At 45.7% G+C, this 72,089-nt stretch overlaps 4 protein-coding genes across 4 annotated transcripts in view; 3 read left to right on the top strand and 1 right to left on the bottom strand.

Annotated features, from left to right (window-relative positions):
• Positions 1–14,902: 14,902 nt before the first annotated feature.
• On the bottom strand, positions 14,903–20,764 carry LOC134802701 (uncharacterized). The gene is made up of 2 exons (XM_063775345.1): positions 19,787–20,764; positions 14,903–15,027 (listed from the first exon to the last, which is right to left on the bottom strand). The coding sequence occupies exons 1-2, from the start codon at positions 20,650–20,652 to the stop codon at positions 15,015–15,017; spliced, it is 879 nt and encodes a 292-aa protein (XP_063631415.1). The 5' UTR covers positions 20,653–20,764; the 3' UTR covers positions 14,903–15,014.
• Positions 20,765–20,906: 142 nt separating this feature from the next.
• On the top strand, positions 20,907–48,704 carry LOC134802677 (uncharacterized). Its single transcript, XM_063775311.1, has 24 exons — positions 20,907–20,968; positions 21,710–21,788; positions 22,382–22,460; positions 22,734–23,657; positions 23,920–24,767; positions 25,004–25,321; positions 25,922–25,974; positions 26,852–26,990; positions 34,295–34,485; positions 34,563–34,729; positions 34,807–35,035; positions 35,175–35,341; positions 35,419–35,647; positions 35,725–35,833; positions 36,089–36,305; positions 36,752–36,969; positions 39,299–40,235; positions 42,002–42,313; positions 43,562–43,794; positions 44,003–44,111; positions 44,526–44,722; positions 45,840–45,950; positions 46,525–46,638; positions 48,585–48,704. The coding sequence occupies exons 1-24, from the start codon at positions 20,907–20,909 to the stop codon at positions 48,702–48,704; spliced, it is 6,162 nt and encodes a 2,053-aa protein (XP_063631381.1).
• A 73-nt stretch (positions 48,705–48,777) lies between these two features.
• Positions 48,778–51,588, top strand: LOC134802946 (uncharacterized). Its single transcript, XM_063775676.1, has 2 exons — positions 48,778–48,993; positions 49,170–51,588. Exons 1-2 carry the CDS (start codon positions 48,802–48,804, stop codon positions 49,290–49,292), a joined length of 315 nt encoding a protein of 104 aa, XP_063631746.1. The 5' UTR covers positions 48,778–48,801; the 3' UTR covers positions 49,293–51,588.
• Positions 51,589–55,465: 3,877 nt separating this feature from the next.
• Positions 55,466–72,089, top strand: part of LOC134802678 (uncharacterized) — a 22,239-nt gene continuing 5,615 nt past the window's right edge. Inside the window, exons 1-13 of the mRNA XM_063775312.1 lie at positions 55,466–55,716; positions 58,797–58,966; positions 59,136–59,280; positions 59,842–59,981; positions 60,361–60,501; positions 60,849–60,927; positions 61,323–61,386; positions 61,650–62,516; positions 62,694–63,076; positions 63,476–65,351; positions 68,436–68,638; positions 71,551–71,652; positions 71,953–72,063. Of these exons, the coding sequence (XP_063631382.1) occupies positions 55,678–55,716; positions 58,797–58,966; positions 59,136–59,280; positions 59,842–59,981; positions 60,361–60,501; positions 60,849–60,927; positions 61,323–61,386; positions 61,650–62,516; positions 62,694–63,076; positions 63,476–65,351; positions 68,436–68,638; positions 71,551–71,652; positions 71,953–72,063 (4,320 nt within the window). The 5' untranslated portion in view covers positions 55,466–55,677. The remainder of the gene's footprint in view (positions 55,717–58,796; positions 58,967–59,135; positions 59,281–59,841; positions 59,982–60,360; positions 60,502–60,848; positions 60,928–61,322; positions 61,387–61,649; positions 62,517–62,693; positions 63,077–63,475; positions 65,352–68,435; positions 68,639–71,550; positions 71,653–71,952; positions 72,064–72,089) is intronic.

A 72,089-nucleotide genomic window follows, 5' to 3' on the forward strand; every position in this document is an offset into this window, starting at 1 on the left:
AGGATACAACGCACTAGCGACGCGCAGACTGTTCGACCAGCTAATAACCGTGCTCCGTATCCTGCGTGGTCGCCTGGACTGTCCCGAGTTAGTTGGCGAGGCTTGTAGATTATTTGTCCCGGACGGGCGTGCGCGGTTTCGTGCTGACCGGCTACGTCTCTTCGCGGTCCCTCCCGCCCGCACGGTCTCGCGGCGCAATTCGCCCGTTTGCCGAGCGTTGAACACGCTCAATAAGCTCGGTGCTGTGCAACACTCCTGCGATTTGTTTGCGGACGGCTGGACGGTTATTGAGAGAGAGTGTTTGAAATTATGCGAGTTACTGACCTAAGGATTTAACGTATGTACCAATTTTTATGACATGACCTTATGTAATTATTCCATACTTTTATTATTATTGTCTTTTGTTTTTATTATTATTATGTATTGACTTAGGTATAAGAAATGTAATGACTTAGGCTAGTCCTGTAAAGTTGCATTTTGTTTTAAATAAATAAATTGAAAAAAATAAAATAAAAAATTGAATGAAATGTTCATGAAAAACTTTTGAGTATTTTTCACTTATTCCTGTAAAAATTCTATTGCTTTACGTGTTAAAAGTCAGGGGTTCATTGGGCGTTTTCAGAAATAAATATTGAAAACCTGATTCTTTCACGTCTGGACGTTCTTGGGCTCATTCTACTCAGAATCGACAGCATTCTCCATCCCACCATTAAAAAAAGATGTCCCAAAATGTCCACTCCATTACGTCACGTTTTAGTATGACAAAAATTTTCACTTGTATGTGCGTGACGTAGTGGAATGTACAATTTTCATACAAATTTTTGGGACATTTTATTTTATCATCAGAATTGAATATGCTAGTGATCCTGAGTTGAAAGAACCCAAAAACACCGGGATCTGTGAGAATCGGATTTTCGATATTTATTTCTGAAAACGTCCGGTTCCCAGTTCCCGAACAAAAACATCTAGACAAAACATCTAGAAAACATCTAGAACAGTAATTCGCCTCAGCGACATGTGATCATATAGTAGGAGATCCCACATATATGGTCGACTTCACCAATCTGTCTGACGGATGAAAACATGAAAGAAAATATGTTCCAGAACATAAATAAATAGGGTTGCCTAAAGAAATATGGTCAAGGCTAATTTTAACAAATTTTTGAAAAAAAAATTTTTTCGGCAAATATCACCGATTTGTCTGACGAACGAAATAAGTTTCAATGGAAAGTATACACCTTGTACAACATAAATCAACTAGGTTGCCAATCTTTTTCCGGTCACTATTGTGTGGTTGCCGTGTTTAAAGAGGTGATTTTATATCGATAATTGCACTCATCTGTCTGACGCTTGAATTATACATCAAAATGATGGTAAATTTATTGCAAATACAATGGTATAGGGTTGCCTGCGAAAATCCGATCACAAATAAGGGTTGCCAGGGTTTTAATTAAAATAAGAAGGGAAGACTTTTAGCGATCACTCATAAACGGCTTAACTGATCAAGTCTGTTTTAATTTTATTTGATTGAGTTTTTTAAGCACTATTTTCATGATTTTCTTCATATTTTTTGGACAGATGGTTCAAAAGTTACAAGGAAAAACCTTATTTTTTTATCTTTCTAAACAATTATTTCCGAAATGATTCACTTTATCAAAAAATGTTGTTTAAAGACCCCTATTTATTTTGAAAGGCCTATCCAATGACACCCCACACTATGGGGTTGAAACGATAAAAAAATGTCACACATTTTGTTTCTTTCAAAGCGATTATTTCCAAAATATTCACTTTATCAAAAAATGTTCTTCTAAAACCCCTATTCATTTTAAAAGACCTTTCCAACAATATCGCACACCATAGGGTTGACACGAAAAAAAAAACCTCAAGTACATTTTGTTTATTTCGAGGCGATTATTTCCTAAAATATACACTTTATCAAAAAATGTATAATAGAATATTTTAGGAAACAATCGCCTCGAGAGAAACAAAATGTCCGTGAGGATATTTTTGTACAAGTTGTATACTTTCCATTGAAACTTATTTCGTTCGTCAGACAAATCGGTGAAATTTTGACGAAAAATTCTTTTTTTCAAAAATTTGTTAAAAATAGCCTTGATCATATTTCTTTAGGTAACCCTATTTATTTATGTTCTGGAACATATTTTCTTTCATAGTTTCATCCGTCAGACAGATTGGTGTAGGTCGACCTATGTGGGATCTCCTACTAATAGGCTTTTTATTTATTGTTAAATTCGGGATGAATATAGTATACACTTTCTTGCGGAGGGTAAAATAATAACATTTACTTGCGTACGTACTTCCATCGTTATTTTGCACAGACGGCGCGCGGGTTCGGGTACATGCGCCTGATGGCGGGGCTGGAGCCCGAGGCCGAGGGAGACAAGAAGACGCGTATCGTGCGCGCGCAGGCGCTCTGCAAGAGGTTCTTCTTAGCGCTGAAGAAAGAGGTACAGTCACATCATGGTAGTTAACTAGTTCTGTTATATTATACCGCTCGACTGTTGTGTTGTGTTGCGGACATTCGAAAGGGGGACGAATAAAGCCCGATTTAGACGATGCGAGAACTCACATGCGGGTTTCGTACCATTGCGGGTTTTGATTGGTCGGTTGGATTGGTAATTAATCCACAGTCCGCAATGTAATTAAAATCGCATGCGAGTTCGCGCGCCGTCTAAATCAGCCCTCAATATATGGACAGTGCAATGTCATTATGTTAATGTTCTTAAATTAAAACTTATGTGTTATGTGAAATAAAATAAAATATAAGAATAATGCGTTCACTAGGAGAAGAGTATTTTTAATAACAAAACTTGAGATATATTGAATATGTCTGTGATATTCAATATATTTAAACTTAAAATGCTCGTTTTTCGACTTGAAATACGTGAGTGACCCGTTGTTAATATATTTAATAGGAGAAGAGTCCGGGACTTAATGCAAATTATTGCAAGATTTTTTCGTCATAAGGTTAGAAATTTGTAAATTTAAAAAACGCGTTTTAAGTTTCTTATCGCAGTTCTTATTGTTGTCGCAGTTACGAAAAGCAGCCGCCGACGCCCTCGAGTTGAACCCGTTAGTGAGTCCTGATGATGCCCTCCGAAGTTGTCCGATCTGGTTGCGCCGGGCTGACTCCTTCCTCAACCAGATGCCCCTTATGGTTGCTCAACTCAACGCTCAGCGAGAGGCCAAAAGCAATAAGAAGGTGAGTCCTAGTGATGAAGTCCTCCGGTCTGCCCCTTATGGTTGTTCAACTCAACGCTCATCAGGTGGACAAAGGCAAGAAGATAAGTCGTAGCCCTCTGAAGTTGTCTGCTGTGGATAATTCCTTCCTCAACCAGATGCTCCTTACGGTCGCTCAACTCAACGCTTTGCCGGACGACAAAGGCAAGAAGGTGAGTTATAACAAATCTTGGCATATTATAAGTAAAATTGTATTTATGTGTGGTGATCTCATGCTCTTTTCGTTTACGCTTTATAATGCGGCGTTCGTATAGTTTGTGAGGTGTACGGTCCACAGTACACGTCTTTACTGAAAATTTTCGGCTCCGCCCTTTCCATCGAGGCTGCCTTTTGTACCTAATCCAGCGGTCAATGGCCGCACGTCTCCTCTCGTCTCCAACTCGGTGGAAAGGTAGCGTTACCGCCGCTAGAAGTCTCACTGTCTGCTGACCCCCAGAAACCTCCCCCCGCCTTGGTGGCACGGCCGCGGCTCGCCCCTCGGCCGGGGCCGGCGCCACCGCGGCTGGAGCCGGCGCCGCCGCGGCTGGAGCCGGCGCCGCCGCGGCTGGAGCCGGCGCCGCCACGGCTGGAGCCGGAGCCGCCGCGGCTGCAGGTGCCGGTGCCGCCGGGCGCGGCGGGCGCGGCCTTCGTGCGGCGCGTGGTGCGCGGGCTGCGGCGCGCCGCGCGCGTGGACCGGATCCTCGCCACGCGCACCGCCATCACCGACATCGCTATACGACTGGGGGCCACGGAGGACCGGATATACCAGACCTGGTCAGTGATACATACCCTACCGACGGCCGTTTTTGTTTTGTTTTGTTTTTCTGTGATTGTTTTGGCAGAACCTCCGATACACAAAAAACCGGACAAGTGCGAGTCGGACTCGCCCACAGAGGGTTCCGTACTTGATACAACAAACGTGATTTTTGACCGAAGTTAAGCAACGTCGGGCGGGGTCAGCACTTGGATGGGTGACCGTTTTTATAGATAATGGTACGGAACCCTTCGTGTGCGATTCCGACTCACACTTGGCCAATTTTTTACCCTTTGGGTACGGAACCCTAAAAACGTACGCCTATTTTTTCATGACCATTAATATATTGCCAAAAAAAATGATTGCCAAATATTGAATCCGTGTATAAAAATTGTATTCCTCAATGAATGTATGTATGGTCTAAGATCCCACATATATGGGCAACCTTCACCAATTTGTCTGACGGCTGAAACTATGAAAATATGAAATAAAATATGTTCTAGAACATAAATAAATAGGGTTGCCTAAAGAAATATGGTCAAGGCTATTTTTAATAAATTTTTGAAAAAAAATTTTTTCGGCAAATTTCACCGATTTGTCTGACGAACGAAATAAGTTTCAATGGAAAGTATACAATTTGTACAACATAAATCATCTAGGTTGCCTATCTTTTTCCGGTCACTATTATGTGGTTGCCGTGTTTAAAGAGGTGATTTTATATCGATAATTGCACTCATCTGTCTGACGCTTGAATTATACATCAAAATGATGGTAAATTTATTGCAAATACAATGGTATAGGGTTGCCTGCGAAAATCCGGTCACAAATAAGGGTTGCCAGGCTTTAAATTAAAATAAGAAGGGAAGACTTTTAGCGATAACTCATAAACGGCTTAACTGATCAAGTTTGTTTTAATTTTATTTGATTGAGTTTTTTAAGCACTATTTTCATGATTTTTTTTCATATTTTTTGGACAGATGGTTCAAAAGTTAGAAAGAAATACCTTGTTTTTTTTAGGGGTCTTAAAACAACATTTTTTGATAAAATGAATATTTTAGGAAATAATCGCCTCGAAAGAAACAAAATGTATATGACGATTTTTTTTTCGACCTATGGTGTGGGATGTTGTTGGAAAGGTCTTTCAAAATGAATAGGGGTTTTAGAAGAACATTTTTTGATAAAGTGAATATTTTGGAAATAATCGCTTTGAAAGAAACAAAATGTGTGACATTTTTTTATCGTTTCAACCCCATAGTGTGGGGTGTCATTGGATAGGCCTTTCAAAATAAATAGGGGTCTTTAAACAACATTTTTTGATAAAGTGAATCATTTCGGAAATAATTGTTTAGAAAGATAAAAAAATAAGGTTTTTCCTTGTAACTTTTGAACCATCTGTCCAAAAAATATGAAGAAAATCATGAAAATAGTGCTTAAAAAACTCAATCAAACAAAATTAAAACAAACTTGATCAGTTAAGCCGTTTATGAGTTATCGCTAAAAGTCTTTCCCTTCTTATTTTAATTAAAAGCCTGGCAACCCTTATTTGTGACCGGATTTTCGCAGGCAACCCTATACCATTGTATTTGCAATAAAATTACCATAATTTTGATGTATAATTCAAGCGTCAGACAGATGAGTGCAATTATCGATATAAAATCACCTCTTTAAACACGGCAACCACATAATAGTGACCGGAAAAAGATAGGCAACCTAGATGATTTATGTTGTACAAGTTGTATACTTTCCATTAAAACTTATTTCGTTCGTCAGACAAATGGGTGAAATTTGCCGAAAATATTTTTTTTTCAAAAATTTATTAAAAATAGCCTTGACCATTTTTTTTTTAGGCAACCCGATTTATTTGTGTTCTGGAACATATTTTCTTTCATATTTTCATAGTTACATCCGTCAGACAAATTGGTGAAGGTCGACCATATGTGGGATCTCCTACTAGTATAAGTTGGTAACGCAGTGGTAAATGCCTTATTTTCATATCGATCCGTGGACGACACAATAAAGTATAAAAGCGTCCACTATGCTATGTATGTACCAAAATAGTGTTACTCATTTATTTATAAATTTAATTAGTACCAAGCATTTATTACCATATTAAAAAGAAAAGAACGAAGGAGTTTATGGTTCTGTAGCTCAATCCCGTGGCTTGGTCCTGACTGTAGTAAATGCTCCGGTTATTCGCGTGTTCGCAGGTGGGGGGTGCGTAATAATAATGTGTCGCCGGTTGTTCGCAGGTGGGGGGAGGGGGAGTGGGTAATAATAATGTGTCGCCGGAATAATGTGTTGCCGGTTGTTCGCAGGTGGAGGGAGGGGGGAGTGGGTAATAATAATGTGTCGCCGCTTATCGCAGGTGGGGGGTGCGTAATAATAATGTGTCGCCGGTTGTTCGCAGGTGGGAGGAGGAGGGAGTGGGTATTAATAATGTGTCGCCGGTTATTCGCAGGCGGGGGGTGCGTAATAATAATGTGTCGCCGGTTGTTCGCAGGTGGGGGGTGCGTAATAATAATGTGTCGCCGGTTGTTCGCAGGTGGGGGGAGGGGGGAGTGGGTAATAATAATGTGTCGCCGGTTATTCGCAGGTGGGGGGTGCGTAATAATAATGTGTCGCCGGTTGTTCGCAGGTGGGGGGTGCGTAATAATAATGTGTCGCTGGTTATTCGCAGGTGGGGGGTGCGTAAGCTGGCCATGTTCAAACTGCGGCAGTCAATAGCGCGCGGCGACGTGCCCACTGACAACGGACGCTTGGACGCCGTGGACTGGGCCATCGTCGACATGGTGCTCATGTACAGGGCCAGTGAGATGATGGTCGATGAGGTAAGTTTCATGGCCAAACACATGTTTAAATTAACGATGAAATAAAAAACCGGACAAGTGTGTGTCGGACTCGCCGACGGAGGGTTCCGTAGAGTAGGCATCTATATTTTCTATGATTAGGTACATTACAAATGTATAGTTTTGAGAATTTTTCCTGTACTTGTAGTATAAAACGATATTCATTTCCAAATTTCTTAGTTCTAGCTCAATGAATTCTAGACAATCAAAGCTAGGTCAAAAATGGAATATTTGACAAAAACTTATTTAATTTTGGTTTCTGTTTAGAGCCAATACCAAAACTACGAGCAACTGTCAGCGCTCCTGGGCACATTCCACCTCGTGCAGCGCTTCGAGCTGGAGAGGAACAAGCAGCGAGTGCCGCTACACAAGTGGGTCGACGCGGCGCGCTGGTACAGCAGGAAGTGAGTACATCCCGTACGGGGCACATTCCACCTCGTGCAGCGCTTCGAGCTGGAGAGGAACAAGCAGCGAGTGCCGCTACACAAGTGGGTCGACGCGGCGCGCTGGTACAGCAGGAAGTGAGTACATCCCGTACGGGGCACATTCCACCTCGTGCAGCGCTTCGAGCTGGAGAGGAACAAGCAGCGAGTGCCGCTACACAAGTGGGTCGACGCGGCGCGCTGGTACAGCAGGAAGTGAGTACATCCCGTACGGGGCACATTCCACCTCGTGCAGCGCTTCGAGCTGGAGAGGAACAAGCAGCGAGTGCCGCTACACGAGTGGGTCGACGCGGCGCGCTGGTACAGCAGGAAGTGAGTACATCCCGTACTGGGCACACTCCACCCCGTGCAGCGCTTCGAGCTGGAGAGGAACAAGCAGCGAGTGCCGCTACACAAGTGGGTCGACGCGGCGCGCTGGTACAGCAGGAAGTGAGTACATCCCGTACGGGGCACATTCCACCTCGTGCAGCGCTTCGAGCTGGAGAGGAACAAGCAGCGAGTGCCGCTACACAAGTGGGTCGACGCGGCGCGCTGGTACAGCAGGAAGTGAGTACATCCCGTACGGGGCACATTCCACCTCGTGCAGCGCTTCGAGCTGGAGAGGAACAAGGAGCGAGTGCCGCTACACGAGTGGGTCGACGCGGCGCGCTGGTACAGCAGGAAGTGAGTACATCCCGTACGGGGCACATTCCACCCCGTGCAGCGCTTCGAGCTGGAGAGGAATAAGGAGCGAGTGCCGCTACACGAGTGGGTCGACGCGGCGAGCTGGTACAGCCGGAAGTGAGTACATCCCGTACGGGGCACATTCCACCCCGTGCAGCGCTTCGAGCTGGAGAGGAACAAGGAGCGAGTGCCGCTACACGAGTGGGTCGACGCGGTGCGCTGGTACAGCAGGAAGTGAGTACATCCCGTACTGGGCACATTCCACCCCGTGCAGCGCTTCGAGCTGGAGAGGAACAAGGAGCGAGTGCCGCTACACGAGTGGGTCGACGCGGCGCGCTGGTACAGCAGGAAGTGAGTACCTACATCCCGTACGGGGCACATTCCACCTCGTGCAGCGTTTCGAGCTGGAGAGGAACAAGGAGCGAGTGCCGCTACACGAGTGGGTCGACGCGGCGCGCTGGTACAGCAGGAAGTGAGTACCTACATCCCGTACGGGGCACATTCCACCTCGTGCAGCGCTTCGAGCTGGAGAGGAACAAGCAGCGAGTGCCGCTACACAAGTGGGTCGACGCGGCGCGCTGGTACAGCAGGAAGTGAGTACATCCCGTACGGGGCACATTCCACCTCGTGCAGCGCTTCGAGCTGGAGAGGAACAAGCAGCGAGTGCCGCTACACGAGTGGGTCGACGCGGCGCGCTGGTACAGCAGGAAGTGAGTACATCCCGTACGGGGCACATTCCACCCCGTGCAGCGCTTCGAGCTGGAGAGGAACAAGGAGCGAGTGCCGCTACACGAGTGGGTCGACGCGGCGCGCTGGTACAGCAGGAAGTGAGTACATCCCGTACGGGGCACATTCCACCCCGTGCAGCGCTTCGAGCTGGAGAGGAATAAGGAGCGAGTGCCGCTACACGAGTGGGTCGACGCGGCGAGCTGGTACAGCAGGAAGTGAGTACATCCCGTACGGGGCACATTCCACCTCGTGCAGCGCTTCGAGCTGGAGAGGAACAAGCAGCGAGTGCCGCTACACGAGTGGGTCGACGCGGCGCGCTGGTACAGCAGGAAGTGAGTACATCCCGTACGGGGCACATTCCACCCCGTGCAGCGCTTCGAGCTGGAGAGGAACAAGGAGCGAGTGCCGCTACACGAGTGGGTCGACGCGGCGCGCTGGTACAGCAGGAAGTGAGTACATCCCGTACTGGGCACATTCCACCCCGTGCAGCGCTTCGAGCTGGAGAGGAACAAGGAGCGAGTGCCGCTACACGAGTGGGGCGACGCGGCGCGCTGGTACAGCAGGAAGTGAGTACCTACATCCCGTACGGGGCACATTCCACCTCGTGCAGCGTTTCGAGCTGGAGAGGAACAAGGAGCGAGTGCCGCTACACGAGTGGGTCGACGGGGCGCGCTGGTACAGCCGGAAGTGAGTACCTACATCCCGTACTGGGCACATTCCGCCCCGTACTGGCCATCAGATTCCACACTGCTCAGGCCGCGCACGAACGAGAGGAACATTAACAGCGAGTAAGGTGGCTCACTGGTACAGTAAAAACTGAAAAGACCCCGTACTGGGCGCATTCCACCCCGTACTGGGAACTTTTCATCCAATAGCTACTGGGCACATTACACACATAACCATTTATTTCATATAATTTCTTTTTGGCGCTTGCAGAACTTATACACCTCCAAATCTTATATAGTGTAGTGGGTACTCTACTATAACATTGGGGACCTTTATTCTTTTCTTTTAATGTACTTATTATTAACCATAGCGACTATACATCTCTGTTATATTGTAGTAATTATTTATTTTAATATTTAATGTTGTCTTCGGTTACCGCGATAGTTACTCATGAAATAAAACTATTGAAACTGATTATATCGCGTAACGTCGTCGGGACGAATCCAATATACGCGGTATAATCCGTTTCAATAGTTTTATTTCATAAGTGTTTATTTGCTTTGTATAGGATGTCGCCGTAAATGCTGTATTGACTTGTGAAAGCGATCTTGAAACCCGCTTAGGGCCTCCCCACACCTATCGATAGGTGTGAAGAACCATACAGAATACATTTTAGAATTTTGGTTTTTTGTAAACGAAATATATCTCCTCTGAACTCTGAATACAGTGTTTTTGAAATAATCGCTTAAATCGCTTAAGCATGTGTGTGTGTGTGATTAAAGCAACATTATGTAATCCATCTTGTTTGCTTTCAGCGCCCGAAGCTATACCAAGAGGTGAGTGGATGGGCACAAAGTCAATACTGCGTTTACTACGTTTACCACATTCATTCATTCATTCATTATATTTAATAACAATACGAGTATTTCATTGGTCTTGAAAGAACTTAAATTACCCTTTATAAATAATGTGTCCACAGATGTAGTGCGTAATTGTTTTCCATCGTATTTTCTCGGAAACGTTCGTATTTGTCACGCTACTTCAGTCAACATCAGTACTTTTTGTACCGAGACTGACTGAAATAGCAGGACACGTTAGAAGAAGAGAAGAGGTAGAGAAGTGCTACTATTCCGTAGAGGAATTTGAGAATGAACGAAATTCTGACATATAAAATTAAAATTATAATGCAGTTGTTATTAATGGCTAAACTTACAGTTTGACATCCTATGTTTATAATTCCTAATAGGGTATTTGATTGTATTTAAAATAAATTATTTTACACCATGCATGAAATAAAGCACCAGAAGATTAATAGAGAAACGTAGATAGCAGTTACTTTTAGATACAATTTCTATTTTTAAACCCATACAAAACTATAAAGAGTAGGTAATTTTGATTGTGACGTCACATGCTAGTGTTTCATATAAGTAACTTCCATAGTAGCAAAATTGCTTTGACGGTTCGAAAAAAGAAACTGATCTGACTAGTGGTCAAATACCCTATTCCCATTTTTGACCGAAGCGAAGCGAAGGTCTACGTTTTGACTCGGGCATTTTGCTTTCGTATGTCCGGATGTTCTCCTCTACAGGTCGCAATTCTTAACCGATTCTCGTGAAATTTTGTGACCGAATTTTATGACTAAATAAAATTTTTTTGTCAATCCGGTTTTTGGAAATTTTTAAAAATGGCGGAGTCGTGATACCTGGCGCCTAAACAAATAGTCGTATCGATATCATAAGACTTTTTTCTTTTTGAAACATGTTTACAGAGTTAATAGCAAAAAATGCAGAAAAAAATTATCGCTGGTTTAGGCGGTATTTAGATATTTAATTTTAACTAATTTTAATTTGAGAAGGAGTAGCTAAATTTCGTCAACCCATCTAAGAACTATTTGGCTCAGTTTGTAAACGTTCGCTTTTTCTGTTTGCACAGAGGGTCTGGGTTCGATCCCCAGTAATTGTATGCTGGGATATTATAACTTTTTGTATTTTTTTACACATAAATTTCGTATTGTTTTTCTTTAATTTACTATACACCGTGTTTTTATTGAATTCCGTTAACTTCGGGGTATAGTTAAGTACGTTTATAAGAATTAAATGGCATTGTTAATTTTCAAAAAAAAAAAATTTTTTGTTTTCTTTTTTGTTTTTTTTTTTTGTTTAAAAAGTAATTAAATGTAGCATATAGCGTTGTTGTAACACGGGCATTACATTTAACTCAACCAAACAATTGAAATCTGTGACATATCAATGTCATTTCGTACATCAATCGACCGAGATTGTACTTAAGTTTAGTAGCAAATGTATGAACTCATTCTAAACACTAATCAATATGTAAGCCGGCCCTAAGGCAAGTGTACACGCTTGTAGAGGCCTTATAGTAAAAAAATAAATTATGGATTATCTCCGAAATGGACTTAATTAGAACATCGGTGTCTTTGAGAAAGTTACTTGATTTAAGCTCAGGAATGCACCCTTGAAATTAACGGAAATAAAAAAAAACACGGTGTATTTAAAGCTCTTAGCACCATGTTATTTCAAGCTCTGCTCGCGAGGTCAACAGCTCACAGAGCCACTAGTACTAATTTTGTGTGTTTTTATGTTTTAATTTTAATATTAGCTGCATGTTTGTTTGTTGTTGTTGTTGTTCTTGTAGTTTTAAGTTATTTATAACATAATTCAAACACAATGTAAAATTGTTTTATGAATAAATGAATAAGAATAAGAATAAGAATACGTTTCCGTGAAAATACGATGGAAAATAATTATGCACTACATCCTAGTATTTGTTTAATTTTATGTGATAGCCTAGCTGTGTTCTTCTTGTGTGTTTTCTTGTAGGTGTATACCTAAACCTTCCTCAAGAATCACTCTATTGATAGGTGAAAACCACATGAAAATCCGTTCAGTCGTTTTTGAGTTTATCGCGAACATACAGACATACAGGCAGAGAGACGCGGCGGGGAACTTTGTTCTATACGATGTAGTGATGAGTGAAGAAAAACTGATGTTATATTGTTATTAGCAGCCGCGTGCAGATGTCCGCCGTGGCGCTCCAGAAACGGTGGTTCGAGCTGAAACAGCACACGCGGCGGCGGTTCTACGCGCAGGCGAGGACGGGGCTGGACGGCCAGGCCGGACGCCTGCCCCTCCCCATCCACCAGGCTATAGCGCGCAGGTAACACTAGAGACAACATGTTCGAGCTGAAGCAGCACACGCGGCGGTGGTTCCACGCGCAGGCGAGGACGGGGCTGGACGGCGAGGCCGGACGCCTGCCCCTCCCCATCCACCAGGCTATAGCGCGCAGGTAACACTATAGACAACATGTTCGAGCTGAAGCAGCACACGCGGCGGCGGTTCCACGCGCAGGCGAGGACGGGGCTGGACGGCCAGGCCGGACGCCTGCCCCTCCCCATCCACCAGGCTATAGCGCGCAGGTAACACTAGAGACAACATGTTCGAGCTGAAGCAGCACACGCGGCGGTGGTTCCACGCGCAGGCGAGGACGGGGCTGGACGGCGAGGCCGGTCGCCTGCCCCTCCCCATCCACCAGGCTATAGCGCGCAGGTAACACTAGAGACAACATGTTCGAGCTGAAGCAGCACACGCGGCGGCGGTTCCACGCGCAGGCGAGGACGGGGCTGGACGGCCAGGCCGGACGCCTGCCCCTCCCCATCCACCAGGCTATAGCGCGCAGGTAACACTAGAGACAACATGTTCGAGCTGAAGCAGCACACGCGGCGGCGGTTCCACGCGCAGGCGAGGACGGGGCTGGACGGCCAGGCCGGACGCCTGCCCCTCCCCATCCACCAGGCTATAGCGCGCAGGTAACACTAGAGACAACATGTTCGAGCTGAAGCAGCACACGCGGCGGCGGTTCTACGCGCAGGCGAGGACGGGGCTGGACGGCCAGGCCGGACGCCTGCCCCTCCCCATCCACCAGGCTATAGCGCGCAGGTAACACTAGAGACAACATGTTCGAGCTGAAGCAGCACACGCGGCGGTGGTTCCACGCGCAGGCGAGGACGGGGCTGGACGGCGAGGCCGGACGCCTGCCCCTCCCCATCCACCAGGCTATAGCGCCCAGGTAACACTAGAGACAACATGTTCGATCTGAAGCAGCACACGCGGCGGCGGTTCCACGCGCAGGCGAGGACGGGGCTGGACGGCCAGTCCGGACGCCTGCCCCTCCCCATCCACCAGGCTATAGCGCGCAGGTAACACTAGAGACAACATGTTCGAGCTGAAGCAGCACACGCGGCGGCGGTTCCACGCGCAGGCGAGGACGGGGCTTGACGGCCAGGCCGGACGCCTGCCCCTCCCCATCCACCAGGCTATAGCGCGCAGGTAACACTAGAGACAACATGTTCGAGCTGAAGCAGCACACGCGGCGGCGGTTCCACGCGCAGGCGAGGACGGGGCTGGACGGCCAGGCCGGACGCCTGCCCCTCCCCATCCACCAGGCTATAGCGCGCAGGTAACACTAGAGACAACATGTTCGAGCTGAAGCAGCACACGCGGCGGCGGTTCCACGCGCAGGTGAGGACGGGGCTTGACGGCCAGGCCGGACGCCTGCCCCTCCCCATCCACCAGGCTATAGCGCGCAGGTAACACTAGAGACAATATGTTCGAGCTGAAGCAGCACACGCGGCGGCGGTTCCACGCGCAGGCGTGGACGGGGCTGGGTGGCGAGGCCGGACGCCTGCCCCTCCCCATCCACCAGGCTATAGCGCGCAGGTAACACTAGAGACAACATGTTCGAGCCAAGATACCTGCCCACGATTGCACGCCCAGATGGGAGTCCCCAGGGCCGGGCTGGCCCCACTTCCCCTTCACCAAGCTATAGCTCGCAGGTAGCACGAAATCTTGTTTTATGAATCATTCACCATTCCTGGTGATTTTATTTATTAAATAATTGTTTTTAATTTATTGTGAAACTGCTGACATACGATTGTAATTTAATAATTTTAAATGAAATTTTGATTGTCTGTCTTATTTTTCGTACTCAATTATTCAAAATGTAAAAAAACTGTCAGAGCGGTTTCGCACTACGTCCGATCCGAATCCGATCCGAACCCGTGAAAATATGGGTCTAGAAAACTCGGATCTAATTCGGATATTCGCTTACGCACTAGTCCTAGCCGAACCCGTGAAAATATGGGTCTAACTCGGACCGAATTCGGATATTCGCTTACGCACTAGTCCTAATTTAATAGACTGAACTAATACACTGGATGCCTGCCGCTTCACGTCCCCCAGCCGCATACCCCGCCCGCCCCGTGCCTCTCTGCTCGTACGCAGCTCGGCTTTAACTCGGACGCAGCGCGCGAGCGTTCATACAAATAATACTAAGGCTACTTCGGTCCGTCAAAAATGGGTCTCTATTGTTTCCCAAATAGTTTTAAGTCATAACGTATTGTTTGTCCGAATTTTCGTTAGTCATAATTGGTTTTTCTCAGAAACGCGTAACTTTTTAGGATTGCCATAAAACAAACTTAACCTAACCTAACCTATCTATAGAATAACCTTACGAAAATCTTGAAAAGTAAGTAAGTAGTGATAAATATGGAACCGGGAGCGATAGCAAGTAAAACGACCGTTTGCATTGGCGACTGATTTATTACTGACTTGTAGGTAGATCACAAAACTACATACAGATCATATCCTCCACCATTAATTTTGGAACCTGTTAAACAAACAAACACACTCATTAACAGGTGCTTATACTTAAAAATACTTTTTAAAATCTACGTTGACCCTGGGACGCAAGCGTTGTTGGGCGGACGGCAAATCCTCATTATGTTCAGCCGTGTTATCAGACCCGGCGGCTGCCTGCGGCAGATGCGGAGCCTCCGCTGCCGGCACATGAGGCATTTCTCGTTCACCCTCTGTGTCAGCGTCCTCACAGTCATTCCACTTCTCCCTGCCCTCTGCGGGTTCATTATTTTCACTTAATTCAATTTCTGGGAGCTCTCTGCTCGGTTCAGGTTCAGTGGTAGCCGAAGGTGGGGCAGGTGGGGTTGAAATTGATTGTGACTGTGACATAACGGTTTCACTTATTAAATCGTCAGTTTGTTCCGTTTCCTGACGCTTAAACATTTGGTCAACATGACGAATACATTCGGTATTATAATCAGCTACAAATACGTTATACATTCTACGGCCTATTGAATTTAGCACTTTTCCTTTTACCCAACTTTCTTTTCTATCAATATACCATCTAACCCATACTAAATCGCCGGTGCAAAATTCCCGACTAATATTAGAAGCTTCCTGCAACAAAAATGTTTGGTCACTATCTTTTGGCAGTAATAAGTCTAATCGTGTCCTTAATTCGCGACCAAACATTAATTTTGCAGGTGTCGCCCCAGTAGAAGTATGTACTGTATTTCGGTATGTAAACAAATATTCTCGTAAGGAGTCATGTACAGTTTGTACTGGCAAATTTTCTTTTAATATTGATTTTAAGATTTTTTTACAAATTTTTACACTTATTTCCGCCTGGCCGTTACTACAGGGGTGATATATAGGAGAAGTCATGTGTTTAATACCATTACTGGAACAAAATTCCCTAAATTCCGCGGAAGCAATTTTTACGTCATTGTCAGATACAAGCAAGTTAGGGATGCCAAAACATGAAAATATTTGCTTTAACTTGCTAATCAATGCCTTAGTTGTCGTTCCATTTTCCATATAACAACACTCAATCCATTTACTGTACGCATCTACCAGTATCAAATACGTTCGAGAACCGATTACCATATAGTCAATGTGCACGCGTTGGAAGGGTGCGCCCGGGCGCGGCCACGACGCTGGCGGCGCCCGCGCAGGCGCGGCGCGCGTCTCGGCGCACGTCGCACACGAGCCGGCCCTCTGCTCGATATCGTTATCTATACCTGGCCACCACATCCTACTTCGTGCATTACTTTTCATCTTTACTATTCCCAGATGTGTGCTGTGCAATTCATCTAATATGCGGACCCTGAGTGCTGCGGGAACTATAGTGTAAATAACATTATTTGCGGTATTTGACACATTATGACTGACGTATATAGAGATGTAACTAACGCAAATCGATTGTCACAGCAAGCGATTACGATTAGATGGCACGTAGACTGAGGTATCGAATTGTGACGTATAATGATTTTTTATTTGAGATTTAAATAAAGCTAGAATTATATGGTTTTCCCGCAAGCTACCGGTCGGTCGGTGTATTTAATACACCGACCGAGTAGGTCGCACCCATTGTCAAAATTGAAACTAACTGGGGATCTATTTTAAAGTTTATTTATGTTATTTCTGTGTCAAATTTGTTGTCTGTTAAGTGACGATAAATATATCCATATTTACAGTTAATTATCCACCTTTTCCTTATTTTTATTAAAAGAAAAATGAAAAATTCATATCGATTTACTTAGACGACTACCGATTCATAACGGTGGTGTCCGGCCAACCCTAAAATTAAAAAAAAATCGGGCAAGTGCGAGTCGGACTCGCGCACGAAGGGTTCCGTACCATATAAAAAAAAACAAAAAAAAAACCGGGCAAGTGCGAGTCGGACTCGCGCACGAAGGGTTCCGTACCATAATGCAAAAAAAAAAAAAAACAAAAAAAAAAACAAAAAAAAAAACGGTCACCCATCCAAATACTGACCACTCCCGACGTTGCATAACTTTGGTCAAAAATCACGTTTGTTGTATGCGAGCCCCATTTAAATCTTTATTTTATTCTGTTTTTAGTATTTGTTGTTATAGCGGCAACAGAAATACATCATCTGTGAAAATTTCAACTGTCTAGCTATCACGGTTCGTGAGATACAGCCTGGTGACAGACGGACGGACGGACGGACGGACGGACAGCGAAGTCTTAGTAATAGGGTCCCGTTTTACCCTTGGGTACGGAACCCTAAAAAAAGCAAAAAAAAAACGGTCACCCATCCAAGTACTGACCACTCCCGACGTTGCTTAACTTTGGTCAAAAATCACGTTTGTTGTATGGGAGCCCCATTTAAATCTTTATTTTATTCTGTTTTTAGTATTTGTTGTTATAGCGGCAACAGAAATACATCATCTGTGAAAATTTCAACTGTCTAGCTATCACGGTTCGTGAGATACAGCCTGGTGACAGACGGACGGACGGACGGACGGACAGCGAAGTCTTAGTAATAGGGTCCCGTTTTACCCTTTGGGTACGGAACCCTAAAAAAGACGTAGAACGTAAACGTTCGCAGTGCAGTTGTTTTCCTTTGTGATTTCGATGTGCAAAACATTTTACGCAGTATTGCTGTTGTGAGTGACAGACGTCAAATACCGCAAATAATGTTATTTACACTATACGACCTTGTGGCCCCGCAATAGGCACCCGTTTTCATATTGTAAATCGGCCTTATTGCGGAAATAAGGAAGTATCGACGTACATTTGATTTTTCTAGGCCACCCCCGTTGCATGTACTTAATAACGATTTGTAATACATTATCAATATCGGTCGCTTGCTGAATGTCTTTATGTAAAACAGCTGGTGAACATGAATTCAGAAACTTTAATGAGGAATAGGTATCATGCTCATGGTCACTTTTGCAACAAGTATTCGCTAACGGTGCGCGAGAAAAATAATCGGCGACTACATTGTTATCGCCCGACGTATACTGCACATTGTAATTGTAAGCGGATAAAATTATTGCGTACCTTTGCAAACGCAGCGCTGTTGTCATTGAAATGCCCGTATTATTATTAAATATCGATATCAACGGCTTGTGGTCAGTTTTCAAAATAAATGGCTCGCTTCGACCGTACAAGTACTGGTGAAATTTTTTTACTCCAAATATTATAGCCGTCGCTTCTTTGTGAAGTTGACTGTAATTTTTTTCACTAGCCGAAAGCGACCTTGACGCGAAAGCGAGCGGCCGCTCAACTCCGGTGACGTCACGTTGACTAAGTACCGCTCCTAGACCTGAGGGTCCCGCATCTACCCCCAAAACGAGTTGTGCCGTGGGGTCAAAATGGGCCAGGACTCTCTCCGAAGCCAACTCACGTTTTACGCGTTGCGCAGCCTCTCGCTGACGCACACCCCACTCCCACTGAGCTTGCGCTCCGAGCAGATCGTATAAAGGTCGCAGAACACTAGACGCATTAGGGATGAAATTCCTATAATAATTAATCATCCCCACCAAACGCCTAACCTCTGCCACATTGGTAGGATCAGGCGAGTCCAATATGGCCTTGACTTTAGCGGAACTACTTTGCAAACCACTTTTACTAATTGAGTAGCCGAGATAAGTTACGGAGTTTTGAAAAAACTCGCACTTTTCTTTTTGCAATCTAAGCCCTGCTTCATTTAACCTATGCAATACTTTTTTCAACCTATCCATATGTGTTATTTTATCGGGGCCGGTGACACAGATGTCATCGAGCCACCAACTTACTCCATCGATACCTGAAAGTAACATCTCCATAGACTTCTGAAATATAGCAGGCGCATTGGCCAATCCATACACAAGACGAGTGTATTTATACAGACCTTTCTGTGTATTGATGGTCGTGAGCTCCTGTGACTCGTCACTTAGTACAAATTGGTTATAAGCGTTTTTTAAATCTATTTTGCTATAATGCTCGCCCCCTCCTAGTTTTGCAAATACTTCCTCTATTTTCGGTAGGGGATATTTATCGATAATCAGGGGCCGATTGCATAACAACTTGTGACTAATAATATTAGCGAAAGTCTCTTTCTAATCAAAGGAATTGGAAAGAGACTTTCGCTAATAATATTAGTTACAAGTTGTTATGCAATTGGCCCCAGGTCTTTGTTAAGAGTCACCGAGAAATCGCCAGCAATCCTAAGTTTTCCGTTTTCTTTTAATACCGGTACGATAGGGGTGGCATATTGTGAATAGCTAACCGGTACCAAAATACCTAAACTGACTAATCTGTCTAACTCACGTTCAACTTGCCCTTTTAATGCGAATGGAACTGCGCGAGGCTTAAAAAATTTTGGAACACTGTTAGGCTTTAATTGTAAATGTACTTTTAATTTGTTAAACGTCCCTAACTCATCTTGCCATAACTCAGGATATTGTTCCAATAATGTAACCACATCGGCGTCAGCTGATAAGTTTTTATTGTTTACATTTTGCGTTAATGTCAAGTTAAATGCGGACATAAAATCCCTTCCTAATAGGGGTGGACCTCCGTTTTTAACTACATAAACTCTCAATTCCTTAGCCTGTCCATTATAGGTCAATTGACATAAAAAAAATCCCAGAGGTTGAATTTTATGTCCGTCATATAAGCACATCCTAATCTCACTATCTAACAACTTATACTGGGAAAACATGTGATTATATAACTTTTCTGACACAGCACAGGTAGCAGACCCGCAATCAAGTTCCATTTGTAATTGTTGACTGCCAATTAATACATTTAATTCTATCGGCTTAGGAATTACATACCTTAAGTTAAACATTTGACATTCCTCACAGTCATCTACCTCGCTGCGATTCAACGACGACGATTCGCCAACGGAAACGTTATGCACTCGCGCACTTTCACCACAAACTTTCTTTAAGTGACCCTTTTTGCCGCACTTTTGACACTTATACGATTTATAACGACAATTGATTTCCGTATGATTTTTCATTCCGCAAACCGTACACTGCTCGGGCGTCGAACGTGGATCCCGCTGACCGCTGCCGCTCGCGTTAGCGCGACCGCCGCGCGCGCCTCTCGCGCCACCGCGATATCCACCCTCCGTTTGCGCTCGAAAAACTGGCTCCTCCTTAATTGTAGTTAGTTTCGCTTCTCGGGCACTCTCCGTCTGTTCTGCCAACTCTAAAGCTTTGGCAAAAGTTAATGACGATGGCTTTTGCTCGAATAGTTTATCGCGCACGGAACCTGAGCCCAGACCGAGCACGAAACGATCCCTGAGGTTCGTCTCCAGGGCAGAACCAAAATCGCAATAACTTGCCAGACCTCTTAGTCTTGCCGCCCATTCGCTCAACGTTTCGCCTGCACTCTTCATCGCTCCGAAAAATTTCGCCTTATTCGCAAAAGTACACTGCTTTTGTTTGAAATGTTCATCGAGTAATAAAACCAGCGCGTCATAAGTTAATGAATCTATCTCCTTCGGATAAGCTAAATTGCGCACTAACCGATAACTTTCATCCGACAAGTGTGTAATCGTGATGGCACTCTTTTTTTCTGCTTCCGATATACTGTTCACTAGAAAAAACTTCGTTAACCGGCTCTTGAATATCGCCCACTCGGTAGTCTTATGATCGAAAATAGGCAAATTTCCTAAATACGACTGCGACGACATGATTTAAACGCGCGAATTATCCTCGTTAGCCAGATGATAAATATGGAACCGGGAGCGATAGCAAGTAAAACGACCGTTTGCATTGGCGACTGATTTATTACTGACTTGTAGGTAGATCACAAAACTACATACAGATCAAATAACCTTACGAAAATCTTGAAAAGTTAACGGTTTCAGTTTTATGACTAAAGATAATATGACAAACAATACATTATGACTTGAAACTTTATGGGAAACAAAGGGACCCCGTCAAAATGCGGAATGGAGATTCTAGAATGACGGAGAGAAATCGGATGACGGAGATCGGATCTAGTGCGTAACTTACCATAGAAATAGTTCTACGGCTACAACGGACCATATTTTCACGGGTTCGGATCGGATTCGGATCGGACGTAGTGTGAAACCGCTCTTAATCACAATATAAATTCCTAAACATTTACCATGAGTAATTTTAAGTGAAATTGTATATCGTGAGATCAATAAATCATATCATATCATATTATATCATATGTTAGGGAAATAGGGAATACGTTTGTATGGCAAAGCGGTTACGCGAATTCGTCCCATTTCGTCTTAAATTCCATTAATTTTATTAAGTGTTGGTCTGTCCTTAAGGCGCAGTGAGCTCAGGCCCTTCGAAAGCTCGCTGAACACTGACCAAGCGTGCTCGGGATCGCGGACATTTTTTTTAAATTGTTTTGTTACTGTGTTTTCGTGTTGCTAAAGCTCTGGTTTCCTTGGGTAGCGGTGCCGTCATATAGCGGCCGTCTTCATACAAAATATTACGGCTAAATATGGATGGAGTAGTATTTTGTATGGAGACGGCCGCTATATGACGGCACCGCTATCCTAGGAAACGAGACTTTTAGCTTTTGTGCAATAATAGTTTGTACACAATTCTAGTAAGCGTTTTAGACTTATGTTCGTGATTTTTTTTCTATATAAAGCATTGTTTAATGAGGTTTCGAATCCATATAATTAGTGTAATTACTGGAGAAAGGAACCGTAATGTGATCTAAAATAGCGCTAAGATATACATATAATACAAATATTGCAGATACGGGTTCGTGGTGACGAAGTCGGCCTTCCAGGTCTGGCGCACTCTGGTGACAACGGGACAAGTGGGGCCGCCCACGGTAACTATACTCATTACATATTTCATGGAAACACTTTGTGTACTATAATGAATTTGACCAATCGCGCTCGCCGCGGTCCAGAGGACAAAACCAAATGATAGAACAACAGATATCAACGAGTTTTGTCTACTGATATACTTGCCTAATTTTGTTTAATTATTTAGGTTGTATAGTAGAAAATTACTCCACCGACAAGAGCAAAGCTCTTAAGTGATGATGAGTAGAAAAGTGTTATTTTAGTTGACTCATATAAAAAATATTGTATACAATAGTGATATAATCAAGCTTTTCAATCTCGTACCTTACTTACGCCACTCAGCAAGCTTCATGAACTGAAAAGCTGATGAGTTATATCACGAATATCACTATTGTATAAAATACTACTGTTCCGTTTCGGTGGATGTATTAAATCAGGCAACAAGGCCCATATTACACATACCTTACAGTCTAACGTACATATGTATTTTATAAACTTAAAACTAAACACTATTTAGTCACTATTTAGTAGTATTAGTATTTTAATGTCATCTGAGATTCCCCCCTGTACATGAGTGTACAGCTATTGAATGTAAACCCGACGTGTGCTCGTACAGAGCGAGCGCGGGCCGGCGCCGGGCGAGCACGCGGCGCCGCGCAGCCTCGGCGACGACGTCTCCTCCGACTCCGACGCGGGTACGACACGAATGTTTTGTTTTAATATTTACCATGGCAACCTTATAGAAAGCCACATATATTTTTTATTTGTTTCTTGCTCACTAATAATCATTGTAGTTTGTTTTTAAGCTTAAGATTTGTTATCTTACAGCCCAATTTGCTTCACTTTTCATTGTCCTTGTCAATAACGCGTTGACTGGTAGATAATGCCTAGATGCATTAAGTCTGCCCGTTGTACTTTATGTGCAATAAAGTTTAAAATAAACAATAATACTATTATCTTTCCAACAGTGCGTGCCGAAGATGACGATGACATAGCTATAGTAGAAAAAACTTTAGTGACCATAGACTTATCAGAAGATATTAGAGAAGAAGATAAGACTAAAAAAGTAGTGTCTACGAAAGGAAAAGCAGCCGCCAGTTCTAAAACAGAAGGCCATGGTCACGAGACCGGAGAAAAAGACGAAATAATGATTGTGGAGAATGCCACTGCAAATACGTCTGATAACCGCACAGTACTCTTACAGAAGCGAAAGTCAAGCAAACATGGCAACAAACCTGATAAAAACCACCCTGCATGTAGTAAATGCAAGAAAGTAGCAAAACAAATAGATAAAACTATAGACAAAAATAAAGAGATAGTAGATCTAGACGCACCGAGCCCTCCTACAGATGTTTTAGAAGCTTTGCAAGACTTGGACGTTAATAATTTTGAAACGACAATAGTGTTTGATAGCGATGATGAAGATGTTAGACCAAATGTTGATAAAAAATCGGAAGTTTCTAATGAGCCTAATGAAGATAGTGTTCCTAGTACAAATGATAATGAATCTCAGATGAATGAGAAGGCAGAAAAAAGACATCAAAGAGCATCTAGTGATTCAAGCAATGGAAATTTGGTTATAGATGATGACGCTAACATTGAATCTGAGAGCAGTAATAGTGATTCAGAAGACAAAACCCTAAGACGTAGTAACATGAAATACAATATTTACGACAAGAAACGTTTTCATGAATATTACCCGAATGCAAAGAAGAAAGTAAAAAGAAGAACAAAGATAAGTGAAGTGACAGTAAGTGATCTTATTAAAGAGGTGACAGGGAAGACTAATGATGTTGAAGAAAACGCGGAATCAAGTTCTGATGATGGCAGTCGCAGCAGTGACAGCTCGGGGGGGAAAGAGAGGGAAATGGGAGAAGAAGAGGGGAGTATTGGTAAGCAACGTACCTATGTATGATTATTGTTAAGTAAATTGATTCAGTTTTTAACTTTTTCGTACTTCAAATCATGTATATCCGAGCATGATGGTATCGCGGATTTTTTGAATTGTTTCCATTTTTTTGGAATATGTTTCCTTTTACTTAATCATTTAAAAGTGTTGCGTATTTTCTATTTTAGACACAAAATAACCAAAAGCATCTGAATATTGCTCTAGTGGTAAACATTTTCACTAACTGTAATTATTTCTGCCCCTAGATCCGAAGCTGCTCATGTACGCAGTAGTATTACTGGAAAGAATCGACGTATGTTCACCTCGTCCCGTATCACGGGTATCTTCTAAATCACCATCAACAACAACACCACGCTCTTCATCCCCAGAATCTCTACCAATAAAGACGGAACCAATTCTCTCACTGTCTAGGTCACCTATAAGAGATACATCATCACCAGTACCACCTATGCCTGAAAGAGCATCTTCTCCACTTTTATCTAGAATAAGCCCACCCCCACCCCTTGGTCCATCTCCAGTGTTATCTAAAATAACCACAACCCCACCCCTTGGTCCATGTCCGGTGTTATCTAAAATAACCACAACCCCACCCCTTGGTCCATGTCCGGTGTTATCTAAAATAACCACAACCCCACCCCTTGGTCCATCTGCGGTGTTATCTAAAATAACCCCACCCCCACCCCTTGGTCCATGTCCGGTGTTATCTAAAATAACCACAACCCCACCCCTTGGTCCATCTCCGGTGTTATCTAAAATAACACCACCCACCCACCCACCCCCACCCCCATCTCCACTCTTCACCAGAACCTCGCCCCCACCCCTTAGTATATTAAAACCCGATCCCCATCCAGATTCCTTATTCCATTTTTTCGCTACAACTTTGCCTCCGAAATTCGTTTTCTACAAAAATAACATACCATTATTGAGAATGTGTAAGTTCTGTTCCGTGGTGCTGCAAAGAATCGATTTGACTGATAAGGGGAAAATGGGCAACAGAGTAGCGAAGAAAGTGGAGTTGCCGGATATAGAGGAAGTGAGAAGAAATAATAGGAGCATGTTGACGGCGCAGGTCGCGCCGCGCCGAGCGAGACGGGTGAGGTTTAGGAAGATACTTACTACACTTTTTATCTCCTTGATATTTTTATCCGGTTACCGGCAGTTCGTAAAACTTGTAGTATTTATAACCTAAACCGACCAAAATCTGATATTTGTGGCCCTTTTCATTTGATCTTCTTTAGAGTCCTTTCTCAGAGTACATACCTACCGTTAGAAATTGATGTGACGCGCTGGCATTATACATATATTTATGATTAAATGGTTTCCTCGCAGACGTCCGGCTCGACTCCCTCGCCATCTAGCGGCTCCGACTCGGACTGGACCCCCGACGCGAGCGACAGCTCGGCCGTCCGGAGAGCACAGCGACGCACCGGGGAATCGGGATCCGACTCGAGAACACAACGACATAACACGGACGAGTCGAGTTCCGACTCGAGAGCGACACAGCGACGCGACACGGAGTCGGATTCCGACGAGGGCTTGCAGAGAGCGTCACAGCGACGTACCGCGGACGGTTCCATGTTCGGCGTGTGGAGAAGGCGCCAGCGGGTCAAGGAAGCCGAACTGCAGCGGATGCTTGACAACTTGGCCGTGAGTATTCAAAAAATATATTGTCAGGCAACAAAGGTCCATATAGACCTTACAGACTAACATACATACATAATATTAATCATAAAAACTAAAAAATCATTTTGGCGACACAACAGTTATTTTGCTGCTTCATTTGCTGTGGTATGATTGTGATATGGTATGTGGGTAGGATAGTCTTTAGTCCATCATACATGCATACAAACGGTAGCGATTGCATGATACTAATATTCAAGTTAATATGACCATCCAAAGGCATTCGACACTGTATAACATTAAAAAAAAACCTTTAAATACTTTAAATTATATTGAAAATATGAGTCTAATGTGTAAATTACTCCCACGACTTGTGTAATACCTATAACGAGTGTTGGTAAATGGAAGATATATAAAATGTTAACGAAGTTATTTGTTGGGAGTACCTCAGGGTGACGGTCCTAGCCGTTTCTGTTGTTGTATGTGGTAAAATTTAACTATATTTTTTGCTGTCTGAGCGTGCAAGTTTTCCCGATTGTAATACAATTCATACATGATTGTTATTAGTAAAAGATTTGCCTGAAAGAGTGTCATATAAATTCATAACAAGATTTTTTTATACTGCAGGGTATAGATGGCGATAAAGATTGCGATCACATCAAGTCAACCAGTATGCGAGGGTGAGTCAACATCAACGGAACGTAAAATTATTATTAAAAACAACAATCAATTTATTTTTTTACTGAGTGTTTTGTTTTTGACGTGTATAGTGACGTGTATAGTCGGTACAAAATAGTTGACAAATCCATCAGTGTTATAGAAAATTATTTATAACGCCACCCTATTTTGAGCAAGCGCCTATGAGAGCTGATAATCTCTTTACATTTCCGTATGAACTTCTGTTATTATCCCTTATTAGCTAGGCATCTTTTTTTCCGAATGCCATAAAAGTGTTTTTTGTTCGACGCTACGCGACTTGCATCGGCACTGCGAGATGTTATCTAGTCCCGGCGGATCTCGCTCATGTTTACACTAAATATTGTGCGACACAATGAAATTACATGACATCTGTACTACAAATAACGGAATATCTTTATTCATGCAGCCGAGCCCCTCACAATGTCGCCGGAACATCAGGTCGCTTTCATACTAGTGGTGTGATATCTAACTATCAACTTGCTTGTTACATCAAATACCATACTATTTAATTTGTATCAATATTCTCGATGTGCTGATGTCCTTCGGATGGTCGAACAAAATTTAAGCAATTAATTTATTTCAGGTAGGAAGATATTTAATTTAAAAAATGTATTTTAGTGTATCATGAATAAATAAATAAAAAATAAATAAAAAAAATTACAAATGCAGCACCTAGTACATATTAGGTATGTAGTATCTTAAACACCATATGTTTTGAAAGTGTAAAATAATAATTTTTTATAAAATGTCGTTTTAGTTTCAACATTTTCAAATTTTTGTGTAACTTTGAAATAATGAGCCTTTTGGATATGTTGTTGTGAAATGTTGGAGGTGTTTCCTAAATAAACATGAATGCAGACCCGCGGCCGCGGTGTTGTCGTCCAACTGCGCGCGCTGCGCGGCGCGCGTGCTGTCGGCTCCACCAATCAGCGGCCACGAGGCGCGCCTGCAGCGCCAGCTGCTGCGCCGCGCCGCGCGCATGGCCAGGACACCCACGGTGAGTCTCATACAGCGCGCGTGCTGGCCGCTCCACCAATCAGCGGCCACGAGGCGCGCCTGCAGCGCCAGCTGCTGCGCCGCGCCGCGCGCATGGCCAGGACACCCACGGTGAGTCTCATACAGCGCGCGTGCTGGCCGCTCCACCAATCAGCGGCCACGAGGCGCGCCTGCAGCGCCAGCTGCTGCGCCGCGCCGCGCGCATGGCCAGGACACCCACGGTGAGTCTCATACAGCGCGCGTGCTGGCCGCTCCACCAATCAGCGGCCACGAGGCGCGCCTGCAGCGCCAGCTGCTGCGCCGCGCCGCGCGCATGGCCAGGACACCCACGGTGAGTCTCATACAGCGCGCGTGCTGGCCGCTCCACCAATCAGCGGCCACGAGGCGCGCCTGCAGCGCCAGCTGCTGCGCCGCGCCGCGCGCATGGCCAGGACACCCACGGTGAGTCTCATACAGCGCGCGTGCTGGCCGCTCCACCAATCAGCGGCCACGAGGCGCGCCTGCAGCGCCAGCTGCTGCGCCGCGCCGCGCGCATGGCCAGGACACCCACGGTGAGTCTCATACAGCGCGCGTGCTGGCCGCTCCACCAATCAGCGGCCACGAGGCGCGCCTGCAGCGCCAGCTGCTGCGCCGCGCCGCGCGCATGGCCAGGACACCCACGGTGAGTCTCATACAGCGCGCGTGCTGGCCGCTCCACCAATCAGCGGCCACGAGGCGCGCCTGCAGCGCCAGCTGCTGCGCCGCGCCGCGCGCATGGCCAGGACACCCACGGTGAGTCTCATACAGCGCGCGTGCTGGCCGCTCCACCAATCAGCGGCCACGAGGCGCGCCTGCAGCGCCAGCTGCTGCGCCGCGCCGCGCGCATGGCCAGGACACCCACGGTGAGTCTCATACAGCGCGCGTGCTGGCCGCTCCACCAATCAGCGGCCACGAGGCGCGCCTGCAGCGCCAGCTGCTGCGCCGCGCCGCGCGCATGGCCAGGACACCCACGGTGAGTCTCATACAGCGCGCGTGCTGGCCGCTCCACCAATCAGCGGCCACGAGGCGCGCCTGCAGCGCCAGCTGCTGCGCCGCGCCGCGCGCATGGCCAGGACACCCACGGTGAGTCTCATACAGCGCGCGTGCTGGCCGCTCCACCAATCAGCGGCCACGAGGCGCGCCTGCAGCGCCAGCTGCTGCGCCGCGCCGCGCGCATGGCCAGGACACCCACGGTGAGTCTCATACAGCGCGCGTGCTGGCCGCTCCACCAATCAGCGGCCACGAGGCGCGCCTGCAGCGCCAGCTGCTGCGCCGCGCCGCGCGCATGGCCAGGACACCCACGGTGAGTCTCATACAGCGCGCGTGCTGGCCGCTCCACCAATCAGCGGCCACGAGGCGCGCCTGCAGCGCCAGCTGCTGCGCCGCGCCGCGCGCATGGCCAGGACACCCACGGTGAGTCTCATACAGCGCGCGTGCTGGCCGCTCCACCAATCAGCGGCCACGAGGCGCGCCTGCAGCGCCAGCTGCTGCGCCGCGCCGCGCGCATGGCCAGGACACCCACGGTGAGTCTCATACAGCGCGCGTGCTGGCCGCTCCACCAATCAGCGGCCACGAGGCGCGCCTGCAGCGCCAGCTGCTGCGCCGCGCCGCGCGCATGGCCAGGACACCCACGGTGAGTCTCATACAGCGCGCGTGCTGGCCGCTCCACCAATCAGCGGCCACGAGGCGCGCCTGCAGCGCCAGCTGCTGCGCCGCGCCGCGCGCATGGCCAGGACACCCACGGTGAGTCTCATACAGCGCGCGTGCTGGCCGCTCCACCAATCAGCGGCCACGAGGCGCGCCTGCAGCGCCAGCTGCTGCGCCGCGCCGCGCGCATGGCCAGGACACCCACGGTGAGTCTCATACAGCGCGCGTGCTGGCCGCTCCACCAATCAGCGGCCACGAGGCGCGCCTGCAGCGCCAGCTGCTGCGCCGCGCCGCGCGCATGGCCAGGACACCCACGGTGAGTCTCATACAGCGCGCGTGCTGGCCGCTCCACCAATCAGCGGCCACGAGGCGCGCCTGCAGCGCCAGCTGCTGCGCCGCGCCGCGCGCATGGCCAGGACACCCACGGTGAGTCTCATACAGCGCGCGTGCTGGCCGCTCCACCAATCAGCGGCCACGAGGCGCGCCTGCAGCGCCAGCTGCTGCGCCGCGCCGCGCGCATGGCCAGGACACCCACGGTGAGTCTCATACAGCGCGCGTGCTGGCCGCTCCACCAATCAGCGGCCACGAGGCGCGCCTGCAGCGCCAGCTGCTGCGCCGCGCCGCGCGCATGGCCAGGACACCCACGGTGAGTCTCATACAGCGCGCGTGCTGGCCGCTCCACCAATCAGCGGCCACGAGGCGCGCCTGCAGCGCCAGCTGCTGCGCCGCGCCGCGCGCATGGCCAGGACACCCACGGTGAGTCTCATACAGCGCGCGTGCTGGCCGCTCCACCAATCAGCGGCCACGAGGCGCGCCTGCAGCGCCAGCTGCTGCGCCGCGCCGCGCGCATGGCCAGGACACCCACGGTGAGTCTCATACAGCGCGCGTGCTGGCCGCTCCACCAATCAGCGGCCACGAGGCGCGCCTGCAGCGCCAGCTGCTGCGCCGCGCCGCGCGCATGGCCAGGACACCCACGGTGAGTCTCATACAGCGCGCGTGCTGGCCGCTCCACCAATCAGCGGCCACGAGGCGCGCCTGCAGCGCCAGCTGCTGCGCCGCGCCGCGCGCATGGCCAGGACACCCACGGTGAGTCTCATACAGCGCGCGTGCTGGCCGCTCCACCAATCAGCGGCCACGAGGCGCGCCTGCAGCGCCAGCTGCTGCGCCGCGCCGCGCGCATGGCCAGGACACCCACGGTGAGTCTCATACAGCGCGCGTGCTGGCCGCTCCACCAATCAGCGGCCACGAGGCGCGCCTGCAGCGCCAGCTGCTGCGCCGCGCCGCGCGCATGGCCAGGACACCCACGGTGAGTCTCATACAGCGCGCGTGCTGGCCGCTCCACCAATCAGCGGCCACGAGGCGCGCCTGCAGCGCCAGCTGCTGCGCCGCGCCGCGCGCATGGCCAGGACACCCACGGTGAGTCTCATACAGCGCGCGTGCTGGCCGCTCCACCAATCAGCGGCCACGAGGCGCGCCTGCAGCGCCAGCTGCTGCGCCGCGCCGCGCGCATGGCCAGGACACCCACGGTGAGTCTCATACAGCGCGCGTGCTGGCCGCTCCACCAATCAGCGGCCACGAGGCGCGCCTGCAGCGCCAGCTGCTGCGCCGCGCCGCGCGCATGGCCAGGACACCCACGGTGAGTCTCATACAGCGCGCGTGCTGGCCGCTCCACCAATCAGCGGCCACGAGGCGCGCCTGCAGCGCCAGCTGCTGCGCCGCGCCGCGCGCATGGCCAGGACACCCACGGTGAGTCTCATACAGCGCGCGTGCTGGCCGCTCCACCAATCAGCGGCCACGAGGCGCGCCTGCAGCGCCAGCTGCTGCGCCGCGCCGCGCGCATGGCCAGGACACCCACGGTGAGTCTCATACAGCGCGCGTGCTGGCCGCTCCACCAATCAGCGGCCACGAGGCGCGCCTGCAGCGCCAGCTGCTGCGCCGCGCCGCGCGCATGGCCAGGACACCCACGGTGAGTCTCATACAGCGCGCGTGCTGGCCGCTCCACCAATCAGCGGCCACGAGGCGCGCCTGCAGCGCCAGCTGCTGCGCCGCGCCGCGCGCATGGCCAGGACACCCACGGTGAGTCTCATACAGCGCGCGTGCTGGCCGCTCCACCAATCAGCGGCCACGAGGCGCGCCTGCAGCGCCAGCTGCTGCGCCGCGCCGCGCGCATGGCCAGGACACCCACGGTGAGTCTCATACAGCGCGCGTGCTGGCCGCTCCACCAATCAGCGGCCACGAGGCGCGCCTGCAGCGCCAGCTGCTGCGCCGCGCCGCGCGCATGGCCAGGACACCCACGGTGAGTCTCATACAGCGCGCGTGCTGGCCGCTCCACCAATCAGCGGCCACGAGGCGCGCCTGCAGCGCCAGCTGCTGCGCCGCGCCGCGCGCATGGCCAGGACACCCACGGTGAGTCTCATACAGCGCGCGTGCTGGCCGCTCCACCAATCAGCGGCCACGAGGCGCGCCTGCAGCGCCAGCTGCTGCGCCGCGCCGCGCGCATGGCCAGGACACCCACGGTGAGTCTCATACAGCGCGCGTGCTGGCCGCTCCACCAATCAGCGGCCACGAGGCGCGCCTGCAGCGCCAGCTGCTGCGCCGCGCCGCGCGCATGGCCAGGACACCCACGGTGAGTCTCATACAGCGCGCGTGCTGGCCGCTCCACCAATCAGCGGCCACGAGGCGCGCCTGCAGCGCCAGCTGCTGCGCCGCGCCGCGCGCATGGCCAGGACACCCACGGTGAGTCTCATACAGCGCGCGTGCTGGCCGCTCCACCAATCAGCGGCCACGAGGCGCGCCTGCAGCGCCAGCTGCTGCGCCGCGCCGCGCGCATGGCCAGGACACCCACGGTGAGTCTCATACAGCGCGCGTGCTGGCCGCTCCACCAATCAGCGGCCACGAGGCGCGCCTGCAGCGCCAGCTGCTGCGCCGCGCCGCGCGCATGGCCAGGACACCCACGGTGAGTCTCATACAGCGCGCGTGCTGGCCGCTCCACCAATCAGCGGCCACGAGGCGCGCCTGCAGCGCCAGCTGCTGCGCCGCGCCGCGCGCATGGCCAGGACACCCACGGTGAGTCTCATACAGCGCGCGTGCTGGCCGCTCCACCAATCAGCGGCCACGAGGCGCGCCTGCAGCGCCAGCTGCTGCGCCGCGCCGCGCGCATGGCCAGGACACCCACGGTGAGTCTCATACAGCGCGCGTGCTGGCCGCTCCACCAATCAGCGGCCACGAGGCGCGCCTGCAGCGCCAGCTGCTGCGCCGCGCCGCGCGCATGGCCAGGACACCCACGGTGAGTCTCATACAGCGCGCGTGCTGGCCGCTCCACCAATCAGCGGCCACGAGGCGCGCCTGCAGCGCCAGCTGCTGCGCCGCGCCGCGCGCATGGCCAGGACACCCACGGTGAGTCTCATACAGCGCGCGTGCTGGCCGCTCCACCAATCAGCGGCCACGAGGCGCGCCTGCAGCGCCAGCTGCTGCGCCGCGCCGCGCGCATGGCCAGGACACCCACGGTGAGTCTCATACAGCGCGCGTGCTGGCCAGCTCCACCAATCAGCGGCCACGAGGCGCGCCTGCAGCGCCAGCTGCTGCGCCGCGCCGCGCGCATGGCCAGGACACCCACGGTGAGTCTCATACAGCGCGCGTGCTGGCCGCTCCACCAATCAGCGGCCACGAGGCGCGCCTGCAGCGCCAGCTGCTGCGCCGCGCCGCGCGCATGGCCAGGACACCCACGGTGAGTCTCATACAGCGCGCGTGCTGGCCGCTCCACCAATCAGCGGCCACGAGGCGCGCCTGCAGCGCCAGCTGCTGCGCCGCGCCGCGCGCATGGCCAGGACACCCACGGTGAGTCTCATACAGCGCGCGTGCTGGCCGCTCCACCAATCAGCGGCCACGAGGCGCGCCTGCAGCGCCAGCTGCTGCGCCGCGCCGCGCGCATGGCCAGGACACCCACGGTGAGTCTCATACAGCGCGCGTGCTGGCCGCTCCACCAATCAGCGGCCACGAGGCGCGCCTGCAGCGCCAGCTGCTGCGCCGCGCCGCGCGCATGGCCAGGACACCCACGGTGAGTCTCATACAGCGCGCGTGCTGGCCGCTCCACCAATCAGCGGCCACGAGGCGCGCCTGCAGCGCCAGCTGCTGCGCCGCGCCGCGCGCATGGCCAGGACACCCACGGTGAGTCTCATACAGCGCGCGTGCTGGCCGCTCCACCAATCAGCGGCCACGAGGCGCGCCTGCAGCGCCAGCTGCTGCGCCGCGCCGCGCGCATGGCCAGGACACCCACGGTGAGTCTCATACAGCGCGCGTGCTGGCCGCTCCACCAATCAGCGGCCACGAGGCGCGCCTGCAGCGCCAGCTGCTGCGCCGCGCCGCGCGCATGGCCAGGACACCCACGGTGAGTCTCATACAGCGCGCGTGCTGGCCGCTCCACCAATCAGCGGCCACGAGGCGCGCCTGCAGCGCCAGCTGCTGCGCCGCGCCGCGCGCATGGCCAGGACACCCACGGTGAGTCTCATACAGCGCGCGTGCTGGCCGCTCCACCAATCAGCGGCCACGAGGCGCGCCTGCAGCGCCAGCTGCTGCGCCGCGCCGCGCGCATGGCCAGGACACCCACGGTGAGTCTCATACAGCGCGCGTGCTGGCCGCTCCACCAATCAGCGGCCACGAGGCGCGCCTGCAGCGCCAGCTGCTGCGCCGCGCCGCGCGCATGGCCAGGACACCCACGGTGAGTCTCATACAGCGCGCGTGCTGGCCGCTCCACCAATCAGCGGCCACGAGGCGCGCCTGCAGCGCCAGCTGCTGCGCCGCGCCGCGCGCATGGCCAGGACACCCACGGTGAGTCTCATACAGCGCGCGTGCTGGCCGCTCCACCAATCAGCGGCCACGAGGCGCGCCTGCAGCGCCAGCTGCTGCGCCGCGCCGCGCGCATGGCCAGGACACCCACGGTGAGTCTCATACAGCGCGCGTGCTGGCCGCTCCACCAATCAGCGGCCACGAGGCGCGCCTGCAGCGCCAGCTGCTGCTCCGCGCCGCGCGCATGGCCAGGACACCCACGGTGAGTCTCATACAGCGCGCGTGCTGGCCGCTCCACCAATCAGCGGCCACGAGGCGCGCCTGCAGCGCCAGCTGCTGCGCCGCGCCGCGCGCATGGCCAGGACACCCACGGTGAGTCTCATACAGCGCGCGTGCTGGCCGCTCCACCAATCAGCGGCCACGAGGCGCGCCTGCAGCGCCAGCTGCTGCGCCGCGCCGCGCGCATGGCCAGGACACCCACGGTGAGTCTCATACAGCGCGCGTGCTGGCCGCTCCACCAATCAGCGGCCACGAGGCGCGCCTGCAGCGCCAGCTGCTGCGCCGCGCCGCGCGCATGGCCAGGACACCCACGGTGAGTCTCATACAGCGCGCGTGCTGGCCGCTCCACCAATCAGCGGCCACGAGGCGCGCCTGCAGCGCCAGCTGCTGCGCCGCGCCGCGCGCATGGCCAGGACACCCACGGTGAGTCTCATACAGCGCGCGTGCTGGCCGCTCCACCAATCAGCGGCCACGAGGCGCGCCTGCAGCGCCAGCTGCTGCGCCGCGCCGCGCGCATGGCCAGGACACCCACGGTGAGTCTCATACAGCGCGCGTGCTGGCCGCTCCACCAATCAGCGGCCACGAGGCGCGCCTGCAGCGCCAGCTGCTGCGCCGCGCCGCGCGCATGGCCAGGACACCCACGGTGAGTCTCATACAGCGCGCGTGCTGGCCGCGCCGCCGGGCAGCATGGCCAGGACACCCACGGTGAGTCTCATACAGCGCGCGTGCTGGCCGCGCCGCCGGGCAGCATGGCCAGGACACCCACGGTGAGTCTCATACAGCGCGCGTGCTGGCCGCGCCGCCGGGCAGCATGGCCAGGACACCCACGGTGAGTCTCATACAGCGCGCGTGCTGGCCGCGCCGCCGGGCAGCATGGCCAGGACACCCACGGTGAGTCTCATACAGCGCGCGTGCTGGCCGCGCCGCCGGGCAGCATGGCCAGGACACCCACGGTGAGTCTCATACAGCGCGCGTGCTGGCCGCGCCACGCGCATGGCCAGGACACCCACGGTGAGTCTCATACAGCGCGCGTGCTGGCCGCGCCGCCGGGCAGCATGGCCAGGACACCCACGGTGAGTCTCATACAGCGCGCGTGCTGGCCGCGCCGCCGGGCAGCATGGCCAGGACACCCACGGTGAGTCTCATACAGCGCGCGTGCTGGCCGCGCCGCGCGCATGGCCAGGACACCCACGGTGAGTCTCATACAGCGCGCGTGCTGGCCGCGCCGCCGGGCAGCATGGCCAGGACACCCACGGTGAGTCTCATACAGCGCGCGTGCTGGCCGCGCCGCCGGGCAGCATGGCCAGGACACCCACGGTGAGTCTCATACAGCGCGCGTGCTGGCCGCGCCGCCGGGCAGCATGGCCAGGACACCCACGGTGAGTCTCATACAGCGCGCGTGCTGGCCGCGCCGCCGGGCAGCATGGCCAGGACACCCACGGTGAGTCTCATACAGCGCGCGTGCTGGCCGCGCCGCCGGGCAGCATGGCCAGGACACCCACGGTGAGTCTCATACAGCGCGCGTGCTGGCCGCGCCGCCGGGCAGCATGGCCAGGACACCCACGGTGAGTCTCATACAGCGCGCGTGCTGGCCGCGCCGCGCGCATGGCCAGGACACCCACGGTGAGTCTCATACAGCGCGCGTGCTGGCCGCGCCGCCGGGCAGCATGGCCAGGACACCCACGGTGAGTCTCATACAGCGCGCGTGCTGGCCGCGCCGCCGGGCAGCATGGCCAGGACACCCACGGTGAGTCTCATACAGCGCGCGTGCTGGCCGCGCCGCGCGCATGGCCAGGACACCCACGGTGAGTCTCATACAGCGCGCGTGCTGGCCGCGCCGCCGGGCAGCATGGCCAGGACACCCACGGTGAGTCTCATACAGCGCGCGTGCTGGCCGCGCCGCCGGGCAGCATGGCCAGGACACCCACGGTGAGTCTCATACAGCGCGCGTGCTGGCCGCGCCGCCGGGCAGCATGGCCAGGACACCCACGGTGAGTCTCATACAGCGCGCGTGCTGGCCGCGCCGCCGGGCAGCATGGCCAGGACACCCACGGTGAGTCTCATACAGCGCGCGTGCTGGCCGCGCCGCCGGGCAGCATGGCCAGGACACCCACGGTGAGTCTCATACAGCGCGCGTGCTGGCCGCGCCGCCGGGCAGCATGGCCAGGACACCCACGGTGAGAAAAAACAATAAGACCTAAACGCGTAAGTTTCAAAGCTCTACATTGACATACCCCACTCGATAGGTTTGCAAGAGTTTGTTTTTTCTAAAGGTCACGCATATTAATGTATGAATTATGAATAAGTATGCCCTAATATCTATAAAAATGAATTTTGAAGCATGAGAAGTGAATGACTATTGTGTTTCAGGCATTCCCTGCGACGACTTCCACTGCCACCACCCCTGCCGCCGCCGTGCCTACTACAGCTCCCGCTGTTACCACCGCTGCCGTTTCTACCACCGCTGCCGTTTATACCGCCGCGGCCGTTTCTACCACCGCTGCTGTTTCTACCGCCGCCGCCGTCACCACCGCTACGCCCACTGTTGTTATGACTAAGGCTCCGGAAATTATACATAGAGCTAAAAGTAAGTTTCAACATTTTGTATTATAATTTTGGCTTTCCATCTCTTATTAATTTGGGATACTCTGTATAGATAGCTGTTGGATCTCCAAAAAAAAAGTTGTGTTTTATTATTTGTGCTGATTTTACTTTGTTTTCGAATTATTTTTCGCCAGATTTCAATAAAATTTCGTCGATATATGGAGTTCCCTATTCTATACAATATATGCTCAATTTCACCGTATGTCCTAAAAAAACTTCCAGAGTTCGGATGATATTCTCGTGACTCAACTTAAAATTACATTTGTATTTATTCCGCCCAGAATGTGGAACTCTTTAAACAGCCAAATTGTATCCAAATGGAAAGAAAACAAATCGACAACAAAATAAACTGGAACTACGAACTACTGAAGACTTCACTGAAGTCTAATGTCTGTAATGTAACATGTTAAAACGGAACTTTATTTCCAGAAAGCAAGAAACGCCCGCACTCCCCCTCCCTCCCCCCGCGGCCCCGCTCCCCGCCATCTCCCGTAGACCCGGAAGCCGCGGCGCGCGAGTGGCTCCGACAGAAGAATATAGCCGCAGAGAAGTTCGGCATCAAGCCCCGCAGTTACAAGAAGATTGCTCCTGTGGTTCAAGATAGCGCACCAGCCACTATACAGCCTATAGACGCTAGCAGCGATACGGTATACATTTGTTTGTAGAATACTCCTTAAAGAGTGCGGAATCCGCGGCGTGCGAGTGGGAGTTACAAGAAGATTGCTTGTTTGCTTGTTAAAGATGGTGCACAGCCCACTACAGAACCTACATATCGACGCTGGAAAGGAGAAATTGGATAAGCGACACGCAGCTAACTTTACGGGAGAGCCAAAAAACTACAAAACTTTCTAAAAAAAAATCATTAAAATTCCTAATGATGACGTATTTCCTAAATTAGACATTTTATAAGATTATAGTGATGTATTCTACATTATCCTATTATTATTTTACCTTCAAATGAGTTATTTAAGAATTTAGTGTCGCTTAAGCAAAATGATCGTAAAAATAAATTTAGGTAAATTTATCTTACCGACATATTTCACAAGAAATTAGTCAGGTAAGAAACTCCAAGGTAAATTTGTTGTCAGAATTGATCGAGTAAAAACTATCTTATTGCAAAGTATGCTTATTTTATAGTCAAGCAAAAAAGTATATACGTAAAATTTTCCAAAAAACAAATCATGATAAATTATCTAACACTTTTTAAGGAGCAATTTCAAACTCGATAAGCTGCTTATGCGACACATTCAACCTATGATACATCTACATTCTATGAGTTTTATAGTTATCAACCACAAGGAAGATTGTCATACCTACGCATATAAAAAAAAACACCCTTTAAAGAATTTGTATAGCTTTATTTCAAATAAGAAGTTTTGTAACGAGTCTTAAGATAACAAGTGTACCATTTCTATTTGAGACCAAAATTGCTTAAAAGGGTCAACTTAATTATGAGGTACCAGTAAGAATGGGAAATTTATATTTGAAACCAAAATAGGAAAAATTTTTATCTCGTGTTTTCATACCTGAGATTAATATATTTTTTTCCGTTACTTGGCATTTTCTGATATTATGAAAAATAACAACAAAAAGAAAGTACTTAAGTTAAAATATTACTAGGTAGCTTCCAACAAATTTCAGGTAAAATGGAATAAACGACAAAATTGTTATATCTGAAATTAGGTAAATAATGATAAACGCCAATAATTCACATTTGACAGTTAAGTAAATTTATCCATATGATATAGAAAGCTATTATTCGGTCAGGTAAAAATAGTTAACCGACAGTGAAAGGTTAGTTGTCATAGGGCAAAATTATCCAAGCTAAGGTTAAGCTGAACTGGCAAATAAGTAAAAAACTCTAAGGTTCATTACATCGAATAACTTTTCATCTAATCTCCACTTTTCAAAAAATTGTTGAAAACTAAGTCGTTTAGTAACATAAATGTACCAGTGATTCTCCAAATCACCGACTGGATAAGCGACACTAAAGTCGTCAGGTGGGTACGAAACCTAGTCCATTCGATGCAGAAAAATCTGGCGATTCCAACGATGTATATAACTCAATATCTCTGAAAATGTCGCTTATCCAATTTCTCCTTTCCAGCGTCGATATGTATAACGCAAGCTAACAGCGATACGTATTTGTAAAGTCCGTATTTACCTCATACAGTAAATCATACGACATAATGTATTTCCAACGGTTCGCCAACACAAACATCACGCGACACGACCGGCTCTGCTCGCAGTCTGACATCGACTGACTCTAACTGTCAGTGACGTCACCGTGACGTAAGCGCTCGAGACGTTATAGACGCTAAGACGAAAGACAATACCTAGTCATTCACTACATCATTATTATACATTGACTAGCTGTTGCCCGTGGCTTCGTTCGCATGGACTTATTTCGCTATACACACTTACAACTCTGTTTTAATCCTATCAGGGGATGAATTTTCAAAAGCACTGAAATTATTTATCTTACTTTCTAATATTTTAATAGATCTGCCAGAGTATGGGCAAAGAGAATTTGAAATAGAGGCGTATTGTCAAAGTAAATTATGTAGTCAGTACATTTACTGCCATCTCTCAACACAAATGATGAAAAATTTTTTAGAACGCTATTTGACTTTGATCCTTATGGATGGAGGATGGAGGATGGCGATATTTTTTGATATTTAACAAATTGAACACATGTCAGTGAAATAATAAAGGATCTAAGTCAAATGGCGTTCTATAAATTTTAATCATTTATGTCGAAAGGTGGCAGTATATGTACTGACTACATCATTTACTTTGACAATACGCCTGTAGTCTAAATTCTTGGTATGGGCTAGTGACCCAGTGTTGCGAGTTCGAGTCACGTCCGAGACAGTGTATTTTTAAATTTTTCATTTATTTTGTAGCATCGTTTGCAGACGTTCCTGCTTAACACAAGATTAATTTAATGCTCACCACTGTTTTTGTTTCACTCAGGTACCGAAACCGCCCCAACAATCAAACGAGATCACAATATTACTGACCAGCAACACGGAGGGCGCCGCTGTCATGCCTCTCACCGAGGAGAACCTCGCCAGACACACCGGACAGGTCTTCAGAACAGCTCCCAGCAGCACCACACCGACGCTCTTCAACCCGTCAGCTGTTGCGGACATTAATAAAAAACTAGGAGCTCTAGCCCCCACGAAAACTCTAGATTTTCTACCAATCCTAAAACCCGCAAACACTGATAAACTACAAACTACAAACGCGAATGTAGGATTTCGACCAGTAATAACTACTACAAGAATCAATGACGATTTCCGACCGGTGATAACCAACGTGCAATCTCTCGCCAGTTTGCCGAAGACAACTGTCAAAATAGTTCCGAGAGATATGCCTGATTTAAACAAACCTGAAGTGTTCGCGGTGGTCAATAAAAAGGACCCGAAAGCAAGCAAGAATATTATAATAATACCTTCGGCCCGAAATCCGCCTAAAAAGCAAGAGGAAGCGAAAACTAAAGAAAACACAGAAAACTTACCACAATTGGTAAATGTTTCTGGCGGAGTACATTTACCACCCTCAAGTGTGGGGCAAGGACTACATCTAGTTGTATCACAGTCTCCGCAAAAACACACTATTTTAAATTTTCAGCCAAGTATATCTCAAAAAAATTATATACCAAATATAGTGGTATCTGGTAGTATGATTCAAGGAGTGGAAACCAGACCGAAGTTTACTAATAACTCTCGTCCGAATTTGGTCACGTCCATGTCGCAGAGACCACCGTTGATACTGAACTCGGTGTTGGCTGGGCAGTCGTCACAACAACAGTTTACGTTGTTAAACTCGACACAAGTGCGCGCCGTGCCGCGCTCGTCCACGGTAGTGACAACGTCGCAGCCTAATGTCCTGTTTAGTTCTATGCCAGGTCAGTACTGTCGTATATCACATATAAAGTATGGTCACAACCGCGGCCGACGTTGTTTAACTCGACACAAGTGTGCGCCGTGCCGCGCCCGTCCACGGTAGTGACAACTTCGCAGCCTAATGTCCTCTTCAGTTCTATGCCAGGGCCCTATTTCACCAACGTGACAAATGTCGCATTTGTCGACATCACTGTTACTGACGTCACAGGCCTCCATAGGCTACGGTATCCGCTTACCATCAGACGGGCGGTGTGGTTGTTTTCCACCAACATGTTAATTTAAAAAAAAACTCCACTATATCGCCAGTAAATAAGTACTTATTTTGCGAAGCTAATGACAATTGTCACAAGAAATACGACAATTGTCACGAAATTCCGACACAGAACTCATTTGCTGTCAAGAATTACCGAAAGTTCTTCGAAACCTTGTGACAATTGTCATCATTATCATCATAAACATCACAAGAGAAATAGCTGTTTTTTGCCGATATAATAAAGTTTTTTAAAATAATACAATGATGGTGACAAACAGGAATACGGCCCGTCCGATGGTAAGCGATAACCGTAGCCCATGGATGCCTGTGACGTCAGCAACAATGAGACTTGTCGAATTGTCGCACCTGTCACGTTGGTGAAATAGGGGCCAGGTCAGTATTGACAGCCCAGTTAAAACGTCATCTATTTTATGCATCTGTCATTTTAGTACAACTTTAACTGGACTCTTAGGTAGTAGTTTGCCAATTGAACTATTTTTTAGTATTCAGGATGTAAATACAGACAGGTCAGTACTCAGTCACATATGTCACAACCGCGGTAAACCTGGGTGTTGAACTCGACACAAGTGTGCTCCGTGCCGCGGGCGTCTACGGTAGTTTTACAACTAGAAAGTCAGTACCTACAGACCACAGTACAAAAATTAAATTATAATTTATTTCGACCATCTGGGATCATAAAAACACACACAACAAAAATAATACATGACAACAAATTAAATTAGTTAATTAATTAAACAAAGGACCGAAGATCTTACTTTCTGACTGTGTCTGAGCGACGTACAACCAGCAACACTCCTAACTGTCCATCGGTGGACCTTATGCATTTTGTAATAAGGATTACAAACTGTCAGTTAACAGTGTGGACGATGGTACGTTCACAAATGCGAGAGTGTTTGCCATATACTATACAGGGTGATTCAGGAGACGTGAGCAGGACTAATACTGCGCATTTCGTAGATTATAAGCAACACTTTCGTATCAGTATTAGTGAGGTTAACGTTAATTTTCTAGTCGTGTTGAAAAAAAAAGTTATTAATTTATTTACGACATGCGTGGTCACCCTAAAATTAGAATACTACCGATATTCTGTGTCAAATTGAATGTCACCACTGTCATCGCGGCCTGGTTACTTTTGAAAACTCGTATCTCAGTCAATTTTGACAGTTTATTTTCTTCGTAATCAAAAATTAAAGAGGTTTTATGCTTATTAATTAGGTCTTGTAGGGTGACCATGATTGTAGAGGATTAAATTTGCCCTCACCAAAAAGTAAAAAAATAGGATAAAAACTGGCTGTTTCACCTAAATACGACGGTGATCGATCAATTATCAGTTACTGAGTGTGCAGGATTAGTCCTGCTCACGTCTCATGAATCACCCTGTATATGGGATTTCTCTACAATACATTTTATATGCTGGTCTTCCCTACATTGACTTTAGTTTGAAATTTTTATGTAAAATAAATATATAAAGATAAAATAATGATGTATATGCAGGTCACACAATGAATTCGACGCCGATGGTGGTGCGATCCGTGCAGGCGGGGCCGACGGGCGCGCCTAGTGCGCCACCCCCCTGGGCACGCGCACAACCGTCTAACTCCACACCCGCACAACCCCCCAACTCCCCACCCGCACTACCCCCTAATCCCCCACCCGCGCAACCCCCTAATCCCCCACCCGCACAACCCCCTTGGTTACGCGCACAACCCCCTAACTCCCCACCTGCAGAACCCCCTAAGCCCCTGCTCACACAACCCTCTGCTAACCCCACGCCTGAGGAAGAGGATACGTCTAAAGACGGTGAAAGTGAGTTGTTATTATTGTAACCACCTTGACGTTTTGTGATATTTGATAACGCTACAGGCCTTCGTTAGCTATAAATCGTTTGTCTTAATCTGTCATTTTTACTTATGACTTTGTAAGAAATGGATTAATTGAGTCTTATATAAAAGCCTATATATGTACATGTACAATGCATTCCATTTTTCATAAGTTATGCTTAAGCCGGGTACTCACTAGCGAGCCGTAACCGTAACATGCGTGATGCTTATCAAGACAGTTGACTTGGTAGAACGCTTGGAAGCACTGCATTCACGAAGCTCGGCCTTCGGCCTCGCTTTAAATTACTGGGGGTTGCACACCTGGGAGGCGGGCTGAAGGCTCCGGGCCTTCGGCCCTCCGCCGTGTTCGGCCTTCGGCCTCCCAGCCTGAAGCTCGCCTTTCGGGCTCGCTTAACACAGTTTTTTGACGTAGTAATCTTGGGCCCCCAGGATAGCCGCATGCCTAATCTCCGCGCTCGGACCAACTCAAAAAAATAAATAAAAAAAAGTCGGCCATTTTGAAATTTTTTTGGTGCAGTTTGTTTTGTCTCGGGGCCCTCTATGACATTTGGTCGAGCACCCCCCACCTATCTCGCACCGTTTAATAGTTGCCATACAAAATAAACGTGGCCTTTTTTCCGCCATCTTGGATTTTTTCCAAATTTTTTTTCATAGGAATTCATAATTCATAATTCGTTTATTGTCTGTGGAATCCAGGGGACCTTGAGATTCCATGACTAAAATTTCAGCGCGCTAGGACCATTTTGAAAATTAGCCGCCATTTTGAACCGGCCATTTTGAAAAAAATATGGTGGCTTCAAAAACCGGTAGACCAACCAACCAAATACGGTAGACGTAAAGTCGAAATTTTCTGGGGGTCACCAAACCACCCTTTATAGTCTATACGACCGTACCATAGTCAAACACTCCAGGAACCTCCTTTTGGGAGAACAATTGTGTTAATTAATCAGTCGGGGTCAGAACTAAATATTTTTGTTAGGATATTGATAATTTGATAATTTTCCTAAATGTTTAATTTCGTGATACGTACGACAGATTAAAACTGACATTTTGTTTTGTACAAAAAAGTGTAGCTTAAGCTAGCAAACTTAGGTAAAGATAAAGTTAATTATTAAACAAACTTGATTTTATAAATTGTTGTTTGTTATATTTAGTGTAAGGGTTACAAACCACTTCTCAGACTGTAGGTACTATTTCAATTTTCTTCCGGCAGTTGTAATGTCATCCTGCCTGGAATTCTGCCAGCGTCCTCAGGCCTCGAGCACCTGGTGTGAAGGCCGAGACTCCACCTCCCTCGTCGTGCTGTGTACGGCCGCGGCCGAAGAAGGTGTTTGGTACATCAAGACCGGCGTGCAACAGTGGTACTTGCTGGTGTGTGATGAGGAAAAACCACCAGCGGAGGCCGAATACTGGGCGCTGAGGCCTAGGGTTCGGCTTGCACTACCGGTATGTACGGCGAGGCCTACGGACTACTAAAATGTCCGAAAAAAAACACGTCTACATAGTCAAATCATTGATTATCTCCAAAATAAGAAAAAAATACTTAATTTAAGCCCAGGAATGCACCCCTGAAATTAACGAAGTTTGGAAAAACATGGTGTATATATAAGCATATTCCGTTTCTGCATATGTAAGGTTAATTTTGAATTGTCAGGGCAACGAAGGGAACAACGAGGGGGAGGGGGACCCCGCCGCGAAGAGACTGAAGATGTCGGACTCGGACTCGAACCCCGCGCCCGAGGCAGCGCCCGCCGTCAAAACTAGTTTGTACTTTTTTATCAAATACATTGTAGAAAGAAGAAACGTAATAAATACCACCCCAGTTTAGTTTTTGACTGCGTGAGTTATAATATAATAGATTTTTTTTCAAAACTAACTCTGCATGGAAACCTATTGAGAAAAACCAACTGTAGAACAGATATTTTGCTTAGCAGGGTTAATCCCTTTGACCGCCACATACGTGGACGGACGCGCGCCGTTACAGCCCGATATCAACCTCTGTGCTTTACGACAAGGTTCACAATGGCGCTGCACACGGCGTGGCGCGAGGCGTCACGTTCAAAGGGTTAACTTACACTAGAATAATTCAGTATTTTAACCTGCAATACTTGTTGATACTTGCATTTATGAATACTTCATATTCTACATAGAATCCTAGAACATATGTCTCCCAACAGGTTACCTGAAAGTGAAGGCGTTCGCCCGGATGATGCCGGACCCCGAGAAGGCCCGTAAAGTGGCCACCGGGCCCCGGGAGGCCGAGGCTGCCAGGCCCCGGGAGGCCGAGGCCAAGAAGCTTCTAGCGCCGGCGAGAGTGTACGTCAATAATATGATCTACCAGAAGATGAGTGATGACCCGCTCTTCTATGCCAAGGTACAACCTTTCAACTTCACGCCTCGAATAATGCTAAACTAAATAAACCAAACCAGCAGGGAGACACTCCTCCTTTCGGGCAAACTCGGCTCCGCTCGGCTCAGCATTGCTCCGAACAATTATTAGGGTTGGCACCACTTGACGTCCTTTTGCGTGCACGACCACAGATAAGATAATGACTTGAATTTTGACAACCCTAAATAGCCGAAAGGGATAGTGCCATACATTAGAAAAGTACAGCATGATTCGTCCCTGAATCACTGTCAAACTTCGGTTTTGTAGGAAGTGTCCTTTCTGTACGGTAGTAGGTACTATTATTTATTCTGTGACTAAACGCTTATGGATTTAAGAAACAATTGATAAAATATACTTTTACTGTATTTTTATTAATAAAATGTTACATTTCTAATTAAATGAGAATAGAGGATGCTTTATTGAAAACGTTTAATTTAAACTTAACTAATAACACGTCTGACATAATATCATTATAAAGCGTCACTGAAATTAATTATATTTTTTTTTGTAATTAAAACTTAAATCTATCATTATCATTACAGGTTTTACCTGTACCATTAATGTTGTATACTTCCAAAAAATGTCTACAAACATTTTACGTGACACAGCAACTGCTCCGTATAAAAATAAACTGTCATAGGGATCATGAATCATGATTACTCATGTTTTCAAAAAGTCCCTCAAAACGTTTTTACTGAAAGGCTGTTATTATAATATTGATGACATATTTTAAACCATATTTCTATATATTAGTTTGACATTCATTTGATACTTATTAATTTGATATTGTATTTTTATTTTATTTCCTAATCTCTTAATAGTAAATATGTTTTAATTTTCTGTTTAATGTACTACATATTTCTCTTTGACTATTTTATTTTTAACTGATATAACATGACATGACTTCTTGTAAATACTAGTATTCATTTAATTTTTTCTTTTGCCACACCCCAAGGGGTTTCATGTACTGTATATAATATGTATATATGTATGTATGTATTGAATGCAAATAAAGAAAATGAATGAATGACATAATTAGGCTAGCAATGTATTCAGTAGAGGCTAAATAAGATTTGATTGTAATATTATAATAACATGTCAGGTGCTGGTGGCGGTGCCGAGCACGGCAGCGTGCCGGGCGCTGCTGGCGCGCGGCGCGCCGTTGCAGATATACTGTCTCCAGACTGGCAAGCTCTATCCTCTCGAGGCCGAGGTGTGTATATTTCAATTAAACAAAACTAAAATTCTTTATTTCCAGGCAATCATTGGCTTGTATAAAATACTTTAATCCTAGCACACACATTATTATGAAATATATCTTCACACATTCAGTGCCATTGACCCGACAGTCGGTTCTCTTCTCTGTTCGTAGTCGCTTATTTTTATATGCGGGATTTGGCATGTTATCGGCTACGCTGACGCTCGTAGCGCGCAGCACGCGCTGCCACACAATGTGTTAAATTAAAACTAAATAACTTCATTACATTTGTGATTCAAGCTTTTATCGCTGACTGTACTTTTCGTTTAAGATGCAACTAATACTCATCGAGACAATTATAATATAACAATCACAATTAGGTTGCGTTGTTTTATCACAGAGTTCCTACGGCCACCGGCCACCCACCTCCTGTGTCCGTCGTCAGGTCAGCTCGATAGTACTATTATAATATTGCACTGTTTGGGTTTGTTTGAATTGTCTTGATGAATTCTAGTTGCCTGTTGAAAGAAATATACAGTCAGCGATAAAAGCGTAGAAACCCGAAATATAAATAATGTATTGTTTTCAGTCAAAGAAGGACGTATCCCGTATAACCCTCACCGGAGACGAGGAGGTCTCGGGGGCATTGGTGGCTCTGGCCAAGCTACTCTTCCGTCCTGACGGGAGGGGGGGGACAGCACAGGTGAGAGGGTCTGCTACTTGACGCACGGTAACAGAGAAGGATGTATCCCGTATAACCCTCACCGGAGACGAGGAGGTCTCGGGGGCATTGGTGGCTCTGGCCAAGCTACTCTTCCGTCCTGACGGGAGGGGGGGGACAGCACAGGTGAGAGGGTCTGCTACTTGACGCACGGTAACAGAGAAGGATGTATCCCGTATAACCCTCACCGGAGACGAGGAGGTCTCGGGGGCATTGGTGGCTCTGGCCAAGCTACTCTTCCGTCCTGACGGGAGGGGGGGGACAGCACAGGTGAGGGTGTCTGCTACTTGACGCACGGTAACAGAGAAGGACGTATCCCGTATAACCCTCACCGGAGACGAGGAGGTCTCGGGGGCATTGGTGGCTCTGGCCAAGCTACTCTTCCGTCCTGACGGGAGGGGGGGGACAGCACAGGTGAGAGGGTCTGCTACTTGACGCACGGTAACAGAGAAGGACGTATCCCGTATAACCCTCACCGGAGACGAGGAGGTCTCGGGGGCATTGGTGGCTCTGGCCAAGCTACTCTTCCGTCCTGACGGGAGGGGGGGGACAGCACAGGTGAGAGGGTCTGCTACTTGACGCACGGTAACAGAGAAGGATGTATCCCGTATAACCCTCACCGGAGACGAGGAGGTCTCGGGGGCATTGGTGGCTCTGGCCAAGCTACTCTTCCGTCCTGACGGGAGGGGGGGGACAGCACAGGTGAGGGTGTCTGCTACTTGACGCACGGTAACAGAGAAGGACGTATCCCGTATAACCCTCACCGGAGACGAGGAGGTCTCGGGGGCATTGGTAGCTCTGGCCAAGCTACTCTTCCGTCCTGACGGGAGGGGGGGGACAGCACAGGTGAGAGGGTCTGCTACTTGACGCACGGTAACAGAGAAGGACGTATCCCGTATAACCCTCACCGGAGACGAGGAGGTCTCGGGGGCATTGGTGGCTCTGGCCAAGCTACTCTTCCGTCCTGACGGGAGGGGGAGGACAGCACAGGTGAGAGGGTCTGCTACTTGACGCACGGTAACAGAGAAGGACGTATCCCGTATAACCCTCACCGGAGACGAGGAGGTCTCGGGGGCATTGGTAGCTCTGGCCAAGCTACTCTTCCGTCCTGACGGGAGGGGGGGGACAGCACAGGTGAGAGGGTCTGCTACTTGACGCACGGTAACAGAGAAGGACGTATCCCGTATAACCCTCACCGGAGACGAGGAGGTCTCGGGGGCATTGGTGGCTCTGGCCAAGCTACTCTTCCGTCCTGACGGGAGGGGGGGGGGCAGCACAGGTGAGAGGGTCTGCTACTTGACGCACGGTAACAGAGAAGGACGTATCCCGTATAACCCTCACCGGAGACGAGGAGGTCTCGGGGGCATTGGTGGCTCTGGCCAAGCTACTCTTCCGTCCTGACGGGAGGGGGGGGACAGCACAGGTGAGAGGGTCTGCTACTTGACGCACGGTAACAGAGAAGGACGTATCCCGTATAACCCTCACCGGAGACGAGGAGGTCTCGGGGGCATTGGTGGCTCTGGCCAAGCTACTCTTCCGTCCTGACGGGAGGGGGAGGACAGCACAGGTGAGAGGGTCTGCTACTTGACGCACGGTAACAGAGAAGGACGTATCCCGTATAACCCTCACCGGAGACGAGGAGGTCTCGGGGGCATTGGTAGCTCTGGCCAAGCTACTCTTCCGTCCTGACGGGAGGGGGGGGACAGCACAGGTGAGAGGGTCTGCTACTTGACGCACGGTAACAGAGAAGGACGTATCCCGTATAACCCTCACCGGAGACGAGGAGGCCTCGGGGGCATTGATGGCTCTGGCCAAGCTACTCTTCCGTCCTGACGGGAGGGGGGGGGGGGGGGGACAGCACAGGTGAGAGTGTACTTGACGTACGGTAACAGAGAAGGACGTATCCCGTATAACCCTCACGTGAACAGCTTGTGCGGTGTGCTGCAGCATGCTCGGCGCACATGTTCGCAGACTACCTGCGCCCTGCTGCCCCTGAGGACACTTTCCGTCTAGTTGAAAAAATTAAAGAAATCCGAGATGAAAAATAAATATAAAACATTAATTTAATAAATTTATTTTGTTACATAATAACATTAATTATTTGATCAGGAATCAGACACAGGCGGGGAAGAAGACGGAGAGCATATGACCGAGGTCCGAGACGCCACGGAGCACATGATCGAGGTCTTAGAAACCAACCAGCAAGCTGGGCAAGCCGTCCAGCAACCCAGCAATCCATCCAGCCAGCTAGATCAAACCAGCAAGGACCGCGCGACGGCTAACACAGCTCATTCGCTGCTGCTGAACATATTGTCACACAAGACCTTGCAGATACAGGTACGGTACTGATATTACCATTCTCAACTTCTCTTAGGGTGGTATTTCACCTGTGCAATAATGATTCGTCCCTGAATCGCAGTCAAACTTCGGATTTGAAATTTCCTTTCTGTACGGTAGTACTATTACTTATTCTGTGGGCGGGGGCTAAAATGATGACGATGTATTGTTTGCAGCCTTGCCCGGGCTCCACGGTGACCACGGTCACCACCGTCACCACGGTGGCGCCGCCACCGCCGCCGCCGCGACCGCCGCTCACCAAACCCGGCGAGGTCATCGAACTCAGCGACGAAGACTGACTACCATCTGATGCACAGATAACAACAAGATTATCTCACCGTACACTACGCTACGACTCGTGGTAAGGCTACTAGGGAATACGTTACAAATTGATAAGTCAAGCATCCCATGCACTTATTCATACAATTGTACAGGCCTCAATTATTGTAGTTAATTTATGTTTTATCCCTTTCTTACGACATAAGTCAAAGTGACAGATTATGAAAAACGATGAATAACTAGTTACTTGAGTCTTGTAGCGTCTTTATAAAAAAAATATCTGGGACACCGAGCTTTGCCTTTGCAAAAAACATAAAAACTCAAAAATGCGCGTTTTCCCAGAGATAAGACCTAGCACCTAGCTACATCGATTTTTCGCCCCCGAAAACCCTCATATACCAAATTTCATCGAAATCGTTAGAGCCGTTTCCGAGATCCCCGAAATATATATTATTATAAATAATTGGTCGTATAAAGGTATAACATAAGATAACACTATTGTAAGCTAGCATTAGTAAAAATTATAAATACCCTGTTTCCACTAGTATTCATATAATGTATTTATGTAAGTAAAATAATAGAATATTGGTTCTAATTCTAAGTAGTCAATGTGGGGTTGTAGTTTCATTTGAAACTTCTATGAATTCATCTCAGATTAGAACGCCATTTTAGAATTTAGAGTATTATAATTTATAAAGTATCTTCATCAATTTGGACTTGAGTCACCTACTGCTTAGGTCTCGACTTTTAATGTACATATTTTAAAGTGTTATATAAGTAGATAAAGGTCAGAGCACACCGGCTCCGTGTGCGTCGATGTGCACGTGCACTAAAATGTTGGAGCCGTGCACGCACACGTCACGCGAGCAGTGTGCCTTCTCTCATAAGGATCTGTAGATTGCAACGCGCACGTGCACGTCTGCGCACACGCGTCCGGTGTGCTCGGGCCTTTACAAGACTGATAATGTACAGTCAGCCGCCATCAGCTAAACCGGAGCGGCCAACGTGCTCAACAATATCGGAAACTGCACTTTAACTTCTTTATATGTACAGTCTGTGGCCTGTAATACGAGCAAACAATTTTACCGCAGGCTGTACTCCTCATACTGACCAACATTTGTTCAGCAACTTTTAAAAATAACTTGTGGTTTGATTTTTAATACACTTTAAAGTTTATTCTAAGACGCAATGTATTGCGAATTTTGTTATGTTTAAGGCGTGACAAGCAACGTCAATCACAATGATATGGCGTGGCGTTGGCGTCTATTGAAGATAATATTTATTTTGTATGAAAAATAGGGACTCTAAATACTTCATAATTTTTAAAAGTTGTTGAACAAAAGTGTCATCGTTTGAGGAGTACAATCTATGTTTTAATTATTTGCTCGTGTTACAGGCCACACCCGGTATACTTAATAGATGCTTTGTTTAGATATTTGTGAACAACTTGGCCGCTCCGATATATCTGATGGCGACTGGACTGTCGAAGTATTTCTGCGATATTTTAATTTGGATCACTGTCAAAGGAAGGTCTTTAGTTATTAGACTGACAAATATGATAGAATTAATTTTAGGTTTAAGATTTAACTAATATCTCCAAAGAATATTATAGTTAATGCTGACGTAAGTTGTGTATTTTATATTAAAGAATAATTTAAATAAAAAATATACCATGGCAGTGTATCTTATGTAAGTATCTTAAATTACGGATCTATCGCTATTCAGGTTTAACAGGTTTTAACAAATGTGCTTATTTAAAGAATATCGAAAGATAAACTTATTGCAATGTATGTCTACTTTACTTTACTGTTATATTTTATTTTAATAGTATGATCATGTATTCTAATTCTAATTGTATAACCTAGTTGTGACGGTCAAAAGGCTAAACAAGGCATTGAAAGGGTTAATAAGGTTAATATAAATATGTACCTATGTATAAATAATGAACTCTTTATTGTACAAAACACAAATATGGCACAGGATAGGCAGTACAAAGGCGAACTTGTCCCTTTAAGGGATTTCTTCCAGTTAACCTTTGAGTTAATTGTTTGTGTATTGAATTTTATCCGGATTAAAACAGCGGCCGTCGTTGGGTGCGTCACGTGAATGTTAGAATTATATGAATGTTGCGAAGACCGTCTACAGCTGTTCGGCCGCTTCTAACTCTCGCATCTGTCCAACTACAGAGTCCAACCAAAACACAGGGTTTACGTAGAGCTAAAGGAGTGAAGCTCTCCCTTTTTGACTTTCTGACCGAAGTAGGTACTTAAATACGAGTTGTTGCCGTATGGCGGTCTTCCCAACCAAAAATATTATATGTCGGTCTTAACCATATTGGCCTTGATGTTTATTAAAGTATAACGCAATGTAAATAAAATCATGTATGTATAGTTATTTTGTCGTTTCATTTTATTCTTAGTAGCCCACTAAATAGTGGGGTAGGCTTATTATTGAGTACTTTCCGAGCCGAAATTGTATTTTCGGCTTTGGTTTCGTTTCGACACAAAAATCATGTTTCCGCCGAAACAAAACAGTACTAAAACTTCGGTTTCATCACGTTTCATCAAAAAATCCGGTTTCGGTTAGAAAGATGTTGCGAGTTTCTAACAAACATGGTAGTAGAACATGGATCTAGGATATAACTGGATCTGGCATGAAGGGTGGGGGGAAATGACCGAACGGGATAGTCTTATGTATCTTTCAGTAGGAGTAGCAGCGAAAGCGCTATTATTGTTTGTCCTTGTCACAGTCTCACATATTTTTTGTTCCCAACGTAAATTTAGTATGGATTATGGTGGGCAACAAATAAATTCGACCAATCATAGTGTCGCATTGCGTATGTTTTATACCACTTCTATAGGATCTTACCTTCTATGTAGTAGAATAGAAAGAAATTTAACCCTTAAATGCATAGTGTAGGATGCAGCCCACACATCATAAACATCAAATTTTATGCATAATTAGACAAATTCTATTTGTTCCTGTATATTATTTCAATAGTTAAACTAATCCATTTTCCGAATTTGTACTTAAATTAACGCAGTATTTTTATTTATAAAAATTACATTTGTTTTAAGACGAAATTTCGGAAAACTTGTAAAAACCGGAAGTTGATGATTTTTAGTGTGTGATTTAGGGCAGATTTTTCGGGGTGCATAATTATTTTATATTTAAAAACTTTATCATAGGAATATCACAAATAGTGTACCTTTCTGATGGCAGTAAGATTTTTCCTATATCTCTTACTAATAATTACATATTTATATAAATATGATTTAGCCTATGCAACTTCTAACACTGATTTCGCAGTGAAAATCGATGTTATATTTTTTTTACAATTTTTTCTAGAAACAGCAAAGAATATTTAATTACACAAACGGGTCTACCGCGATATAATTTCATTGTTTTTACCTTTAATTCCGACGTTTCAGCTGAGCTGCACCAGCTGTGGTCACGGAAAGACTGACGTCCCAACAAATGTCAACGGAGATATTAATAAAACACCACTAAACTACCCGAAATTAGTTTATAAAAATGTTCGGGGTAGACAAAGAAATTGCAGCTACCCGTTAAAGTTTAATGTTTATTGTCCACGGCACGACACGCAACACTCACAGTATCCGTACACTAGTCCGAAGATATATCCGCTGGTTTCAACATTTGAATCACTGTAGGGCTACCGCCAATACCGAAAATCGTCAATTGCGGGCATTTTTCTCTGTCACTCTAATTACGCCTTCATTGGAGTAAAAGAGTAAGATCCCCGCAATTTGCGAATTTCGGTTTTCGCGGTAGCCCCTCTGGTCCCCAAGTAGACGATAATTTGTACCCGTCCTCACGATTGAAATTTTTAGGGTGTTATTTAAAGGCCGTTATCTAAAGTAGCAAGTCTTTTACGCAGCCCAAAGGATGTCATTCCGTACCAGAATCCGGGTGTCTACAAGATAGAATGCAGTTGTGGAAGTGCGTACATTGGCCAAACTAAGCGCAGCGTTCAAGAGAGGGTGAAGGAACACATAGCAGCTGTTAAACATCGCCATGTAAACATATCCGCAATAGCTAAGCACTTGCTGACAACAGGAACGAATCACTGGATTGAGCTACATAAACCCAAAGTCCTCTCCAACGAGCGACACTATTATCCGCGGATCGTGAGAGAGGCGATTGAAATGAAAAACCGGGCAAGTGCGAGTCGGACTTGCGCACGAAGGGTTCCGTACCATAATGCAAAAAAAAAAAAACGAAAAAAAAAAGCAAAAAAAAAACGGTCACCCATCCAAGTACTGACCACTCCCGACGTTGCTTAACTTTGGTCAAAAATCACGTTTGTTGTATGGGAGCCCCATTTAAATCTTTATTTTATTCTGTTTTTAGTATTTGTTGTTATAGCGGCAACAGAAATACATCATCTGTGAAAATTTCAACTGTCTAGCTATCACGGTTCGTGAGATACAGCCTGGTGACAGACGGACGGACGGACAGCGAAGTCTTAGTAATAGGGTCCCGTTTTACCCTTTGGGTACGGAACCCTAAAAATTTCAATCGTGAGGACGGGTACAAATTATCGTCTACTTGGGGACCAGTGATTCAAATGTTGAAACCAGCGGATATATCTTCGGACCAGTGTACGGATACTGTGAGTGTTGCGTGTCGTGCCGTGGACAATAAACATTAAACTTTAACGGGTAGCTGCAATTTCTTTGTCTACCCCGAACATTTTTATAAACTAATTTCGGGTAGTTTAGTGGTGTTTTATTAATATCTCCGTTGACATTTGTTGGGACGTCAGTCTTTCCGTGACCACAGCTGGTGCAACTCAGCTGAAACGTCGGAATTAAAGGTAAAAACAATGAAATTATATCGCGGTAGACCCGTTTGTGTAATTAAATATGTGTACAAAACGCGAGAGTTTAAAGTGTTATAACAGCAAAGAATTATATGATACCGTGAATATAGCCAACTTTGCCCGCTTTTTTCGAAAAAACACGAATTTCTCAAAAAAAAATATATGATGACTTTTTTTGCTCAGCACGTCCATTGTAATCAACCGCGTCAGTTTACTTGAAGAAAATTTTTTTTAATCCTGTTTTTACCCACTTTTTTGGCGTTTTAGAGGGCGGGCAAAAATATCCGGGGTTGTGGCTAACATTGCCCACGTCAATTTGGTGCTGAAATACAGCTCTTATGATGATGATGTCTAAGAATCACAAAAAGTTTTTGGGAAATCCTACCATTCCCTGTTAATAACTTATCGATAAGTATGTAAACTTTTGAATAAATCGGGCGGGCAATGTTGCCTACCCGTTTTTGCCCTTTTCCATACAAGACTCACCTAAGCATTTTACAAAGGCTAGGGTTGTCACTTTTGAGAAAACTTGTTACAATAGTTTAATGGCCTAAAATATGAGTTTTGCTGTATTTTTCATGTGTAAAAGGGATAAAACATCTAAATAAAGGATAATACGACCAATCAAATACAGTATATATTTATAAACTTACTTTAGTGTACAAACATAACCTTCTTTTACTTGCGAAGTTGGGTAAATTTGTCAAAAGTGACAACCCTAAGCCGTTTTTGCTGGTGGGCAATGTTGGCATCCATAGGTCTGTAAATTACCGGATTACATTGCCCACCGCCAAAACTTTTGTGTGTTTGGGCCTTTTTAGATTAAACCTCAATGGACAATAATCTATGCTTCATGTTTTATAACTGAAACCCGGAAATATTTGTCAAAGGGTTCTCAATTTTTTTCTACATGCATTCATTTTTTAACAATTTTTTGCCCGCCGAAATATACCCAATATTTGACAACTCGCTGAAAATTCCGAAGTCAAGTTGTGCACATGTTTGGTGTATAGTTTTGTCACAAATTTAACCTATTTTCTGCTAAAAATAGCAGGGTGGCCATAAGTATTTTAAATTTTTCTACATTAACGAATTTGCTTAAAATTGTCGTTTTGGGCAAAGTTTCCCCTGGTGGCAAAGTTGGCTATATTCACGGTACATATATTAATTTCGGGCAAAAAGAAAAAATCATGCATTTAAGGGTTAACAACATTGGCTTAAACAGCTCCGAGTATGTCACGTCACTGTCAAAAGTGACAGACAATCTAGATGCTAGACTAGCTAGGACGACTAGGTACTTAGTTGTTCCTACTTCATATTATTTTATTTTGTGTTTATCGGAGTATTTAACGCTCAACAATTAGCATAAATTTATATTAAATACTATTTATCCACTGCTGAAAGTCCTAATATTATTAACGACTTTTAACTGCTCTCTTGCACAGTTCGATAATTCGTGTTGTTCCAAATATGTTTATCAACAAAATATGTCGAACGTTTATCAGTGTTACTTATGAGTGAAAGTGAGTATATCTAAGTGTGCGGCGTCCCCAGAAGAGATGCAGCAGGCGGGGGGTTCTGCCTCGGAGGTGGAGAAGGTTAGTACACGAAAACCTTTACGAAAAAGCAAACTGGAGGTATCCTGTCTATCTATAACTAGCCACATCTCAGAATCAGAATCAGGAAATCAGAATAACCATTTATTAAATGAGGAGTATCTTTTCAAAACGGCTTAATTATTTGTGAGCTATGGACACCATACAAAATAAACCCTTTTTAAAAGACACTCCTCAAATTAACACATGGTTAGGAACATTGTTTACAGTATTTACAATCATTGACCATGTATTTATATTTAACGAAATAATTGAGACTTAAAATGGCCTCTCCTTCAAGGGAGAAGAAGGAGGCGTGGTAATAAAACTCCATGTGGGTTACCAGCCCTCCCTGCTAGGAGCTTTTTAGAAACTTAGCCACATCTATGTACATAGAATACAATCACCTCCAAAAGCCATATTTTTACTTCTTTACTTGTCATGTTTGTGAAATGACCCGCTCTTCTCCATTTTAACTTGTGTGCCTGGATTAGTGCGTCTATGATTTTGGTTTTATTTCTAATTGGTTTTAAGGATTGGTTTTGCGGATGAAAACTTCCATGTTTCATAATACAGTGAAATCTCTATAATCCGGCACTTCGATGGTCTGGCACACCCAGTAATCCGGCACTAAAATTGGGGTTAGAAATCATCATTCTATGTCCTAATTTACTATACCTACATTATCACACTTCAATCTCTTTATAAATGGCTATGTTCCAGATAACAGTAGATTTCTTTTTTGAACTTAGTATTTTAGTAAAATGTATTTCTACGATATACTAAAAACACATCAAATAATATACAGATTTGCTCTAACTTCCAGTAATCTGAATTTTCCTGTAATCCGGCTCTCTTGTGTCCGCATTAGTGAGATTGTACTGTACCTTCTTTTTAAGCTTGATAGATAGGTCACCAGTGAGGGGTTTTTTTAGACTCCAGTGCTTATTCTAGGTATCCTCTCTAAATTTACGTAACCGAGCAAAGATACGAGCCTGGAAGAAAAGAAATCACGCCAACCCAGAAATATCACGAATCGCGCGTTCAGAGTATAACAGACTTAAAAATCAAACAAAAGAGGCCCTCACAAACCTCATCGAAAATAGTTGGTTGAAAGCTCTCGAAGATCCAACGGATAGTAGGGCAAAGATGTGGAAAATTCAGAAAAGTATGAAAGCTCCAAACATGAAACTTCCTAACATTGAAGGATGCACATCTGAAGGGGAAATAATAAATGCGCTAGTGGACGCGGCAATAGTGAAAGAAGCTTATATTAATCCAACTGACGAAGGCTCTGAGAAGTTCACCCCTTTTGAACCACTAGACAGGACGTCTAATAGAGAAATACGTCTAGAATTAAGAAAATTTAAGAACAAGAAAGCCCCGGGACCAGACCAGATCCGTGCGGATGCGCTAAAAATTGGAGGAGATGTCTTTCTTGAAGCATTTAGACCCATAGCAGATTACGTCCTGACGACGGGTTACTTCCCAAGACGATGGAAGGTCGGTGAATGTATCTTCTTGCATAAACCAGGCAAAAATCACAAAGAAGCTAGCTCCTATAGACCAATCACGCTACTTAATATAATGGGTAAATTATGCGAAAGACTGATTCTCTCAAGGCTGCAAGCCACAGTTGACAAATTGCAACCGCCATTCCAACATGGCTTTACTAGATTTAGAGGAACCGCTACTCAGATTCTCCGCACTGGTAGAATAATAACGGATGCTTTGGCAGATGGGGAGAGCGTATCGATGATAAGCACGGATCTAAGCAAGGCGTTCGATTCTATTAACCATAAAGGCCTAATAAAGAAACTTCAAAATGCCGTTGTCCCTATCAACATCATTAAAATAATAGAAAATTACCTGGAAGACCGATCACTCATAGGGAAATTTAGGACCATCCATGGAGAAGCGAAGAGGATACCTCACGGGGTGCCCCAAGGATCGATCCTCGGTCCCATCATTTTCAACCTGTTTGTTCACGACATATGGGATACTCACGACAGAATACGAGGTCTCAAGCTATCCCAATACGCCGATGACCTATGTATTTTAAATAGAGCAAACAACGCCGACCACGCTACCATGAGAGCGGAATGGGCAGCCGAAACTATTGTTAATTATTACGAAAGATGGGGCCTTAAATGCAATGTAGAAAAAACAGAATGCATCCTGTTTACAAAAAAGAAGAAATTCAAGCCGACAGTTAAAATAAAAAACCAGACATTCACATACAAAAAAGAAATAAAATATCTAGGAGTCATCTTCGATAAGAGCCTCAAAATGAACCCACACACAGACAAAGTAGTCAAGAAACTAAAACAGGTAAGAGGTGCCCTGGGATCCATCATCGGCTTCCACGCCAAGACAGATCTTGAGGTCAAACTAGCCGTAATTCAAGCCTGTATCCTTCCCATCATGGACTATGGAGTGGTACAGTTATTATCCAGATACAGTAATTCAAACCTCCAAAAAATCGAGAGGCAATATAGAATGGCGCTGAAGAGTGCAGGTCAATTCCCTAGACGTCTACCCACAGAGACGCTCTGGGAAATGACAGATCTAGAAGCATGGCACCTCCGAGCCGCCGACCTGAATTACAAAATGCTGGCCAAGATCGCATCGCTGGGAATAGAAGACCTGAACACACCTGGGGACGCTTACCTGGCGCACGGAGAATTTAACCCACTACTAAAAAACAAAAGAATCGGTGAAATAGAGTATACTACTAATAAAGACATGAGACGTTGGCCTCCCGGGGCGGCGGCTCCTCGTCCTCTTAGAATAAAATAAAATATAAAAGTGTAACATATGAAACACAAAATACTGACATCTTCAACTCATCACTTGTGACATGACACCTTCAGCTTACACAGATCTTTTTAGACACAAGTTAGCTGACACAATCCTGCGGGAACTGAAAGATGTAAACACTAACAGGCAATAAACGATTTCTGATTCTGATTCTGATTCTGATTCTGATTCTCTAAATTTACTGTTCATTTGCATTTGGGTTGAAGCTTACTTGTTTTCCTAGGTATATGTAATTATGTATTGGTTGTCTTATATGTAAACAGGTGTTATCTCCATCCGAGCTTCACCTCATGCGTCTCGTAGTGTGCGGGCTGCGCGCGGCGGCGCGTGCGGCGAGCGCGTCGCGGCAGACGCGGGGCTCTGTGGAGGCGGCGGCGTGCCGCGTGATCGCCAGGCAGGCGGGGAGGAAACACGACGATGTTCTGGGCTTGTGGTGAGTGTTTAAAAGGCCTTACACGGTCTCAACATTGTTTTGAAAATTCTACATTCTTTTTTTTTTATAATATAGGAGGCTAACGAACAGACTTATCACCTGAAGGTAAGTCTAAGAAGACGAGAGCAGACCATGAACATTTATTGTATAATGCCATGTCCTTACGCAGGTGGAGTTTTCGAGCGTCGTCACTGCGTAAACTGCGCGCTCATTTAGCGCGCGGCGACGTGGCGGGGGCTGATGAGCGATTGTCTGCTCTAGAGTGGGCCGTTGTAGATCTGCTAATGCTATACGACACGCTGCTTCTTAGTGTGGTGAGTACCTTAGTTCAATTTGCAAACAAGTTTACTTCACTAGCTGTAGACCTCAATTAATATTATTATTATAAGCCTATAGGGTGTTCCACTACTGGGCAAAAGCCTCCCCCCTCGATTTCCATTCGTCCTGGTTTTAAGCAATCTCCGGCCAGTCGTTGGGTTGCGTCCAGGTCATCCCGCCATCCCCGGCCTACCAGATCCTGGCCCGTTTTGCGGCACCCATATCATGAAAATTTGAGTTAATGTTGCTCTAATCTGTCTGATCTAAAAATGACGAGCAAATAGTATCTCATTACTGGGGCAAGGCCTGCCCTTGTCTTCTGCCATTTGTTCGGGTCTGGTGTTACATCTGGCATCACAAAAAGGAGTCAAAGTCGATCCCACCATTGCCCACGAGATATCTCTGTTTTGACTCTTGGGACACCCATTTCGTGATCCAATCTAATCATAGTTGTCATTCTAATGTAATCGATCTAATTGTTACTATGTGTTGGACTGTATGACGTCTTGTAAACTGCCATAAGCTTGAAACCCCTCTAAATGCTGGTACCCCGACAGGCGAGCTTCCACCAGCGCGCGCAGCTGGCGGCCCTGGAGCGCACCTTCGAGCTGGTGCAGCGGTTCGAGCTGGAGCCGGAGCTCGGGGGGGCCGTGGCGCCGGAACAGTGGCGCCGCGCGGCGGGCTGCTACTGCAACAAGTAAGTGTAAGGAGAATCTGATCATGGAGTCAAGTGTGCTGGTGTTTTTTTAATGATATAGAAGGCAAACGACCAGACGAATCGCCTGATGGTAAGCGATTACCGTCGCCCATGGACACCCGCAATACCAGAGGGGTTGTAACTGCGTTGCCGCCCTTTAAGATGGGAGTACGGCCTTGAAGGTTTGAAGGTCGTATCGGTCCGGAAATACTGCAGGCGACAGAGCTGTGTAACTGCTGTGCCGTGGAATTCGTGGAAATGTCTTTATACGTTTTTGTGCACATTGTGCAATGTTTTTGATAGGGGGTAAGTAATATGCTCTAAAATTAACCCTTAGCGCAGAACAAGTTAATAATAATCTGTCTTATATTTCCAACAGTGGCGTAGTGTTGTCGGCGGTGGCGCTGCAGCGGCGCTGGTACGAGCTGAAGCTGGACACGCGGCAACGCGTATGTGCCCCCCGCGTGCCGGGCACCCCTCGCCCGCTCCTGGTGCCGATACACGAGGCCGTCGCGAACAGGTCACACTTAACACTTATCAACTAGGCACTAATAAAAATTTTTTTTAATGTTTATTTTGGTGTTTTTTTAAGTACTAGTTTCACAAGCTGTTATTTCAATAACCTGCAATATTTTCCGATGTGAAAAAAAATACTGAAAATATCAACATCGGACCAGCCAAAATGTATGAAACAGCCAAGTTTTCCTTTCGTGATTCGTTGTTGGTCCTGTAGTAAAAGTTGCTTAGAATGACCTTAACTTTGTTTTTAGCATTAGAAAGAAGGTAAGTGATCTCGACATGTCTTTAGTGTGTGACATATATTTTAGTTTATAAGTACATTATGAATAATATGAATTTGCCTGGTAGGTACCCCCACGTGGTGCACTCACGAGAGTTTTTGACGTGGCGTGAGCTGGTGGCGGCGGGGAGAGTGGCCGAACCTACCGTAACTATACTACTTTATTTATCACTATTCTAAACTAAACCTCTATCTATTCTTAAGTATTTACTAAATAAATATTATAACTAACGTTAATTAAAAAAATTGCGTAAAGTAAAAAGGTAAATAAAGCCTTTGGTGTTCAGTTATCCATATTTGTAATTTGTGATACAAACTAAACAACAATTTTTTCTTATTAATCCAGTATAGGTACTTACAGTTTATTTCCATAAAAATATAGTTAAATTTTAATAAACTATACATACAAGCACACCAGCAATATGTGGTTGATGTCATTCACACATAGATATTTTCATTCACTCATTCGTTCCATCCGTGTAGTACCAGTACTTGATAAATGTGACGTGTAATATTTGAAGCCATGAACTGTGTGTACACAGAGCGAGCGCGGGCCGGCGCCGGGCGAGCCTCGCGTGGGCGCCGTGGCCGCTGTGCTCACACACGGTGCGTACACATATCTCTGAATTGCCCTGTATATGTTCCATACGACGTTATGTACAGTAATCTGCAGAAATAGTTGACCCCCCACAAACAAATAAAAAAAAACTATGCAAAGTAGTTGAAGGTCAGTTATCTGTGCAGCTGACTGTACTTGAGCGTTATGTAAAGATAAATTAAAAATAAGCACTTTCGTAAACTTTAGACATATTTTTCTGATATATGTATATTTTCAAATAAAATAACACAGGTTTATTTCTGTACTGTAGATGCGGATAAAAGTGTAGAGACTATTGATTTACTGGATGACGAGGAACTCGAAAATAGTGCTCACAATGAAGCACCAGGACCAGCCAGCACCTCCAATATTACTGCAGTCACTACTGCTGGCAAAGAACTTAGTGGTTCAGAGAATGCTCAAAGAAACAGTACTAAAAATATAAACCATAACAAAAATAACCCTAGAAATAAAGGCTTTGATAAAAATATAGATGTAAAAATTAAACCGGAAATAATAGAAATAGATGACGATGCTCCGAGTCCGAAGGAAGACATTATAGACGCGATGCACGATATAGACTTAAATGATGTAGATGCGACGATAGTCTATGAAAGTGACGAGGAGGACGTTAAAACCATCATCGACGTTCAAATGGGTAACGTTGATAAAGCTGCAGAGACTGCTACAGCTGTGAACGAAAATAATGAAAACTCTAATATTAGTAAAGAAAATGTTAACAATTTAATTCAATACCATGAACTTAAAGTTGAAAGCAATTGGAACGATTGCCTTAATATCTCAAACATCAGTGATGAAGATAAAAAAATTGATATTGAAGAACATAGCCTTGTAAAAGTAGAAGAATCTAATAGCGATGAAAAATACGTTATTTGTTCTTCTCCTGATTTGAATAAACAAATAGAAAAACTTAGGTGCATCAAAGAAAGTAGTGAAAATGTCAATATCAACAGTGAAATTGGAAATAATTCAGTTGTATGCAATAACCTTGACGAAATAGCACAGCAATTGAAAGAGGAAATACTTCATAAATGTTGCGATGTGCCGTTAGCGCTAAATGAAGACACAAGCGATAGTAACACTAGTCAAGAGTCAAGTGATGATATTCCTGCTATTGGTAAGATGTTTTTTTCTGTACTTTTTATTTTTCTCAGAATTTCTATTAATGTTGTTTATTGCAATTTGCAATACATAGCTTTTTATTTTATTAGCCTACTTTGCTGTCCCACTGCTGGGCAACGGCCTCCCCTCGTTTTCTCCAGTTTTTTTTAAATAATTATAATGTTATGTATAGATCCCAAGCTACTGATGTGCCCGGTAATACTATTACGAAGAATAGATGACCCAAGGCCTATAGATAAACTACCATTACCAATCCATAGACAATCAAACACCCAAAAATATTCTGAAACTTCATACTGCAGATTATTTTATGAGAAAAATAAAGCTAAATTGTTCTATGAAAGAAATATATCTAGATCGTTCTATGTGAAAAACAAAGCACTGTTAAAACAATGCAAGCCTTGTATGGTGTCTTTGAGGAGGGTGGATGAGGAGGGGGATAGAAATATGGGGGGTAACGGGAGGAAGAGAGTGCGACTGCCGGATATGGAGAAAGTGAAAAGGAATAATCGTGGTATATTGACGGCGGAGGTTGCGCCGCTACTGCCTATGCAGGTTAGTCTACTTTCTTCTTTAGGTATTCTAATAAATACAGGAATAGATAAAATGGTACCTATAACAATTTTATCCTTTATTTTTACCTTTTTGTGTAAATGAGTCATTCATTTATCATATTAGACGTGTTTGAGATAAATTCTCGTAGCTTTAACTAGCGTCCCACGGTCTTAATACTAGTACAAATTAAATCCAATGACATTTTAATCTTTATTAAATGGAACAGAATTTCTTTTGTACTGTTTCTGTGTAATTAAATATCTGTTTCATTAGATTTGAAAACGAAACAAATTCAATTCTTGTTTCTAATACCATTGTTTCAAATTTGACTGCCATTTAATTGTTCTTGCATGGTGAGCTACGAGAAGTAAAAGTTAAATAAATAATTATTTGCTGCAGAGTGCCACCATGGTCAAGCGAGTGCGACCCAATCCAACCTACAGAGATCAATTTGCTACCTCATCATCGACTTTACAAGCTTCTGGTTCAAATCCTTTACTGAACACGTTCCGACCTTCAGTCCCGCCGCCATGGACACTAATTCTAAGCCAAACAGACTCACAAACAGACAGGGGCAGACAAGACCCAGAGCCATCTTCCTTGTTGGAACAATTGCATGTTGGCAACACTTATCAGAATTCATCAGTAATTGATCCTGCATCACAACAAAACTATTTCATAATTCCTCCAACTCAGTATAACATGCTGCAATCCCAAAACGGCTCTTTACTTCAAAATCAAAGTTCTCAGAGCCAATTACAGAATTTAAATGCTCCTTTGCAAGGTTTCATGTCGAATCCAATGTTACAAGCACCTAATACATACTGGCCACATGGTCTACAACAAAATATAACAAATAACTGGCCTCAAATACAGGGAACAGAAAATGTATTTACAAACATGTGCCCGTCTGTGCTTCAGACATTAGAAACAAAAACGACAGCAACAGGAATTATACCAACACCAAACATATCAACACAGAATTTAGCGATGCAAAATATATCCACACAGAATATGCCAACGCAAAATATATCAACACAAAATATGACAATGCAAAATATTTCCACACAAAATGTAGTTGCGCAAAATATATTAACGCAGAATATAGCCACGCAAGATATACCGATACAGAATATGTCTACGCAAAATATATCAACGCAGAATATAGCAACGGAAAATATGGCAACACAGAATATAGCAACGCAAAATATGGCAACACAGAATATAGCTGCGCACAATATAGCAACACAAATGCAAACTTCAGAAACACAGAATGTCGTTACAGCAGATGAAGTAGAAGCAGCGATATCAACACGGAATATATTAACTCCGAATACAGCAATGCAAAATATGCCAACACAGAATATGGCAACGCAAAATATACCAACACTAAATATAGCAACGCAAAACATATCATCACAGAATATACCAACACTAAATATATCGACACAGAATGTAACTGCGCAAAATATATCAACAAAGAATATGACAACGCAGAATATAGGACCGCAAAATCAAACTCCAGAAACTCAGAATGTAACTTCAGTAGATGAATTAGCAGCAGCGATAGCAACTGGAAATATATTAACTCAGAATACAACAATGCAAAATATATCGACACAAAACATACTAACACATAATATGGCAACACCAAATATATCAACACAGAATATAGCAATGCAAAATATACCAACTAAGAATATAGAAACACCAAAAATTTTGATACCCAACTGGGGATTGGCCAATATGGCTGGCGTAATACCGTTGACCCAGACAAGTGTCAACCAGCCTAGTCTAACGATTGACGGAACTTTACTGGCTCAAAATTTTCAAGGCATTCTTCTAAAGCAACAAGAACCATTAAACCAATTTATAACTGGTTCACAACCTAATCCATTTATAGTGAACCCTTCCTGCGTTAATACAGCGCCCACATCGACGCTTTTGAATCCACAGTCTACGTTTGTTACCAACCAAGCCTTGCTATGTGGGTCGGTGTTGCAAATCATGCAGCCTACCCCTGATGGTTCTACCAGTATGTCTCAACCGAATCCGTTTGAAGACTCTACCAATTCTAAAATACTGCAACAAAACCCAATTGAAGGTTCCTCCGACACCAGCGGTACAATGGACGTGGACGGAGAAACTAAAGATACAAGTGCTACTTGTTTGAAAACTAAAGAACTAGTTGATGTGCTTCAGGTTGTGCCTGTAGAGAATCTTTTTGAAATGATACCGATAACGTACACGGATGAGGTGAACGTTTCATACAAAAGTAAGTTACTGAAAGCATAATTACAGAATATTTATTTTATTTGCATCGCAGCCATAGTGTGTTTTTAAGATTATTGTATAATATGTATGCTAGTTTTAAGGTACCTATTTATCTATGGATCAATAGTTGCCTGAAAACAAAGATTTTTTTTTAATTTGTAGGGCACCGTAACCAAAATGGCAAAAAAGAATCGTTCTAGTTTCTTCATGTCTGTCCATCCGTCCTTCTTCTTCTTCTTCCTGCTAGACCTGTTCCCATTTACTTGGGGTCGGCCTTCCTTGTCCTCAATTTCCATCTAGCGCGGTCTTGCGCTACGTCTTTATTTAAATGAGCTTCTTTTAGGTCTTTTTCAACCGTCGTCCACCAGGTGGTAGGTGGTCTGCCTGAGTTGCTTGTAGTGGTTGGCAGTTTTAGGGCAAGCTTCACCACATGGTCCTCTGAACGCCTTTGGACGTGACCATACCATCTTAAGCGTTTCTCCTTGACCTTTTCGACAATCGGGGCAATCTTGAAACTTCCTCTGACATACTGATTTCGGATTCTATCCAGTAGCGTGACACCGGCTGACCAGCGTAGCATACGCATTTCTGTGGTGTGCAGCTTGTTCAGATGCTGCTTATTGGTTGCCCAACATTCTGACCCATACAGAACAGCCGGTCTTATTGCGGTCTTATACAGATGCCCTTTTACTTTGAGCGGCATCTTTCTGTCGCACATCACGCCTGTGAGTTGACGCCACTTCATCCATCCAGTTGTAGTTCTGTGCGTAACGTCATTGTCAATTTTGCCGTCATTGCTGAGCACAGAGCCTAGATATTTAAATTGGGTAACCGTAGGTACAAACGTATCTCCTATCATAATCTTGATACTTTCGGGATTGGTGATATTATCGAAAATGCAGGACATATGTTCGGTCTTCTTTCTGCTAATTTTAAGGCCATTGGTTTCCAGTGCCTCTACCCAAGAATCCAAACTCCGCTGAAGTTCCTCCACGCTATCCGAGATTAAAACAACATCATCGGCGTAAAGAATGTTCCAGGGCAGAGGCTTTTGACATTTTTTCGTGAGATGATCCATGACGGTATTGAAAATGAATGGGCTTAGAGTGGAACCTTGATGTACCCCTACGCTGATTTCAAACTTTTCCCCTTTGCCAGCTGGGCTCAAGACTTAAGTAGTAATGTCCTTATACATATCTTGTATAAGATATATGTAAAACTCTGGTACTAATTGCTGTCTTAGAGCTTCCCAAATGAGATCGCGTGGAACATGATCGAACGCCTTCTCCAAATCTATAAAAACTATATGAAGGTTTGTCTTGTTTATTTTGGCTTTTTCGATCATGATCCTCACCGTTTGAATAGCGTCGGACGAACTTCTCTCTGCTACAAACCCGCATTGATTTTGTGTGAGCAATATAGAGGTTTTTAATCTATTATTTAAGATACGCTCCCAAATTTTAAGCGTGTGAGACATTAGCTTTATAGCCCTATAATTACTGCATTCTCTCACGTCTCCTTTTCCTTTATAGAAAGGGATTAAAATGCTGTTTCTCCACGAGTCGGGCATAGAGTGCCCTTCCATTAGTTTGTTAAACAACTTATACAGCCAAACTACTCCATAGTTTCCGAGGCGCTTCCAGACTTCGACTGGGATCTCATCAGGGCCCGGTGCTTTGTTATTTTTCATTTGATGTATCGCTGCTTTGACTTCCTCTGGGGTTATACTCGGTAGTGGCCCTTGGACTGTTTCGGGTCTGCAGTAACTATAATTTCTTGGATGGCACACATTAAGAAGGTGTTGGTAGTACTCGTTCCATCTGTTACTAATGTCACTATCCTCGGTAAGCAACTTGCTGTTCTTATCATAAATATATTTTTTTATCCATTTATTTACATACAATATATATACAGTGGTACTACTAAACGAAATTAATAACTAGCTTAAATCTAAAATAGGCCCTTGAGGCATTGTACCAAGGATGCTGGCGGCATTTCCTCGCTGTATCGCAATGCTGATAAATATATTTTACATTTGTTATGTCTTTTGTGTTGGTTTGACGTGTTTTTGCTATTTTGTGTATATCTATGTCTGATTTAGCACATTCTAATTTATCATAAAATTCGGCGTTCATTTCGGCCATTGAAATTGCAACTTGTCGTTTCGCTCGCCTCTTAGCATTTTTATAATTTACAAAATCAGACTTCTTTGGTTGACTGCCACAACTTGAAAGCGTCCTTCTTGGCTGCTACTGCTTTCTGTACTTCTGAGTTCCACCATTTTGTTTCTTTGTTGGGACCTTTTTTGCTTCTTGTTCGGCCTAGATGTTCTTCGGCTTTTCGGATACAGACTTTTTCAAAGTTATCCCACATTTCCATTGGTGTCATAGCAGTAACATCCATGGAACCAATATGTTCAGATAATTCTGTTAAGAACAGTTGTCCCGCAGATTCGTTAAAAGATTTCCATTTAATTTTTGGTGTCAATTTACGATTACTTTTAAGTGGTTTTGGAAGCTTGTATACGCTGACTAATATTCTATGCTGAGTTGTAAGTGATTCCCCGGGTATGACCTTGCAGTCTTTGTAGTTACCCAAATGTCTACGCCTTGCAAGAACATAATCAATTTGGGTGGCATGTCCTCCAGTTTTGTAGGTGATTTGGTGCGATTCACGCTTTTTAAAGAAGGTGTTTATGATAGCAAAGTCAAGACCTGATGCCACGTTCAAAATTGTCTCTCCATCGCTATTGCGAGTGCCATACCCGAAACCACCATGCCATATCTCCGCGTTTGTACCACTGCTACCAACATGGCCGTTTAGGTCTGTTTGTCCATCCGTTATGTCTGTCCATCCGTCCGTCCAATTAAATTGAAAACGTATTTTCTTGGTAACACCTGAGCCATTTTTGGTAATGTCAGAAACGTGTGTGTCTGTCTAAAAGTGGATTTGCCCACGTGGGACGTTTTATGCCAAAAGTTATTCTTCAACAACATATCGCTAATTGCCATATAAGCCCCTTAATTTTCTTAACTCATAAGTACCCTTTGGACCTTGATGTATCATCGTACTCTATCTGTTTTAGGTTCACACATCCTTGACTGGGGCTTGTTCCCGCTCTCGCCATCTTATTTAATGAAAGAGCGCAAACTGGACTTCAAGCGCGTTCTGTGCACTGGCCCAGGCCAGGGATGGCTGAAGGGTCACCTGGTCGTCAGCGACCAGCAGAAGCCGCCGCCGGTGGCTGCTATATGGTCATTAAGGCCTAGGGTCAGACTGCTACTACCGGTAAATGTACACCTTACCGTGACTAGTTATATAATAAATAACAATACCTAATTCAGCCTAGATACGTTCCGCTGCTGGGTTCTTCTCATGCACGATGGAGTTTGGATTATAGTCAGTAGCGTGCACAGAGATTTGGGACTGGGTAGGCAAAATTATATCAGAAAACCGGGCAAGTGCGAGTCGGACTCGCGCACGAAGGGTTCCGTACCATAATGCAAAAAAAGGCAAAAAAAAAACGGTCACCCATCCAAGTACTGACCCCGCCCTACGTTGCTTAACTTCGGTCAAAAATCACGTTTGTTGTATGGGAGCCCCACTTAAATCTTTATTTTATTCTGTTTTTAGTGTTTGTTGTTATAGCGGTAACAGAAATACATCTGTGAAAATTTCAACTGTCTAGCTATCACGGTTCGTGAGATACAGCCTGATGACAGACGGACGGACGGAAGGACAGCAGAGTCTTAGTAATAGAGTCCCGTTTTACCCTTTGGGTACGGAACCTTAAAAAATGAGAGCTACTAACTCACCAAAAAAATTGCGTGATGGTTTTCATTTTGTTGTCAAGTCTTTTCAATTACTTCTTTTTTTGGCTAAACGAAAGCTTCGAAAACGCATCATTTTTAATAGTTTGCACACACACACACACCCACACCCACACCCACAACTTTCACAGATAAAATTATCCATTTTTTCACTAATCGCACTTTATAATTTCCGGCAACTGTTAACTGTTATCTCATAAACTCACCAAAACAAACAAACAATGGCGACCGAATAAAAAATGTAAATAAACTTAACCAAATACTGTAAACGAATAAAAAAATAGTCTCATTTTTGCACTAAATTACCATAGCAAATGCTACTTTTTAAAATAGTCACGTAAACATCGGAACTATTCGGAAACTTTCGGGCGTCATTCGTTTATGTTTGGTACGAAAGACACTGCCTATTGCGTCTAAATGTGTGCGTTACTTGTATAATTGTGTGCTCGTACTTATAGGAAGGCCCACTACACTGTAACCGCGTAACGACGTCTCACGGGGAGGCACACATAGAAAGATTTAGACGGAAATGTTTTCTGTCTTTGCCGTGCAAGGCACGTAGCGGCGCTAGTGCCGCGTGGTGTAAACTTCGTCGCGTAGAATTATTATAGATGATGACTTGATGACAAAGCTTAACCGGTAGATGGAGCGCTTATTAATTTTTAGAATGTTTTAAGTTATATCGATTACTGATAGTACGATCAGGTATAAATTAAATTAAGTAGTTTAAGAGGATAGACATCGGAATTATAGTAGGGTAGGCAGTGCCTTTTTGCCTTTATGAAGTGCACGCCACTGGTTCAGAGGACCATGTATTATAGTCCCCACCTTGGTAATCTGTAGTTCCCGTTGTGTAGTCCCCAATCTGCATGGACTTAGACTAGATGGTGAAAATGGCGTGATTCACTTGAAAGTCAAGTTTTTTAAAATTCACATGTCGTGCCTTGAAATCGTCGCAACGTTCAAGGTTCTCATTTCCGAAACTATTTCTTTTTTTTTAAATTAAATTTTGTATTCTTTCTCGTCTCGGGTCTCAATATTAACTGGGGCTAAACAAACAACTTCGCTCCCCTCCAAACTATAAACTTTTTAACTTATGAGGGTATTATGAGGTAGGGTGGAGCGTCGTTGTATGGAAAAAAATTAAAATTTGATTATCAATGTGGAACCGGTACCAAAAGTTGCAGTTTGTCATGTAGATTATAGTGATTATATCAAGTTTCAAAATCAACACTACTTTTAGCCCTCTACTCAGCCGCTAAAGAAATTAATAAAGGTAAATTTTCATAAATTATTAAAATATACTATTTCACTATTTTTAGTTCTTAAGTTTTGTGTGTACCTACGTATTTATATTATCAGATAAATGTATCTCTTTCACTAATATGTGTACATTTTATTGAAATGATATAATACTTAATAAGCGTATAATAAGTTATTACCAAAATATTAGTGCATTTTTCAATATTTATGAAATAATATAATTTCAAAATTTCATATTAAACAGCAATTTCATGCAAAACAAGGAAAATGCTACAGTGTAAAAAAAATATATGGGTTATTTTTTTTAGACATTCTCGTGTCAAAGTAACGATGTTATTGATTACGAATAGTATCATTTTACTGCAAAAAAAGGGTTATTTAAATGTTTAAATAAGCGTAAAATTTCGCCCTTCGGCGTCGCTTACGCCCTTTTTGGGTCATGTTCAGACGTATGTTAGGCATATATATACTTATACTAGTATTCTTTTTATTATCTGATCATGTTAAAAATAGTTTTCACGATTCTGTTATGGGTTGTAAACTCCAATTGCACAATATCCGGGTTTAAGGGCATTTTCCATAAAACCCCTATTTACGTGGTTTTACCGAGTCATAAAAATATACGTTATAAACAAAAATAAGTATAGGAATCGAGTATATCTGTAAGAAAAAGATGTTATTTAATGAATAAAACTTGTTATGAAAAAAAATAAGCATAAATTAAATTTATTAAAAATATACATATATTGCTATATATAATCGAAGAGTAGAGGGCTAAAAGTATATACCAATGTTTTTTTATTATTTTTCCCTTAAATAATAATAAATTAGACATCCTTTTAGAGGGGTTTCATTGCTATATTCAAGAATTTTGGATTTCGCTCCACCCTATTATGAGTAGAGGGTGTTGAGTACTTATTGTTCTTTTGGGTGGGAATATTAATTGCATGTAAAAAATACGCAAGTAAGTATAACGGGTTAGCACTGATTGACTAGCACGTTATCTTTTCGCGGATTAGCAAAGTAATATTTTGGTTTTAATTTATGAGGGTAGGTGACATTATTTCATCATATTCTTGACAATCTTAAATGTAAATGTTGTTATAGAAGTCGAAGGAGGAGTGCAAGGATGGTAGAGCGGCCCCGAACGTGTCGTTCCGAGACAGACTGTACCAGAAGCTCTTCGACTTTCCACTCACATATGCTATGGTGAGTTTATAAAACGGCGGCAAACAAGTGTACAACGCACCTGGTAGATGAGAAGAAAAGAGGCAGTAGCTTGTTATAGCTACGTCAGAATCGGCAATGAAGTTGAAAACAATTGCAATAATAAATATAAAGAATATACAATTATCTTATAAAATATTATAAGATAATTCATATGAATTTATCACCAATATTCTCTACATTGCGTGTAAAATATAATAATTGATATATTTCCTAAACTATTTTAATATTGTTAATATTGAAATATTATAAATTAATATTGTTAATTGTATGGTATGTCAGATGCTGGTGGCAGTGGAGTCCGCGGCTGCGTGTCGGCAGCTGCTGTCCCGCGGCGCCGCACTGCAGCTGTACTGCCTGCAAACTGGAGTCTTGCACCCGATACAAGCACAGGTCAGACGGACAGAATGCATTATGTA

The sequence above is a fragment of the Cydia splendana genome, chromosome 25, assembly GCF_910591565.1.
Source record: "Cydia splendana chromosome 25, ilCydSple1.2, whole genome shotgun sequence".
NCBI classification, from domain to species: domain Eukaryota; kingdom Metazoa; phylum Arthropoda; class Insecta; order Lepidoptera; family Tortricidae; genus Cydia; species Cydia splendana.

What these genes read in the sequence shown, in the direction of transcription:
- LOC134802701 (XM_063775345.1), bottom strand. Translation starts at nt 20,652, where the DNA reads ATGTCGTCGCAGTCGTATTTAGGAAATTTGCCTATTTTCGATCATAAG.
- LOC134802677 (XM_063775311.1), top strand. Translation starts at nt 20,907, where the DNA reads ATGCGGAATGGAGATTCTAGAATGACGGAGAGAAATCGGATGACGGAG. An exon ending in CTCCTCCGACTCCGACGCGG is followed by an intron (nt 22,461 to 22,733) that starts GTACGACACGAA and finishes TCTTTCCAACAG; the next exon opens with TGCGTGCCGAAGATGACGAT. An exon ending in ACCCGCTCTTCTATGCCAAG is followed by an intron (nt 44,723 to 45,839) that starts GTACAACCTTTC and finishes ATAACATGTCAG; the next exon opens with GTGCTGGTGGCGGTGCCGAG.
- LOC134802946 (XM_063775676.1), top strand. Translation starts at nt 48,802, where the DNA reads ATGACCGAGGTCCGAGACGCCACGGAGCACATGATCGAGGTCTTAGAA. An exon ending in ACAAGACCTTGCAGATACAG is followed by an intron (nt 48,994 to 49,169) that starts GTACGGTACTGA and finishes TATTGTTTGCAG; the next exon opens with CCTTGCCCGGGCTCCACGGT.